The sequence below is a fragment of the Tenrec ecaudatus genome, chromosome 9 (genome assembly GCF_050624435.1).
Source record: "Tenrec ecaudatus isolate mTenEca1 chromosome 9, mTenEca1.hap1, whole genome shotgun sequence".
Classification (NCBI taxonomy): Eukaryota; Metazoa; Chordata; class Mammalia; order Afrosoricida; family Tenrecidae; genus Tenrec; species Tenrec ecaudatus.
In genome coordinates this window covers 125415877-125487965 of record NC_134538.1, presented here as the reverse complement: position 1 = coordinate 125487965, position 72089 = coordinate 125415877, and the positions used below count along the sequence as shown (strand labels likewise).

General features: G+C 43.6%; 1 protein-coding gene and 1 pseudogene across 1 annotated transcript; one reads left to right on the top strand and one right to left on the bottom strand.

The window, feature by feature from the left end:
* The first annotated feature begins 38041 nt into the window (after positions 1-38041).
* SYPL1 (synaptophysin like 1) lies at positions 38042-71158 on the top strand. The gene is made up of 5 exons (XM_075558534.1): positions 38042-38199; positions 59680-59801; positions 61625-61832; positions 66949-67143; positions 69765-71158. Exons 1-5 carry the CDS (start codon positions 38131-38133, stop codon positions 69897-69899), a joined length of 729 nt encoding a protein of 242 aa, XP_075414649.1. The 5' UTR covers positions 38042-38130; the 3' UTR covers positions 69900-71158.
* On the bottom strand, positions 42799-43161 carry LOC142456520 (methionine-R-sulfoxide reductase B1 pseudogene; annotated as a pseudogene).
* Positions 71159-72089: the final 931 nt, after the last annotated feature.

Sequence of the window (72089 nt, the reverse complement as noted above, 5' to 3'; positions counted from 1 at the left end):
TTTCCGTGTTCTGTTTCATTTTTCTCTGTATATCTTTTTTCTTTTCACACTGATAGGAGACAGCAATCATGCCCACACATACCAAACATACCTGTACCTCCTTTAGTTCGCCGACGGGCCAGGCTCACTACCTGCTCCCATACCACCTGCTTACTGGTAGACAGTAGCCCACACCAGCTGGAGCTGTCTTTCTTGTAACTGAACTGCACAAGCAGTGAGCAGTGCACAAGCAGTGAGCAGAGCACTCTGCACACACTCAACAAGTGATCAGTGCCTAAGAACACACCAAGATAAATCATCAATTAAATGCAAACATAGCACCATAAAATGATCCGAGGAAGTAGATCATTGCAGTTCACACAAAGAAAGAAGGCAGACTGGCTCAAACATGTGACCCAATGCAGAGTCAGAAGACGTTTCTGAAGAAGAAATCGCATTGGAGCTGCCTGATGCAGAATTCAGGGGTAGTTATGTAGATTTGAATAATTATTATAAGACTAAGCCTTTATTTCTCAGCAGAAATTGCGAGCAAGAAGGCAATGAGATGACATTTCTGAAACTCTGGAAAAAGAAAAACATGCCAAATCAAGAATCATGTCTCCAGCAAAATTGTCCCTCAAGTGGAATGGTGAAATAAGGGCATTTCCAGATGAACAGAAATGGAAGGAATTTGTAAAACCAGACTAACCTTACAAGAATTATGAGGGAGAATTTTTCAAACAGAAAACCAGCAGCCTCAGACAACAACCTGAGATTAACAAGACAATAACACCTGGAAGTCAGCCTAGATATAGAAGTATTCTAAGTAAAACAAACCTACAAGATTGAAAATAAGGAAGCAGAGATAGTAATTTGTAAATAGGACGATTACAAAGTAAAAATGAAGGTAGGGTATAGTTCCAGAACTTTCTAATGTAAAGGAAGTCATGTAGATTTCACTCGGGTGAAAGAGACGGCAGAATGACAACAACAACAATAATAATGAAGCAGGAGGGAACACTGGGAGGCGTGCCGGAGCAAAGGCAAGAAGCGAATATGATCACACAATCCTGTGATGCTAGTGATCGATGAGCAGCTACATAGACAGACAGCCCAAGGACACGCTTTGAGAAGGTGAGTGAGTCTGTACCCAGGCTGGTTTAGTCTGACAGGGGATGTTCATGGGTATTAACCTGTGCTGCTGCAAGTATATCCATGAATGTGGCAGAACACACAAGGGCAAAGTGATGAAAAATTCTTAGCTATAACCAAAAAGTTTGAGGGACTGAATTACTAGGCCCAGGGGCTCAGGATGATAGGCTTGGTGGGCACCAAGGTCAGTTTGCATAATATAGCCCACAAAGACAAATATTCCACTTGCTTCTTTGGTAAGTAGTGGCTGGGCTTTAAAAGCTAATCTAAGGTGCAGCTATGAAGACTCATGGCACCTTACACTAATAAACCTTATGCACCCGGTCTCCATGACCCTAGGATCAGAACTAAACCGGGCCCAGCTTCCATTTCTGGCTACTCTGAATAGGGTCACATTAGAAGAGCCTGGATAGAGTGGAAGGAAAATGTCCAACAAAACTCAAAAAAAAATTTTTTTTAAACCAGGCTTATTCAGCAGATAGTGACTGATGGCACTCCCGAGACTATGGCCCTTGGTCCCCCTGCAGGTTGGAAACGGAACCTACTCTCATGGCTCCATCTTCAGCCACAAGACCGCACAGATCCATAAGGGAAACAGTAACACACCAGAGAAGTACACACGCTGAGGTTTAAAAGGATAAAATGCAGACTGTTAGGAAAGCAAAAGGAATGTGCACAGGAAACACAGGAAGGACGTGGGTTAGGAGCTGTTCCATTGAGGGGATTGCACTAAGCGAGATGAACCATATGTATATGAGTGTTGGAGGTAGAACTGGTGACCAGTTTGGTAAGCCTTCAGGATAAAAAGTTTTGTTTTTTTTTTAAAAAAAAGGTTACCTGTGTCCAGTAACACAGGACAAGAGAGCTCAAACAAATGACCAAACTCCAGGGCCAAAAACAGCTTTCTGAAGAAGACGTGGTATTGGAACTACCTCGTAAGGAATTCAAAAGAATTATACTTACCGCAGGTGCCTTCAAAAGACTGAGAAGGTACATAGAGTCACGATGCATGGGAACAATTCAATGGCACCTAATGACACCAACAACAGTATATGAACAGACACACAGAAGACAAGCACAGTCACCAATCAAAGCAGAGTTTTGTTGGGGAGTGATGTGAGCACCATAGCCTTTCATTGGCCAGAAGTGGCCTGCAGGAGACCTGTAAGCCAGGCAGAACTCTTACTGCCCTGTATTTAATGGCTCTTTAAAAATGTGTTCTGCCTAGGTATCAAATGTTTGCATTCTGAGATTCTTCTCAGTGAATTTAGCATGCCTCTGTCCACATGCCAACACTCCACACTCAGGATGTCACTGCCAAAAGTGACAGTGACTAGAATTAGACCAGCAAGAGTGCAATTACTTTGACATGCTATTCAACACCCACACTGTGAACATGGAAGGAAAAATTGGGGGAAAAATGAAAAGTTAAAATAAGACAAGTTTAGCTCAATTAAAGGCAAACAATAACACAAAATTACTACTCAAAATTTTATTTTGTTTGGAATGCTGATTAAATAAATTAAAATCATACATATGCACAAATGATATGGAAATTTTACAATTGCTTGCCTAATTTTAGCAGACAGACAAGTGACCATGTATTTCTGGCTGATAAGCTATTGTTGTTGTGTGTTGTTGAGTCTGACTCGCAGTGACCTTTAGGACAGGGTAGAAATGCGCCATAGGGTTCCTTGTGCCCTGGAGGTCCCGCCCCCTCCTAAACTAAATGCTGATTAGGGTAACTAAATGCTCGCTCAGAGTAGATGATGTCACTTGTCTAGCAGATATCCAACCAAGAGAGAAAAAACAGGTGAGCTTTTTGTACAGATAAAAAATGCACACTTTTTGTGTTTAATGGCTAAAATGAACACCTTTAGAGAAAATGTTCAGTAATTTTCTTTTTAACATTTTCACAATTGTGTCCCCACCTTCCTTTAAATAAAAGGTTCTCAGATATGAACATGCTTCGGAACCACCCAGAAACCAGCTCCCCTTGAATCACTTCCAGCTCCAGACAGCCTCAGGTGGGTCAGCACAAACTGCTCCAGAGGGCTCGCATTGACTGGGTTTCCAGAGTCGATTCCCAGGTTTTCTTCCACGGTGCTTCTGGGTAAGCGCCAACGTGCAATCTTTTGGTTAGCGTTTGAGTGTGGTAACTTTATGCAACACCTAGGACCTCCCCATGCACCAAAAGATAGATGAAAACTCAGTGAAAATGCTGACTTTCTCCAGGAAATGAGCAACTGTGGGGAGGTCACATGCCCTCAGGGCCTATGAGACCCTGACCTAGGAGGGACAAAGGAAGCAACAGAGGTCCCCTATTAGCACAGGTCCTAGGAGGTTGCAGAGCCTCCAGGCCCAGGGCTAGTGAAGCCCTCCAGGGTCAGTAGATGCCTGTGAATCACAACTGGAGCCAATCTTTCAATCAAAGACCAAACCCACTGCCATCGAGTTAATTTTGACTTGTAGCCACTGCCCCACTTCCCAAGGCTGTAAAACTTGATGGAAGCTGAGGACCACGTCTTTCTATGGTGGAGCGACTGCTGGGTTCAAACTATCAACCTTTTGGATAGCAGTCAAGCTCTTGGACTGCTGCACCACCATGGTTCCTTGGCTATACCCAGAGGCATTTACATAGAGTAGTGCTTGAGATATTTCTGTTGGGTCTGGGAGTTGAGGCACAGGGAAGTCCCATTTGTGGGGCTTGGCTAGGACTGGCCAACTTCTACCTGGACCTTGCTCTGACATGGCTTATTTTTTTTTTGACATGGCTTATTTGTGAATGTATTTTCAGGCTCCTAGATGCTCTCCTCTGTGAGATGATGAGCTCCTATGAGCAGTGTGGGAACAGAAAGGTTATTCCCCAGGTTGTCCCCCCAGAATATATGCCAAACCTAAAGTGCTGTGATCCACTTGGAGGTCAACTGCTTCAAGGTTATCTCCCTTTATCAGCCATCTAGAGCAATCAGACCGTATAGTCTATCCCACCCTACCCGCTTTTGATAATGATAATGGATTGTTCCCCTGATGGAGAACCCAAAGACTAAGCCAACTCAGAGAACCCACCCATTCATTATATTTGTGCCTTCTTGTCACATGTACGCCCCCATCCCTCCCTTCCCTATGCGTGTACATCCCTAACTCATGCCTATTGTACAACCCCTTCCTGTTGTGATGTAATGGAGCGGGGGGTGGGGGGGCTTGCACGCCCCTAAGTGTATATAAGCCTTGGTTGCAAATAGATTCTCTCTCTCTGCACGGACCTGACTGCTGAGCTCATGGCCCTCCGGGAGGGGAGCATTACATGCTTTATCTTCTCTGATGTCTCTTTAATGTTACCCCTCAATTACACAACGTCCCCTTGAACCCATTCGATTGTGGGGGCTGGTCCCCTACAGACCAGCAACTTTGTCCTCCAGCTCTAAATCTGTGTGAAAACAGACTTTGTTTCCGCCCTATTTAGGATGATAGTTGAAATCTGAGATAGCATGTTCCAAAGGTGGTTGTTAGAAGTGAATGAAAATGCTAATGGCACAAATGCTTAGAGGGAAGCATGCCCAGAGCTAGTCTTGAAGACACCCAAAATAGAAACCTTAGCCAAGGCACTCTAGCGAGAGAGTTCCAAAAGTGAAGTGCTTCACTGGTATCCGAATGGCCATCAGAATGATGGGACCAGGGCTCAGCTCGGGCTCAGGCCTTTGGCTTATTACCTGTGCCGTTACTGCTCGGGGCCATGCAGGTAGTCCCAACTCATCTCGACCCTCTGTGCAGCAGAACAAAGCGCTGCCCTGCCCTGCACCACCCTCACCACTTTGTTAGACCAGCGCCCATTGTAGCAGCCACGGTGCCAACCCATCTCATTCAGCTTCTTCCTTCTCACTGACCCTCTACGTGACAGGACCAAGCCTGATGGCCTTGTCCAGGGGCTGGTGATTCCAGTAGCAATAGGATTGCCCAGGGTGCACAGGTTCAACAGAGCTTCCAGATTAAGAACGGGCGAGCAAGAATGGATCGGCCGTCGGCCTCTGTGGGATTAGCCACTGAACACCTTATGAGCAGTGGCGGAACACTGCCAGAGACGGTATCAGAAGAGGAGGCCCTCGACACCCGACTGAGGAAGAGCTGCCTCCCCAAAACAGGGTTGACCCAAACGACGCTGATGGAGCACAGTTTTCGGGACTTTCATTTGCTGATGGAGCTTGACTCAAAGTGATAAGAAACCACGACAGAGATCTATTAATAATCAGAACACTGAGCGTACCAAGCATGAATCCAGGGGAGTTGGGACTCGAGACGAATGGGCGGGAACACCTAAAGATGGATGTCCTGGGCCTTGGTGAGTTGGAAAGGAGTTCACTGAGGTGAGAACAAGGGATCCAAGAAGAATGGCCTCACACTGAGCACCAAGAAGAACATTTCAAGATCGACCTTGACCTACAACATGCCCTGTCTGTGAAAGGACATATCCATATAGCTAATACATCTATGACTTGAAACTATTGGCAAGGTCAGGGGGAAGCGAAAGAAAATTAACGTAAGTTCCTAAGAACCAAAACACAACCTTGAGTCTATCCCACCTGGATTTAGAGAACATCTGTGCCCAACCACTAACCCTCACTCACTGCCCTAGAGTTGATTCCAATTCACAGTGACCCCCTGTGGGTTTCCAAGACTGTAACTCTTTGTGGGGTAGAAAGCTTCCTCTTTCTCCCACGGAGTGGCTGGTGGCTAGTGATATAGAAGCTGATGAGTTCTACCAATGTCTTCAGTCTGAAATTGATCATATACACAATCAAGATGCCTTGGTAATTATTAGTAGTAATTGAAATATGAAAGTTGGAAACAACGAGGAAGTAACAATAATCGGAAACCATGGCCTTGGTGATCGAAATGAAGCCTGAGACCCCATGACAGCATTTTGCGAGACCAATGACCTCTCTGCAAATACCTGTTTTCAATAACCCACACAGCACAGACATGTGGACTTCACCAGATGGAATACACAGGAATCAAATTCCCGGGGACATGCCCCATGGGAAGAGATGATGAAGCTCCGTGTCATAAGCCAAAACAACTCCAGAGGGCACCTGTTGAAGAGACCATATGCAAGTTCCAGTCGGAGCTGAAGAAAAAATTAAAATAAGTCCACGAGAGCCAACATATAATCGAGTCCATCCCACCACATGTAGCAAGCATCTCAGAGACAGACCTGACACACCGAACGCCGTGACAGAGACCTGCCCAGCCGCGGGAGGGCGTCATGGGCATCACACATACAGAAAGCAAAGGCCATTGACAAGACGGGAAATAAGGACAAGATTAAAGTGACGTCAATAGAGACTCTGGAATGTGCCCTTCATCCGAGAGCAGCGAAGGCAAATGGAAGAAACGAGCTGAACAGATAATCCCAAAGAGGAGCTACAGACGACATAGTAGAACATTATTAATTTTATGCTGACATAAGTACTATATTTTTTAAAATAATATGCCCACTCAAATAATAGCACACATGCATATAATATGCATAAGACATAGCAAACTGATGCACAAAGGGATGGCGTAGTTCATTAAAAACAAAAGTAAAATGTGCGCATTGACTATTTTAAAATACCTTGTAAAAGTCAAACCCTCAGAAAGGCTTAAGTATGTAGCATTTATCTCTGTGGTTAAACTGAAGATAGGGAAGAATGTTCTAAATGGAAAGGCCTCCACACAAAACCAAGATCAGAAATCCCCCAGCTGTCCTCCAGAAACGTGTTCAAAGAACTAACTTGGCACCACACTGTGAAGCTCCCCATAGACCCACATTTAGACTAACAGATCCAAATCGTCCACATTCGCGTTTCCAACCACTGGTTGTGGAGTCGCGGCTGGGGAGTGTCCTGACCCAGCTTCCCAGGCCTTTCCAGCTCCCATCGGCATGGCATGGTCTGCCTTTCATTCTTTGCACACCGTACATATGCCTGTGCCCCCACCATTTTGTAGTGTTTGATTTCGCTTTGTGAGATTAGATGCGTCCCTGGTTTGAACGGTTTCGAACCTTCAATAAATCTTCTCATTTGACTCCAGTGCATGTTCTCGTTGGTTGACAAACCTTCCAAGCGAGACCAGAACAATGAAAGCCTTGCAGAAAGCTCGTTGGCGGCATTCGGCTGCGGCTGCAACGATTCACTGTGTCGGAGCCCTCAACCTCGAGATGGCGCAGCTGTCTTGCTGTTCATTGTGGATTTGTTTGTTGTACATTTGTTCTGCAAAGTCTGGTTTACTACGAATCTTATGTTAGCCAACACACGTCCAGCCACTTCACAAATCTTGTGAGAAGTTGTGTAGACGCATTTCCTTGAGGCTGGAAAAGACGACATGAAGTTTTCGTCTCCACTTGCTGTAAGTCGTTGCTGTTTGCTCGTGGGCCTGGTAGGAAGGGCAGTGGTCGGTGCCATGGGGTCAGCGACCCTGTGCACCGCAGACCAAACCCTGCCCGGTCCTGCGCCGTCGATCCCGCTCCCCGAGGGCCCGCCGCGTTTAACACCTCGGTTTTTGCAATATTACCCAGGAACTTGAGCTGTCATGAGAACAGCCTGGGCAAATGTGCACCTGAAACGAGAGTTAGCTGCTGCACCCCTGCGAACAGTGTGAAGAAAGCTCTCTAAGAAGACGCCTCAACTGGAAGTCAACACGTTAGGGGGATACTCTGCCTCGTGTTCTGAAAATTTGCTGCAAAGCTTCAATATAAATGTCTGAGATTCTCTGAATGCCGGGTGCGGTATTATAAAGAAGGTTGAATCCAGTCGGGGGGAATTCAGTCTGGAATCACATTCTTTAAAACCGTTCACAGGTTGTCGAAGAGATGCGGCAATAAATCAAACGGCCACTAGAGGGCAATGAAGGGCCAATAATTTATTTCATTTTCATGTTTGGAAATTCCTGGGTCCACTCATATTTTCAATCGTCTTTTATGTATTTAAACATGTTAAATATGACTTTTATGGTCTGAATCTTATGGTTACAGTCTTTTTAAAACTGTTTCATTGGCCCTTCATCCACATATCAATCATATCAAGTTCAATATATCAATAGTTTAATCATATCAAGAAGAGTTGTACAGTCATGACCACAATCAACTTTAGAACATCTCCTCCTTCCTTGTCCTCATGGAGAGTCATGTAGTTTTCTCAATGGTGGCAAAAGTAGACACAACACACTGTTTTCCCATTTAACAACTTCCATGTGTGTGACTCAGTGCCATTGATTCGACCCTCTGTGTTCCACGGGCAATATTGGCCTTGATTAAAGCCCTGACGGTCGATTCAGCTGCCTGTGGTCTCAGCCAGCCCGCATGCATGTGCTGCCTTTTCCTTTGCCTTTTCCTTTTGACCCTGTGTTGCTCACGTTCTTTTTCTTTAAATCATTTTGTAGGGGCTCTTAAAGCTCTTCTCACCATCCAGACATCCACTGTGTCAAGCACATTTGTACATAGGTTGCCATCATCCTTTTCAAAACATGTTCTTTTGACTTGAGCCCTTAGTATCAGCTCATTTTCCCTCCCCCCTTCCTACCTCCCTCACGAATCCTTGAGAATTCAAACATTATTTTCATATCTTACTGCTGGTTTCCTTCACCCACGTTTCTGTTGTTTGTCCCCCTGGAGGGGGGACAGTTATATGTCGATAATTGTGATCGGTTTCCCCTTTCTCCATCCACCTCCCCCTACTCTCATCCCATTGTTATTCCTGGGGAGTTTCCCCGTCCTGAATTCCCTGTGTTGAGAGCTCTTATCTGTACCAGTGTACATGGTCTGGTAGCCAGATTTGTAAGACAGAACTGGGGTCATGACAGGGGGCGAGAACTAGAGGAATGTTGTATGTTTTATGGGTGCTATGCTGCACCCTGGCTGCCTCATCCCGTCCCTTCCTTGTGACCTTCTGTGAGGGGCTGTCCAATTGTCTACAGGTGGGCTCTGGGTCTCCACTCTGCCCTCTCCCCATCTTTTGCATTGATATGATTGTTTGTTTGGGTCTTCTGATGCCTGATACCTAATCCCATCACCACCTCATGATCGCACAGGTTGGTGTGCTTCTTCCATGTGGGCTTTGTGGAGTCGCTGCTGGATGGCCGCTTGTTTACCTTTAAGCCTGTAGGACCCCAGATGAACTGCTCTCTTTCTTAGAAGTGAAGATATTCTCTGCAGTTGGAAATGTATTTCTCCACGTCTGTGTTTGCTTCGGCCATTTCCCAGTGGGACCTGTCAACCCAAGACCATTTTAGATTAAATGATCTCCTAAGGTTTGTAGCCCCATAGATGGCATACTTTTGGACCACAACTCGAGGACCAGCTTGTCACTACAGATTCTCAAGGGAGGTTTTTTTTATTCCTTTCCATCTGGCGTGAAGTTTGAAGCTGGAAATTATCCTTGCTGGCCCTTTTGTACAGCAGGTTTATTTCTTGCAGATTCTTCTCTTTGGTGCATCACCCTGTGGGTTTCTATTCTGACTCACCTTTGGAAAGACCCCAGTCTGGAGCATACTCCCCCTGCGCCCCGCCAGTCTCTGCAACTAGCCAAGGGGAAGCTCCCAGTCTCCATCCTCGAGTAGGAGCTGGCTGTGCAGAAGCCAGCTTTGGCCTCAAGTCCCTCTCCAGTTTCTCACTCTCTCTTTTTTAACCTCAGCAGATTCCTTGCAACATATTTTAAAAGGCTACTTGTGTTTCCTTCCCTGACATTTTCGTTTTCTTCAACTAGGACAGGGTATCTAAACAGCATTTCAGAGTATCAAATCCTCCAGAGTCCAGGAACAGCTCACCTGCCCCGGAGGAGGGCGTTTGAAACCTCCCGCTGCTCCTCAGGAGAGAGGCCTCACAAACCCACACGGCCTTCCTGCCTTTCTACCCTCCTCTGTAGGCTGGCTGTGAGTCAGAAGGGACTGGAGGACAGTGAGTTGGAGTTTAATTTTGCGTGCGCGCGCACACACACACACACACACACCAGTGGTCATACATTAAAGAACACCTCACCATCTTGGGTTTTCCCAAAGGGTTCAAACGTGCGTGCACCCCAGCCTCCGGGTTCGCCTGTCAATATCTGACCTCCACCCCATCTGGCCCTTGCTCATGGAATTCACCTTGAATGGCCTCATTTTACAGTTCCCGCCTTCCTGATGGATTAGACAAAGATAAACTCATGGTGAGCAGTAACCTTCCAAATCATTTTACGTCTGCTTCGGTGTGAGCTCAATAGACTCCCCCACCGTCATCCAGTGGACCTAACTCATGGTGACCTTCTAGGACAGGGGAGAACTGCCGCTTTGAGTTTCCGAGATTGTATGTCTTCCCGAGAGTAGAAAGCCTTCTTATCCCCACCAGGATCAAGAGGTGGGGTTGAGCCAGAGACCTTGAGGTTAAGAACTACGCCACCAGGCCTCCTCTTAAGGCAAATATTAAGGAGAAGCTGACTCCTCTCCGCTCCCTTTGGCTGGTGACTACATTGTTAACGAGCGGCTGTCTTTGTCCGTGACTCATGTGGCTCGTTCCATATTATTAGACCATTCGTTTCCCTTACTATTTAGTCATAAGTCACAAACGTCTGTAACTCGCCATCAGCTTCTCTCTGTTACCCATCAAAAAGAAGTGCCAAGCGTCTGCCGAGAGCCCCCAGGATAGAGGATAAAATCTGGTTGCACTGGCAGCAGAGAGCAGCAGAGGGTGGAGGGGAGGGCACCGCGGGCCTGCAGGTAGGCAGGAAGTCTGGACTGTGAGCGGCTTAGGGCAAGGGCTCGGCATACCTCCTCGTCTAAGGCAGTTTGAGAATCCAAAGCCCAGAGGCTCCAGAGAGCCTCTAGAACAGTGGTTCTCAACCTTGCTAATGCCACAACCCTTTCACACCGTTCCTCACGTTGTGGTGACACCCCCGCCCCCAACCATAACATTTTCGTTGCTACTTCATCACTGTCATTTTGCTCCTGTTATGACTCGGGCGACCCCTGTGAAAGGGTCGTGTGACCCCCCAAGGGGACCCCCAGGTTGAGAACCGCTGCTCGAGGCTCTGTAGATGATCACTACCTACTGTGCTGCCCGGAGGGGTGGGCGGGGGTCCTGTTGTCTGAGGAATGTCCCTGGAAGATTCCATCCATGCAGCAGCCCCAAACATTTCTCTTAGAAGAAGTCCATCTCCGATCATTGAGGGTCTCTCTGCTCCCAGGAAAGCCCTCCCGCCGACACACACACCCCGGCGACCTATGGAGGAAGGGGGCACTGGTTCCTCCCTAAAGACTGCACAGCAAGGCTGGGACTTCCTTAGATCCCATCAGAAGAACTCTGGGGGCAAGGTGACAAGCACGCCCCTCACCCCCTTTCCTTAGTTCACTAAGTGTAGTGGGGTGCCAGTTATGTGTGTGCAGACAACTGTAGCCCCAGGGGCAACAGGGAGCAAGACCCTGGGGATAACCTTAGAGAATTGGTCTTGTTGGGGAGACCCCCACCCCCCGTGATACCTTTGATTCCTCTGAAAAATCCACCTGGACCTTGTAGTCTCTGGAACGCTTACAAATCACGGGCTTTTCTGTACCAAGCTGGGCTTTCACCGTGTGTCAGACTGCTTGTGGCCTGCCCAGACTCTGGGCAGTACGCCAGCACCCAACAAAACAAACAAACCAGACCCCAACACAGAAGCCCAGCCTCTGGTGCAGGTCAGGCGCTGCTGGGTGTGAGGGCAGAGGCCTCTTGGACGGCTCGCCTGCCCCCCTCCTACCCCCTCCTCCCTCCGCACACTCCAGCTCAAACAAGACACAGGACAAGGATGCCTCTCCTTTCCCCAGCCCAGATCAGCCTCTTCTAGTTTGACTTGTCTTGGGGGCTCGAGACTGTTTACATCTGGTGAAATCACAGCTTCACAAACAACTGATCCAATTTTGCATCTCGTTACTGTGACATCATAGAAAGCTTGGCTTAGCAAAAATCATGGATGTGGGAAGCAATTGTTCCCCCCTCCATCCAGATCTATACACTTGGTTTAAAAAGTAACATTTCAGAAGGGTGGTGGGGAGGAGATGAGCCAGTCAGGGTGCAGTGTAGCAATGATGAAACATACAACTTTCCTCTAGTTCCGAAATGCTTCCTCCTCTCCTCCCCCACTATCATGATCCCAATTCTACCTTACAAATCCGGCTAGACCAGAGGACATACACTGGTACAGATAAGAACTAGAAACACAGGGAATCCAGGACAGATGATGCCTTCAGGATCAGTGCTGAGAGTGGCAGTAACAGGAGGGTGGAGGGAGGGTGGAGGGAGGGTGGGGTAGAAAGGGGGAACCTATTACAAGGATCTACATATAACCTCCTCCCTGGGGGATGGACAACAGAAAAGTGGGTGAAGGGAGATGTCAGACAGTGTACGATATGATAAAATAATAATTTATAAATTATCAAAGGTTCATGAGGGATGAGGAAAAATAAGGAACCGATACCAAGGGCTCAAGTAGAAAGCAAATGTTTTGAGAATGATGATGGCAACAAATGTACAAATGTGCTTGATGCAATGGATGGATGGATGGATTGTGATAAGAGCTATACGAGCCCCCAATAAAATGATTAAAAAATAATGTCAAATAAAGCAAAACCTCAAACATAAAAAAAACCCACAAAAAATATTTCATTGTATTTTCAGTGATAGCTTATATACCAGTTTAGGTCCCTATTCAACAATTCCTGTACAGATTATTTGGTGACATTGGCTACGCTCTTTGCCATGTGTGACCATCTCCTTATTTCCCTTCTGGTTGCTCCATTCCATTAAACTAGTTTCCCTTCCCGTTTACGTCCTCATCTTTGCTCTAAAGTACTTGTTGACCATTTGGTCTCAGACCCCAACTTATAAAAGGTGGATGAAGCAGAGCGCTCCCCAGACAGGACAAATGTGGGCTCGGCACCCTGGAATGAGAGAGTCTGCAGAGGTGTAGCAAGCCCTTTCCAGAGCCTGATGCAGCATATGGCACAGTTGCCGGAGCTGGGGAGAGCCCGCTTTAGTCAGTCGCAGGGTTGGCTGCCACTGTAAATGGGGTGCTGCTGCTTCCAAATCCACGGGTCAGAGTTTTAGTTACTATGTAACGTGCACACACCATCTGGGGGTCCCCACACTTTCTGGAGTCAGAGAGGCTAGAGGAACCCCTGCACCTGTGGCCCTGATAGGAAGCTTGGTGGGCAGGGAGCTGAGGTTACAGCATGAGGAAGGAGTCAGAAAAAACTCTGTCCCCACCCTGAGCGTCCTCCTTCTCACACAGGGGAGGCGGAAGAAGGCCAGCAAAGCAGGCAGCTTGTTTGGGTGTGAGACCGACCCTCTGTGGAGACAAATCAGCTGTTTTGTGGCTTTACGGCATCCATTCCCCTTTTCCCCAGTAGCTTCTCCTTGCTTTCCCTTTGGGAATCAGTCCTGCCGTATCGGGCAGTGTCTGCAATTGCCCAACGAACTACACCTGCCTTCTACCCTACTGGCTAAGCCCGTTGCCTTCTCTCTCTCTGGATTCTGAAGCGTGAGTGTGCACACCCAAGGACTGAGAAACTGGTTGGAGAGCATTGATCCCAGCTGTGTGCCCAGATGGGACTGGTGGGGGCGGACGTCGTTCCTGCTACTGAGACCTTTCCAGGGATGTTCTCATCCTCCTTTCTTGGAACTGGTCCTCAGAGACCCCAGAAGTCCTTTGATCCAGCCTATGTCTGGTTTCAGTGGACACTTACTTTGTGCTTACTGCAGGCAAGGCACTACTGCACCCGGACAGCAGAGAGAACAAGCCAGCCCTTCCTCGGGTGGCACTGATTTTCGAAAGGAAATCTTCTCTGCTGTGGCAGTTACACAATCTCCTGTCAACTTGAGCTAAGGGGTGGAGTCTAACCTGTCAATCAGGTCCTAGTCAAGGAGGCCTCTGTGTGGGCATGGCCTTCTCCTGGGAATTCTGGAAACTCCTGTCTTCTTCTCAGGAGGCAGGACACACACATTCTCTGGAAGACATTCCTGTTGACAAGCCACATGGAGCTACTGATGGAGAGAACCCTGGAGTTGGAGGAGCTACATGGAGACCCATACTAGCACTGAGATGCTTCCACCACCACTGGATCCACAAGACTTTCCACGCACTGGCCTGTGATCTTCCTGTATTCTCTGTCATTGCATGTGTTGCATGAGTCTGAATAAGAATTTATAGACTGGTTTTGGACATATGGATTAATATTGAACTTATGGACTTGATCTGGACTAAGCTGGGATGTTTCCTTAATATGCAATTACCATATATACTTGAGTATAAACTGACCCAAATAGCAGTCAAGGAACCTAATTTTACCACCAAAACTGTATTAAAAATGTGCTGAGAAACTCGGCTTATACATGAGTATATACGGTACTCTTTATATAAAACTCTTTCTTATACACATATGACTGTCTATGAAATTGTTTCTCTCGTCCACCCGGACTAACACATCTGCCTGAGTAAGCTAGTTTTTGTTAAGAGTTAACTTCTTTTAATAGCAGGCACCATCAGTTTTCGTCACCACATTTGCTTAGGCACCCATTTTGTCTTTAGCAGTCTTGTCAGAAAGGTATTATACAATACCACATTATTAGAACAAACTGCTTTTGTTCTGAGGTAAGATTTAAGTAGAACCCCAAAGTCCATCTGCTTCCTTGTTGTATTTACATATATATATATGTATATATACATAGATAAATACACTTACCTTTATAAATGTATATATTTACATATAAACATATCTATACTTATACATATAGATCGATTCTTTTACTTTCTTGTTCTTCCCTCTTTTTCTGTTTTCTTTCCTCCTGCCACGCTGTCATGTTTACCCATCATTCACCTCAGTAATTACTCTTAGATACATTTCAATTGATCAAACATGACCAGGAATGCTGCACCTTCCTCACCATCAATTTGAGATCCCTTGTCCCCCTGTCCCTGTCATTACTGGCTCACCACTCCCCTCCCCCTGCCTCTCCTCTCCCATACACTCTCTCCCCATCCCCAACCATTGGTACCATTCCTGTCTCCTTGGGATTCTTATCCTGCCTAACAACAACAAAAAGGAATTTGAAAATAATACAGAGAGATAGACCATACCAAAATTCCAGGTCTAACTGTTGTCCTGACCCAGAGTAAATGAGAATCTCTGTTGAAGTTAAACAAATGGCCATCTAGCAGGGAAGCAACAAAGTCCACATGGAATAAGCACCCCAGCCTGTGTAATCATGAGGTGTCAACAGGTATAGGTATCAGAAATTCAAAAGAAGCAATCAAATTGACATGAAAGAGCGCAAAGTGGAGACGCAAAACCCACCTGTAAGATACCATATATACTCGAGTATAAGCCAACCTGAATATCAGCCAAAGCACCGAATTTTATCACAAAAACTGCATTAAAAATGTGCTGAAAAATTGGCTTATCCATGAGTATATATGGTAATTGACAGTCCGTCACAGAAGGGCCACATGGAAGGGATGATATATCCAGGGTTCAGTATAGCACTGATGAACAACATAACTGTCCTCTAGTTCAGAGGTTCTCAACCTTCCTAATCCCACAACCCTTTCGTACAGTTCCTCATGTTGTGGTGACTGGAATTAAAAATAAAAAATTATTTTTTTCATAAAATTATTTTTGTTGCTACTTCATAACTGTAATTTTGCTACTGTTATGAATCATCATGTGAATATCTGATATGCAGGATATATTTTCTTTCTTTCTTTTTGCAGGATGTATTTTCATTGCTACAAATTTCATTGTTACAAATTGAACATAACCAAAGCATAGTAATTAATCACAAAAACAATATGTAATTCTATATTGTGGAAATATTTATTTCTAATTACAAATAAATGAAATTTTGTCTTGAAGCCTGGTGTAGCATGGGTAACAGTCTTCACGCTGGGTACTCGTATGTGGGCATATCTGCATGTGGGCAGACCTGCCTGGAGATGGATAAAGGAGCGGTGTCTCGGTTCCTAAGACCATCAGAAATACGTGTTTTCCTATGGTCTTAGGCGACCCACAGGTTCAGAACCACTGCTCTAATTCTTTAATATTTCCTCCCCTTCCTATTATTGTTTTAGTTTTACCTCATTAAGCTTTTTAGACCTACATAGGTTCATTTGCATAATTAAGATCCTTTGATACATGAAATCCAAGATGGATAAACCCTTCAGAAACAGTAACATGAGTAATGATTCCCTGAGGGTATGGGAAGAGGGGTGGGGTGGGGACAGGGAACTGATAGCAATGATGACCCCACTGGAGGGGAGCAAACAGCAGAAGTAAGGGAGGGGATAAAGGAGAGCTGAAATCAAAAGAGTTCAATAAGAATATTTTGAAACTGATGGTGGTAGCAATTGTACAATTATGCTTGATCTAATTGAATGATGGATTGATATAATATCTGTAAGAGCTTCCAATAAAATGATTCTTAAGTACATAAATAAAACAGTTGAGTTCTTTTTTTTTTTTAAGAGTTGAGTTCTGTTGCTTGCTACCAAAAAGAGTCCTGACTGATATACAAGTTCCCACCGCAGAGACTTCTTGCCCTGACCCTTTGCAGAGTCATCTTTAACAAGCTAGATGTCACTCATCCAGAAGTCAAAGGGAGAGATTCCTGACTCCAGGTAATTCTTGAGAGCCACTTGGCTGCCCACCCCTCCAACACTGAACTTGCCTAAGGCAGTCACTTCAGCACAGTGACTGGTTCAGCAGGGACAATCACATCAGATTGGTTCCTCAACTGAGCCACCTTTCTCTTTTCTCCAGCCTAGGTCCTGGGAGAATATAGGACAATGTGCATTATATTGCTTGTGCCCTGTGATGCCCCGTTGTTCAAGTTCAGTCTTCTTCACCAGAAGTCTTTTTAATGCCCCTCTCCAAGCCCCAACGGATATGTTCTAGGATTGGACAGCAAGATAAGGCAAGAAGCCCACTGAAGCTGCCAGACAAGGCTTTCTCAAGAGGTTACTTAACACAACTGAAAATCTATCTTGCAGCGAGTAAGCATGTTGCTTGCTTCACCATGGGGCTTAAATGACTATGGCTGGGAATTGTCACCGTTTCCTTTAGCGCTCCTGGCACACTTCGGAGCCAGCTTGCAGAATGCTGTGTCTAAAGAACATGATTCTGGCTGAACAGGGCATGTTGGCCGGCAAAAATAGAATTCTGTCACATAACTCATATAGAAACCACGAGGCGGGGAGGAATGAAGTGGAATAATGGCACGGGGGAGGGGTTCCTGAACACCTGCCCCAGTCACTCCATGGGTGAGCTCCCTGGGAAATGGGGCGGACTGAAGCCTGCCCCGCCCTGAAATCAACTGGCAAAAATAGACAGCCGAACTGGGCCAGTTAAATCCGGAAACATGATTGCCCCTTGAAGTAGGCCCCAACTCAGTTGCCTTTCTAACCAGGCCTCCTTGGGGATGAAGCTCCGTGTTCCTATTGTAGCCCCTGGTGGGTGTGGGGAGGCGGGCAGCCCTGCTGGACTGATGGCTGATCAATAGCTGAGACCCAGTCAGGGCTGACTGCCAGTCTCCCTAATGGACAGAATGCACAGGATCCTAGCCCATTCTAAATGGATGCGGGGTGGCTTGGGCTGGGCCATGTAATGAGTTCAAGATTGGGAAAGAATTGGTTTTTCCATTCCAAAAGAACATTTGACATTCAGTAAGTAGAATTGACCTGAGAAAGTTGTAAGAACCTCATGCCTGGGTGCTCTTTAGCAACAAACTGATATCTGCTGCTTGTCATCAGAGACCCCTGCCTGGCGCAAACACCCACCCATCACAACAATGAAGACTGCACTGTGCTCCCAGACAAAAAGGAGTGGGGAAGGATGTCAAAGAGAAAACACTATAGTATAGACATGGTCTGATCACCCTTCTATCAAGTGGCCACAGAAACAAATGAGTTAGAGACCAGAGTTTAGGTGTGGTTAGCAGGGGCAGGAAGCGGGGGTGGGAGGGGTGCTGTTTGGGGGGCAGTGGGTTTCAGTTTATGGTGAGGGAAACTTGGCATTGATTCAGAGTAATAGCTGCACAACATGCTCATGAAGTTGATAGCCCTGAAGTGAAAAGTGCTGAATTGGCCAATGTGTTATATGAGGAGGTACCCCCAAATCTGTATTTCCCCCCCAAAGCTATGTGTTTAAATATTTTTACAAAACAACCTATCTAGTATTCTCCATTACACTGAATGCATTTGTCAGATCTGCGATTCCGTTCTTGGAAACATTTGCCAGACTCATCTGTTTAGATGGCTGACAGCACCTCCCTCGTTTTTATCTTCACTTCCTCCACATCTTCAAATTGCTGTCCTGTCATGGCCCTCTGCATTCAGTGAAACACAAAGAAGGCTCACAGAGTGAGGCCAGGTGAGTAAGGTGCATGGGCAAGAGAGGCACGTTGTTTTTGCCAAAAACTGGAGCACTGAGATGGCTGCATGAGCAGGTGCATAGTTATGGTGACAAAACTAGTCCTCAGCGGCCACAATCAGGCCTTTTGTGTTGCACACTGTCACACAAGCTTTTCGGAACCTCTAAATAGAAAGTTTGACGAACAGTCTGACCTGGTGGAAGGAACTCCCAATGCACTATAGGGTTAACATTTTCATCCATTCGGGACGTTGACGGAATATCCAGAAAGAGGTTTGTCATCAGTCAACATTTCACCTTTTCCTTAATAAGAACACCACTGGTACACTTGAGTTTTTCCCATAGTGCTGTCCTTGTAAATTGTGTTCAACATCACAACAATTTCTGCAGCACTTTTCCAGAGTAGGAGACAAAATTTCACAGCCACACACTGTTCCCTTAACTACGCCATCACAAAAACAAAACAACAACAAAACAAGGTTTGAGCAAAACTGCTTTTGCGAAAAAATTCACCATGACCAGAAAGAACCATCCCAGACGATGATGCACTGATTCAGAGCAAGTTGCTGGATGCTCACCTAGCAGGGAAAATGTGTATTACAAAAGCTCTGCTCTCCCCGTGCAATTCGGGTTTTCGGGGTGCACCCCCTCATATGTTTTACAACAACTAAACAACAGAGAAAACAGCGTCTTGACATCTGGCATGAATGAAGGCTAATAGTTATCCAACATGATTCATGTAATGGAGATTGCCAAACATTTTCTTAATGTTGAATTGGTAAGTGTTGCTTTGTGTCTGTTATAGATATAAATTTTGCAATATATTACAACAATTAAAAACATCAACAAAAATAAAACAGGAAGTTCCGTGATGCCGAGGCCAGCCTCCCGCCCCAACCCCCATGCTCACTAGCCATCTAACTGTGCCAATTGCCCATCTGTGTGTCTCCTTTCCCCTCCTCTGCAATTGGTCTGCGGTGTCTGTTTCCTTCCAGAGGCACCGAACCGCGGGGAGTTTAATCGGCCCCTGGGCCAGTAATTTGCTTTCGCTTCTAAAGCTTTTCCACGCCAATCCTCAGTGCCCTTCACAGTCACCCGTGGTTAAGGGCGGCGGAGTCGGTTCCAGTTCCCAGAGACCCGCAAACAGCAGAATGAAGCCCCGCCCTGTCCCGTGCCATCCTCACCATGGGTGTATTGTGAGCCCATGGTTGAAGCCACCATGTCCATCAGTCTCGTGGAGGACCTTCCTCTTCTGCACAGCCCCTCGACTTGGCCAAGCATGATGTCCTTCTCCAGGGACTGGCCTCTCCTGACAACACGTCCAAAGTCCATGAGACAAAGTCTCACCATCCTTGCCTCCAAGGAGCATTCGGGCTGTACTTCTTCCAAGACACACAATCCCTGGGAGCTTTTAAAAAGTGCAGTCCCTGGTGACCCCACAGAGATGGCGAGCGGAATGGTGGGCTGTGGGTGCCAGGCGTGGGTCCACTGCAAATGCTTCCCCGGTGACCCTAACAGGATGCAGAGGGAATGGAGACAGGCAGGGCAGGGGAACAATCTCTTCACTGCTTCCCCCAAGGACAAGAATTCTCCCACTGTCTCCAATTCGATGAGGGGGTTCCTTTCTTTGGGGGGGGGGCGACACAAAGGTCTCCTCCCCAGGCCTGCGGCCGCTAACTACCTCTTCTCCTTCCACCAGCAATGGACCACGCTAAGCAGCCTTTCAGGTGGCTGGGGATTGTTTGTCGCACTTCTTTGAAGCAAAATCCTAGGCAACACTTATTTGGACATTGGAATCTGCCAGAGCCAGGACTCAACAGATTTCTACATGCTTTCAAGGAGCCCTGTTGGCATTGTGGTAATGCATCGGGCTGCTGCGGTCTGCAGGTCAGCAGTTCGAAACCACCAGGCACGCCTCCGTCTCAGGAACTCACAGGGGCAGTTCTCCCCGGTCCTCTGGGGTCTCTATGAGACCCTGTCAGTTTGGTTTCGCTTTGCAGGTTTTCTGTCTTTGTCTCTGTCTCTAAGTGGAATCAATTGAATTTTCATTCGCGGACAGGTCTCCGCCTTACATGGTTTCTGACTTTCACTTCAGAGAATTCTATCTTTTAGGGTGTGTTTGGTATTGGAGCACTTGTAGGGAGCCCTGGTGGCACGGTGAGTTATCTGTTGGCCTGCCAACCTCAAGGTCAGAAGTGTGAAACCACCCAGTGCTCTGCAGCAGGAAGATGGGACTTCCTACGCCTGCAAAGAGTTAGGCTCAGAAACCCACAGAAACTGTCTGTCTGTCCCATAGGGTCGCTATGAATCGGACTCCGTTCATCGATGGTGATGAATTGTTGCTGTTTGGAGCATTTGTCACAGTCTGGGCTGCCCTGCTCAGAAAATCCCTCCGTTTGCCTGTTTCCAGGAGCCCCCTGGGTCCCTCCGGCGACACTGAGCTCCTGCTGTGCCTGAGGTCTCTGGTAGTAAGGCAGGGCTCTTGGGAAATGTGGATGCTGCAGGGTGGATGATCATATGAAGCCCCTGAGGCACCGATGGCAATGGCATTCTGCCATCTCATTTCTCTCTCGGGCAGCCCCCACCCACCTCCCCACTCTTCTGAAGCACCCTTTCCTGTTCCGGTCATCTGCACGTCATTGTGTCCTCCAGGATTATCTGTCCCTCAGGACTCTTTACTCAGCCTCTGCATCCTCCCTGCGGCCTGGGGCTCAGCACCAAGCCCTTCAGGCATCTCCTACTCGAACTGGACATTTCTGAGGAGCCGGAGAGCTTGGGAGGGAAAGCTGAGGACGCGGCAAGATGGTCGAGATGAGTGGTTAATGAGCATGGGACTCACACAGACCTGGCTTGGATTCTCATCTCCACCATTTACTAGCTGTGTGCCCTCTCTGAGACCAAGCGGCCTTCTCCGAGCCCGTGTTTTCTCAACTGTAAAATACAGCTAGCGGTAAGGCCTAGACCATAGGCTGGATGTGAGGAGTAAACAGGGTGGCATTATAGGAATATACACAGTTGCTGGTTATTATTACCATTGTTATGATAAATAAGATACGAGAGCGAGGGACCAGCGTGGACAAATGGCATCATCTCTGAATAAATAGAGATTTTAAAAAACCCTGATTTTAGAACCAGCGTGCCTGTCTCTCTGACTCTGTCTCTTCTGTCTTTGGCTCTGTCTCTTTCTTTCTCTGTGTGTGTGTGTGTGCATGCTCACACGCGTGTGTGTAAGCTTAGGCAAGTCCCATCACCTCTTTTAAGCTTCAGTCTTCACAGTCGTAAAATTGCTACAATAATCATAATAATACCAACTTCCCAGGGTTGCTGAGAAGATGAAATGCAATCATGCATGTAAAAGTGCTTTGAAAACTACAAAGAAGCATATCATTTAGTAAGCATTCCATGCATCCAATTCCAAATTGAGAAAAGGACTAAATGGATCCAATAAGATTATAAATGGGAAAAAAAATTGAAGTTCGACTCTCAGGCCTTCAAGTGGCATCTCAATAGAGTTCAAGTCAGAGGCTGGGCCACACAAGTTGGGGGGGGCAATCTGGTTAAAAGGGAGCCCTGTCATTCCAAGACGCTCACCTCCCCGACACGATTGCTGAAGACAAATGGGCGCATAAGAAAATATGGTGAAGAAATCTGATGGTGCCCAGCTATCAAAAGATATAGCTTCTGGGTCTTAAAGGCTTGAAGGTAAACAAGTAGCCATCTAGCTAAGATGCAACAAAGCCCACATGGAAGAAGCACACCAGCCTGTGTGATCATGAGATGTCGAAGGGATCAGTTATCAGGTATCAATGAACAAAAAAAAAATCAAATCATTGTGAAAGAGGGGGAGTGCAGCGTGGGGACCCAAGACCCATCTGTAGGCAACTGGACATTGCCCTTACAGAGGGGTCATGGGGAGGAGAAGAACCAGTCAGGGTACAGGGTAGCAATGATAAAACATACAGCTTTCCTCTAGTTCCTAAATGCTTCCTCCACCTCCCCCTCCCATCATGATCCCAGTTCTACCTTACAAATCTGGCTAGACCAGAGGATGTACAGTGGTGCAGATAGGAACTGGAAACACAGGGAATCCAGGACAGATGATCCTTCAGGATCAGTGCTGAGAGTGGCAGTAACAGGAGGGTGGAGGGAAGGTAGGGTGGTAAGGGGGAACCAAGTACTAGGATCTACATATAACCTCCTCCCTGGGGGATGGACAACAAAAAAGTGGGTGAAGGGAGACATAAGATATGACAAAATAATAATAATTTATAAATTATCAAGGGTTAATGAGGGAGGGGAAAAATGAGGAGCTGATACCAAGGGCTCAAGCAGAAAGCAAATGTCTTGAGAATGATGATGGCAACAAATGTACAAATGTGCTTGACACAATGGATCTATGTATGGATTGTGATAAGAGTTGTACAAGCCCCCAATAAAATGATTAAAAAATAAATACAAACATAAAATAAGAGGGAGCCCTGTGTGCTGGGCTAATTGTGTTCCCAACTCAGGCTAATTGTGTTCCTTTAACTCAGCACTGCCCTCTGTTTACTCACCATACAATCTCATGCCGCCTCAGGAGACATTGCAAGACGAGTGAAAGCTATTGACCTTCATAGGAGATGCCCTTGGTAAAAGATGGCTCGAGAGAATGGGACAGAACAGCGAGCTAAGAAAACATCACAGCTTAGGCTTCTTTTCTGGAGGCCTCTTTCTTTTCTTGGCTCTTAAGATTTTGTTTGTAATTTTTTTAAATGTTGTGTTTTGGGTGATGTGCTGCTGGTACTGTACTTCTTGTGGTTTTTCAACATCCACTGCCAACTTCTCTACCTTACATTCTATTTCTTCACTACCACCATACATTTAAGAAGCCATTGCGTGGCTCGAAAGGGTAAAGTGCTCAACTCTGAGCCAGGAGGTTGGCAATTCCAAGCTGTGCAGAGGAAGGTGGGCTTGGCAATGGGCTGGCAGAGGCCATAACCTTGAAAAGCCTGTGGAGGCAGCTCGAGACAGACATATTGGGGGTTGCCTTGAGTTAAGATCCAAACAGATGGCAATGCATGACAGCACATCATAAAGAACATTTGAAAATGGAAACCCAGCAGTTCCTGGTCAAAATGCTGCCTTCCACCAGCTAGCAGGGCCAGGTTGGCTGCAGAGCTGAAGTTCTCTGTAAGTCCAGGTCTCTATCTCATTACACACTCACCCACCTCCCCCTTCTGTGTCCTCACTCCCGACACAGCCTGCTGCTTCCACTCAAGCTGACTTATGACAGCTTGGAATGCTGCTCCTCTCTAGTCGTTATCCTTCAGGAACAATCAAAATATTTAGGGAAGAAGTCTTGAGAAACAAGTAGGGCTTCAAACTGTTTCAAACCCATTCAGTCATGGTCAAGGAAGGGAAACGAGGACAGAGCGGGATTTTGAAGTATGGATGCCTGGAATGATAACCAGGATGGGAAGGAGGACAGGAGATAGGAGACTCAGAAGAAGCATAATGAGTCCTTTCAGGAGGCTGATGCGGGAGGCTGGATTATTGCCAGGCCTGTAGAGAGCGACACACATTCAGAGAAGCAAAGCCGGCTGGCATCTTTGAGCAGGCACCTCTACCTGGCAAGAGATTTGGTTGCTATATAACATGCACTCAGCCCTGATTTTCTAAGAGGGACTCATTACTTTCCTCGTTTCAGATATCGTTCCAGACACATACATTTTGCAAATTGTAGTCCATCATAATTTCATTTTGGTGGTGGTGACTGAACCAAGAAGGACCAGTTGAAATCCTAGAAACAAGTTCAATCCAGCAGTTCTCAACCTGTAGGTCGTGACCCCTTTGGGTCTCCCGATTCCTAACAGTAACAAAATAACAGTTATGAAGTAGCAACAAAATAATTTTATGGTTGGTGGGGGGGGGGTGTCACCACACCATGAGGAATTGTATTAAAGAGTCGCGGCATGCGGAAGGTTGAGAACCACTGTTCTAATGGTAGACTTCTGGGTGTTGCCCTTGGAGACCCATGTGGTAGAGGGATGGGCAGCAGATATTTCCCACAGTAGTACTTTGAGTCAGTGGTTTAAAATCTTTGCCCCTTGACCACTGCCCTCTAAAAACCGGGGCCAATGTGCTCTGTGGACATAGTAAGCAAGCCAGGAAGCTTGTGAAGTGTGTGGCGCGCCCCTCCTCCAGAATATTTTACATGTTTGTGGAGGCCTGGAGATTAACTCAAAGGCCAAGAGGAGCAATCTAATGATTTGGAATGTTTTCTGTCCTCAAAATGACTCTAGGGAGGAGAAATGCCCTGGAGCTTGGAACAGTTGAAAATATGCATCAATGATAAGGAGAATCCCCTTTGAGAGCTTTCGCTCCTACCCCCAGGTACCTACTATTTGAATGTTTTATATGAGAAAAATTAAGACAGTTATCTAAGCAACCACATTACTTTTCTTTGATGAGCCATAACTACATTTTCCCCAATGGAAGACACAATAAAAACAAGAAAGGAAATTTTAAAGTCATTCACCTAAACCTTCAAAGTAAAAAAAAACACGAATAATAATACATTTATGTGATCCGATAACAAGAGAGTTTCAAAAAGTTTTGCTTGTGAAGCCCCTCAGATTTCACAGCCAAATAGCGTGTGAACATAGTGTCTGTCACCGCTGGTAAGTAGATAAGAACCGGTGGCAGGGTGGTGAAAGGCACAGATTTGTCCATGTTAAAGACAGGAAAATCCGGAAAGGGACATTCTTCACGACCATGAAGGAGGAGGAGTCTTGGGGTAAAGTGAAGTCTACCCGCTACCAAGACACAAGGACTGCATTTCCTTAGCGTGTTTCCCTGTGTGGGGAAGGAGACCACCTGTCTAGGTGAGCAGCCACGTGCTTGTTCATGACAGCAGCAGCCCTCAGGCCTCGCTAGCTGTCATCTAAAGGGCCAGACACAGCAACCCCAGCGTGACACCAGGGAGAGTTATCCACCTGCTGGAGTCAGGCTGACAGATTTCCTCTCCTCCTCCCGCACAAGGATTGCTCCAACGCAGCTTCTGTGAAGATCACACGTGAAGACACCCCAGGAGGAGGAATGGCTACCAGCTCCATCTCTTCGGGGCTCTTGGTGAAGCAAGGCGAAGGGGTCCCCTGGCCCTGATCTCCAGTCTTCTCAATGCTCATTGCCCTGGGATGACCCTGTCCAAAGAAACCATCAGCACTTCCTCCATGGCTCAGACCATTTTCCCAAGGAACCTAGGTATTCTGGCTTTGCTTTTACTTACCTGTTTATTTTCAATCATGTTAAACGTATCCGCAGCCCTACCATCCAAACATCTTGAAGCAACCTATATCTGCCCATCTAACTCTTGGTTCCATTCCCTACCTCCTCCAGCATAACCATCCTCCATCATCCTTCTACTTTCTTTCTTTTTAATGTGTCTTATTGAACCTCTATGTATCTATAAGGAACCCCTGGTGGCATGGTGGTTGAGCATTGGGCTGCTGTGAGGCCATCAGTTCAAAACCAGCAGCCACTCCTTGAGAGTTACAGTCTCAGAAGCTCACGGGGGCAGTTCTGCCCTGTCTCATACATCACTATGAGTTGGAATAGACTAAATGGCTGTGAGTTTGGTTTTATTTTACATGTATTTATATAAATCATATTTTAATCTATAAAAAAGAACACATTGTAGATATTTGGGAGGTTTACTTTCTTCATTTAATGTTATATAACTAAGATTTATCCGTAGTATTGTGAGCTGGTGTAGTTCATTTGCTGTTGTTTTTTTTTGTTTTTTTGCCATTTATCAGTTGTGTGACTATATTATGATTCACACACACACACCACTCCCACATCCAAGTTAATGGGTAGTTGGGTTGTTTGCAGATGTTTGCTGTGTGAACAGTGCAGCTGGGAACGTTTCTGTACATGTCTCTTGTTAGCACATCTGCCAGAGATGCCCCTGAGTCACCTGGCACTGGGATTGTTGGAGGTAATGCCAGATCCTAGGAGAGCATGCCAACATGTTTTTGCAAACAGATTCCAAACATTCGTGCCCCCACTTCCATTACACCAAGTGTGTTCTCTAAAATTCAATTTTTATAATTCTCATATGTTCTGGTAGCTGTTAAAAAGAATTGTTGGTTGACAGCAAAATATGTGATGTCTCCTCTGGGTGCTTATACTTTTAAAGAAAATGTTTAGAGTGTCAATAATTTAATCCAAAGTGATACATTTCCCATGTTGAGCATTTCAGAGCTTCACTCTCATTTCCCTTCATCACATTTGCTCACTGAGTGCTTCACTGACATGCTTTCTGGGCTGCCCTGTGCCGGAAAATCCCGCAGCAGGATCTTCACATGTCTCAAAGTCTGTTGGCGGTGAAAGACAAGGAAAGTAATTCTGCCGGGCTTGGGCACTGTCTCCATTCTCCTTCTCTCCTTCCCTCGGTGTCTCAGGTGACTTGGGGAACTCGGGTCGTCCATGGCTACCCGGGGCATGGGGAGCATGAACGGCTCCAAACAAAGCAAAGCAAAGCAAAGCAGTTGCTGCTGAGTTGCTTACAACTTACGGTGACCCCGGGTGTTGGCGAGAACTTCTCCATAGGGTTTTGGAAGATAGAACCTTCTGGGAACAAATTGTGAAGCTCTTTTTTATCTGGGGCACCTCTGTGCGGGCTCAAATCACCAATCTGTTGACTAGTTGCCACGCATTTACCGGTGTGCACGACACATGGCCCCTTTCATGGTGATAAAACATTCTCGTTGTGTGGGCCCAAGTCACAAGCCCACCGAGCCACATAATCAGGAATACTGTGGGGTGGAAGGGACTGGGTGGGGTTCTCCAAAGGGATGCTGGCAGTTGCAAAAATGTGTGCCCACTCAGCGGCCCATCGAGAGGGTCGTTTACTTGATTGCTCCGGTTCATTTTCCTCTTATTGCCTCTTTCACAAGTAGGAGCATGAGAACAAGATGGAAATGTATTGTACACCATCCCTCAGTAGTCTATTAGCTATAGTACAATTATCTGTGCAATATGAAAATGACATAAGGACTGAATTTTCCACTATTGTCAATCATGTCTTGTTCGCCGCTTTGCTACGTGCTGGGCATGCACGTCTTTCTCATCCTCAAAGAGCTTACCTTCTAAATGGAAATGCAGAGCAGACAACCTTGTTAATTAATGAAAATATATTTTGCATCTGTGACAGGAGGGAGAAGAGGAGACTGAGAAGTATGCTCAAAATCTAAATCAAACCCCACTGCTGTTGAATTTCTTCCAACCCACAGTGACCCAATGTAGGGTTTCTGGGGCTGTCAACCTTCCTGGAAGCAGCCATCCTTATCTTTGTCCTGAGGAGCAGCGGAACCACCAAACTTGCAGGTAACAGTTCAGTGTGTACCCAAAATTGTCACCAGGCCATCAGGAGGGAAGCTCCACTTTTCTCAACTCTCTGCCATCGAGCCGACCCTAACTCCCAGGGACCAAATAGGACAGGGTAGCACTGTCGCTGCGGGTTCCCGAGACTGCACATGACTTGAAAGACTCATCTTTCTCCTGAACAACAGCTGGTGGTTTTGAACTGCTGACCTTGAGGTTAGCAATCCAACATGTCACCACGACACCACCAGTCCTTAGACAAATTCTCAACCTAGGGCTTCAGAAAGGTAGCAGAGCATGGGCATTGTGTTGAGGGTACAGGTAACAAATATGGGGGGGGGGACGACTTCAAAAGTTTGTGGAAAAAATGGAATTCAAAGAGAGTGAGATTTTTCATTAAACTTTTTGTAGCTTCCTCTCAGAAGGTGGATCTTACGAACGTTGGCCATCACCTAGCTTATAAGAGTTGGCAGCGTGAGTCCCTGGGTGTCATACAGTTCTCTCCAACACTCGCTCACATAGGACGGCAACCAATGGCAGTCGCTGTGAAGACTGTGAAGATGACAGGCACTGCCAAAAGATGTTTACCACAGGAACCTGGGTGGTGTAGTGGTGGCGTGTTGGGCCACAGTTCACATGGTTGGTAGTTCAGAACTACCAGCCTCTCTGAGGGAGCAAGGTGGGGCTTTCTACTCCTGTGAACAGTTACAGCCTCTGATTAAGCATTGACTAGATGGCAGCAAGTTTGGAGCTTTTGAGTTTTTGCAAGGTAGTCAAATTATAGAAGAGAAAACAAAAATATAAATAAAGGAAGTGTTCTCTGTTGAAAGTATCACACGTTGAAAATATGGTTTCGTAGATTTAAATATTATCATATGTCCACTTAGAAGGTAAGCTCTTTGAGGGCAAGAAGGACTGCATGTCCAGCACGTAGCGAAGCAGCGAACAATAAATCCTGAAAGGGCTGCGGAAATTGCTCAGTTCTCTCTGCTGCATGATTGGCAGTAGTTGGAATTAAATGTGCGAAGAAAACTCTGTCTTCCTGCCTTTAGTACTGCTTCCCAATCCTGTTCCTGGGCACCTGGCAGCCGTTCCCAGCCACTCACACCCATTTGCAGCCTCTTGGCAGCCCAGAATTTTTCCCTTCTGGGATGGTGCCCCAGATTCCAAGATTACTTCTTCCTTCCTACACTCCATGGAAGCTCTCCTTTTGCTGACTGCCAGGAGAAAAATAACGGCACACTTTCACAGGAAAGTGTTGCTCTATAATAGACAGTTCATGCAAGCATCCTCCAGGGTGTTTCTATTTGAAAACAAGGCGCTGTGAACCCAAGATAGAGAAGGGGAGGTGATGGCATTTCAGGATCGTGTAACAGTGCAGGGGGACTGCATTGCCACGGCAGGGGATGGGCAGTCGGGGCTTTCCCAAACCATCCCTGCAGGTGTTTTCATGAAGGTGGTCACTTGCCCGATAGCAGAGTCAAAGTCAAAGTCGACAAATGCTTAGGCTTCTCATTGTTGGCTCCTACGGTTGCTGCTAGTGGCCTTCAAGTTGGCTCTGGTCTCACTCACAAGCTAATCTGACTGCTGAGGTCCTCAGAGCTTTCCTGGGTTCATTTCTGGAACAGATTGCCAGGGTTTCTTTCCGCTATCCCCTGAAATCCTGCTCACAAATCCTCCCTGACAACAGGGAGAGCGGCGAGGCTTGCGGGCACTGCCATAGCTGACCCTGGGCCCTCCCACATGGAAGCCAAGAATTCTACCACTGAGCCACTGCTGACCTCTTGGTCATCCCAGAACAGCAATCATATAATGAAGAGAAATAAAATAGCAGATGGGCTTCAATATAAACATATGTCTTGGCTTCTGCAAAATTGAAAATCGTAAGAGTAGCTAAAGAAATTGTCTCAGAAAGCAAAGGCCAAATAATTGATGCTGCTTATAAGACAATTAGAAATTAGTGCTCCTTTAAAATTTGGGGGATGGGTGGAGAGCAGTCAAATTATAAACCTGTGGGACATGTTTCACATGAAAAAGGGTCTCAAGTAATTTCTCCAAAAGATTCCTTCAAACAGCCAGCCCTTCCTGGACACTTCACGTTACATTTGTAGTTGGCTTTCCAGAAACTCAGCATTTTCTTCTGCTTCTTGGAGAAAAGATACACTCCCTTTGCTCACATTTCACCAGCATCTGAATTTTCCTGGCCAGCTTCCACTCCAACGTTTCTTTATTACCCAGCTTTGTATCAAGTCAGAAGACGAAGTCTTTGTTAGTGATAAGATGACAGGCTTCCTGGCATGTGACTGGCGCACTCAGAACACGGTCCTCTTTGATGATCTGCTTTTTCTCGGTTCGTGCTCCATCAGAAGACTGGGGTGGGTCTGTCACATGTTCTTTGGGTCCCGGATGAGGTGGGGAGGGTGCCGTGGGTTTCCCCTAGATTCCCATCTTAGCCACAGGAAGTTCAGATTCCGGAGGATTCTGTCCAGCATGCTAAAAACAAAGCAATGCATCCGCTCAGTTGACTGTCCCAAAATATCCCTCAACCTGGACCTCTCCTCGGCAGGAAGTCACTTCTCTGTGGTGCTTGGAAATAGAATAAACAAAACTTCCGTACCAAAGTCACGGGCATTTTGTTTTGCCTCCCCTCTGATTTCTACGGAGAGCCCTGGGCGTAATACAATATTACACTCGAAAGCTTTATATAAATCTTGGGAGGCCCTCTGCTTTCCAGGGAGACAATAAAACATGGAAACCCTTTGAATAATTCATTTTAATAGAGCTGCTCAAAATTGGATCCTGAAAGCTCTGTATAAATCCTGCTACCTAGTTTAGGCAGTCCGTGGAACCCGCCACCTTAAATATGATTCTTTTTTCCTTTAGCCATATTGATGCATTTATAAAAACCTTTAGTGTTAATCAGGTGGGAGTTTACAGATCACATCATCATTTTTGCAATCAGTAATTTATCAAATCCCCCAAAGGCTACCCGTTTTCCTCTCCACCCCACCCTCTCCCTCTTGTTGAATATAATCTTCCCCTTCACTCAAGGTAGAAGCCCCTGTGGCATAGTGAGGTCTGCATTGGGGTGCTAACTGCAAGGTCAGCAGTTCAAAATCACCAACTGCCCCACGAGAAAAATGAGGATCTCTACTCCAACGAAGATCAACAGCCTAGGAAACCCACAGGGGCAGTTCTACTCTGGACGATAAGGTCACTAAGAGTCAGAGTCGACTTCAAGGTGTGTGTTTGGTTTTGAATTTCACCCAAGTTAATCCCTGTCTACTCTTCTAGTCTATTACTGCCACTTCTTCCCTCCTGTGCCCTCCCACCCCTAAGAAAGCCTTTCTTTGCTTTGCTTTATAATAATAGTCTCATTAAATATCTGTCCTTTCGTGAGGAGCTAATCTGGATAGGATTCTTGGATCAGCTTTTGACATCGTCACATTTGTCTTTATTGCAAGTCCTGATTTGTTTTTTATTTTTTAAATCATTTTATTGGGAGCACGTGCAATGCTTTGTTTTTTAAAAATAATTTTATTAGGGTTCATACAACTCTTATAACAATCCATACATTCATCAATTGTGTAAAGCACATTTGGACATTCATTGCCCTCATCATTCTCAAAACATTTGCTCTCCACCTAAACCCCTGGCATCAGCTCCTCATTTTTCCCCTCCCGCCCCACTCCCTCTTCCCTCATGAACCCTTGATAATTTATAAATTATTATGTTGTCATATCTTGCACTGTCCGACGTCTCCCTTCACCCATTTCTCTGCTGTCCGTCCCCCAGGGAGGAGGTCACATGTAGATCCTTTTAATCGGTTCCCTCTTTCCAACCCACCCTCCCTCCACCCTCCCAGTATCGCCACTCACACCACTTTGGGTCCTGAAGGGATCATTCGCCCTGGATTCCCTGCATTTCCAGTTCCTATCTGTACCAGTGTCTAACCATATTTGTAAGGTAGAATTCAGATCATGATAGTGGGGTAGGAGGAAGCATTTAAGAACTAGAGAAAAGTTGTATGTTTCATCGTTGCTACATTGCACCCTGACTGGATCCTCTCCTCCCCGAGACCCTTCTGTAAGGGGATGTCCAGTGGCCTACAAATGGGCTTTGGGTCTCCACCTCACACTCCCCGTCTTTCACTATGATAACAATTTTTTGTTCTGATGATGCCTGATACCTGATCCCTTTGACACCTCGTGATCGCACCGGTTGGTGTGCTTCTTCCATGTGGGCTTTGGTACTACTCAGCTAGATGTCCGCTTGTTTACCTTCAATCCTTTAAGACCCCAGAAGCTGTATCTTTTGATAGTTGAGTACCATCAGCTTTCTTCACCACATTTGCTTATGCACCCATTTGTCTTTGGTGATCTTATCAGGAAGGTGAGCACACAATGATATGAACTTTTGCTCTTTGATGCCTGATAACTGATCTCTTTAGCACCTCATGATCACACAGGCTGTTTGCTTCTTTCATGTGGGCTTTGTTGCTTCTGAGCTAGATGGCTGCTTGTTTACCTTCAAGTCTTTAAGACCTCAGATGCTATATCTTTTGATGGCCGGGCACCATCAGCTTTCTTCACTACATTTGCTTATGCACCCACTTTGTCTTCAGTGGTTGTGTTGGGAAGGTGAGCATCATAGAATGCCAATTTAGTAGAAGAAAGTATTCTTGCATTGAGGGAGTACTTGAGTGGAGGCCCAATGTCCTTCTGCTACCTTAATACTAAACCTATAAATATGTGCACATAGATCTATTTCCTCATCCTCATATATAAATATATTTGCATATGAACATGCCTTTATTTAGACTTCTATAAATGCCCTTTGCCTTCTAGCTCTTTCTTCTATTTCCTTTGACTTTCCTCTTGTCCCACTATCATGCTCAGTCTTCATTTGGGTTTCAGTAATTCCTCTTGGATACATTACCCTTGATCATGCCCTACCAGACCTCCTACACCCTCCTCACCACCAATATAGATTACTTATTGTTCCCTTGTCCCTGGGTTTGTTAACACCACTTCCTTTCCTCCAACCTTCCCCTCTCCCATGTCCCCCGGAACTGTTGATTCTGTTGTTTTCTCCTCCAGATTGTTCATTCAGCCTATCTTATTTAGACAGACCTGCGGAGATAATAACATGCACAAAAACAAGACAGAGCAAAACCAAGCAACAATATACAACAAAAACAAACCAATGACAATAAAACAAAACACAACCAGAAAGAAAAGCTTGTAGTTAGTTCAAAGATTGTTTGTTGGCTTTTAGGAGTGTTTTCCAGTCCAGTCTGTGGGGCACCATGCTCTGGCCTCAAAGTCCACCTTCAGCATTCCTTGGGGACATCACTGCTCCATGACCTTGCTGTTCTGTTGCACCCCCTTAGTGTTTTGCCTCAGTGTGGCGGGATCAGATTGGGTGCAATTCCCACACTGTGTCTCCGGTTTTGTTCCCTGTAGGGCTATGGGTCAGTGAGGAAGTCATGTCTCATATTGGGTCAGCCATGTGGGCCTTTCTGTGGACAGCCTGCTCTAATCCGGAACATTGTCCTCAAGGCCTGGTGGGCCATGATGTGCTCTACTCTCTCCTCCTCCCCCTTCATCTGCTCCCACATGCTCCAATCAAATATGTCCCTCTCCCGGAGCTACAGAGTCAGTGCTATCCTTTGAAATAAATTCTTCTGGGTGGGCGGGGCAGGTGTCCATGTAGTAGTTTGGATTTGGGGATGGCCTCCCCAGATCTCTCCACTGGTTCCCTACTCCATGCCGGCATGTTGCATTCACATCTTGGAGCACTGCGGTGAAGTCTGGTCCCTCTCTCCCTGTGGAGATATAAACAATACCTTCCCCTTGGGTGGGTTAGCGCCCTGTGCCCCCGCTACCCATTTCTTTATTATTTTTTTTCCTTTCCCTATCCCCTTTTTAGTTGGCTACCAAGTGCTGATTTGTTGTTGGAAGTTCTCCTCAATGCTAATTGCCATATGCAGCCCGGTGTCAGATCATTCCTCGTATTAAACAGAAGAGGTAATTGCATGCTTCAGCAAAGTGTGTAGATCTGGCAAAGCCAGGCCGGGAGCCAGTGGTTTCTGCATCTAAACCTTTAGCTTTTGTTGCAGAAAGGAGCCTTGGTGGCACAGTGCACTCATTAAGCTGCTAATCACAAGGTCAGCTGTTTGATCCCAGTCACTGCTCTGGGAGAGAAGGGCGAGGCTGTCTGCTTCTGTGGAGATTTTGTCTCAGAAGCTCAAAGAGCCAGTTCTATTTGTACGTTGTACCCTTTTCTATAAAGCTAACATTATTCAAAAATAAAAGGTACATCTTAAAAGGAGGTCCAATGAGTTACGTTGAGATTGATGTATTAGACCTGTTGAGTCAAACGGTTGGATATTTTACATAAATCTAGAGGGATGCGTACTATTTTCTGAACTCATTGCAGACTTCATCAGTGAGTACAGAGGACCTGGAGAGCAAGCAGCGGGTGGTTTCACACTGCTGACCTTTGCAGTAAACAGCCCAGCGTGTAACCACGATATCACCAGGGCTCCTTAGCTGATGAAAGGATTTATCAAAAAAAAAACAATCAACTTCCTTTCTGAGTTTTGTAAATTCATAAATTCCATGAGTCACAACCTGGCACATGCTGTATAAACAGAAAGTGAAACTATTTAAGAAAACGATTCAAGTCCAACCTGCCGATGTTGAGTTGATGCCTAGGATTTCTGAGGTTGCACATCTGTCTGGCAGCAGAAACCCTCAGCTGTCTCTAGTGGAGCAGCTGGTAGATTTGAACCATTAACCTTGCAGTTAGCAGCCCAACATTTACTCAACAGTGCTACCAAGGTTCCTTACTACGTTTCATATATGGGCCAATTTTGTGTTTGGAGTATTATTTTTAACAAGGACCCTGGGAGAGCAGACACCCAGAACCTTACCTGCGCTCATCCTCTGGCTCTTTGCTTAGATTTGAGGAGCAAATCAGATGATCAGTATTGTAGCCAATGTGGTACAGGCATCTGAACAATCGTCCTCTATTTTTAACAATTACACCTTCAGTGAGATGCTACTGTTTCAAAACACTTGTTTACATCCTTGTAAAAATTCACCAGTCTCCTGCTGCCTGAGAACAAGCCCCTGCCAGCCAATTTCTTCTCAGGAAGATAGGCTGTCAGAGGAGTGCGGGGTGGTCCCAGTAGGTGATGCGTGACAGCAGCAGGCTATCTTGTTTGTTCTGTTCAGTCACCTCTGCGAATCCATTCTGACAAGTGAGTGGATGCTGGCCAACTCATCCTAACTGGTCTCTATCTTCAAAATGCTAGTGGACATTGGTCAAGGGACAGACCTCCTAAAGTTTAAGGTGCTCGCTCTGGCTCAGCAGAAGCAGTAGCCATCACTTCCAGCTGGGGTTAAAGCAGCAGTGGAGAACTAGCAACAGGAGGCAAACGCTGGCAACAGATAACTAAGGGGCCCAGAAGTTGAGAAAGGGCCCAGCCGTTCCTGTTCCTGAGATCCTCAATAAATTTAAAGAAGATGAAACTTGAAACCTGGGTTACTAAAGTATAGTACTTTTTTCCCCTCAGTTAATAATAAAATTGGTAAGTTCACAATCTTCTTTCTAGTCTGTCAACATATATCTCTTTCTGAAATAACAGAAAGACTATGAATCCCAAGCCAAATAACCCTACTATCCATGTGTTAGTCTGGGTAGACTGGAGAAACAAATTCATGGACATGCATTTGTGTATAGAAAGAGCTTTATATGCAAAAGCAACTGTACATTAAGAAAACATCCCAACCCAGTCCAGGTCATGTCCATCACTCCAAGATTAGCCCATATGTCAAATACCAAGCTATAAATCCCTCTTCAGACTCAGTGAGGCCAAATGCAGGAAGCTCACAGGCCAGTGGTGGAAAGTCTTATAGATCCAGTGGCATTGTAAACATCTCAGCGCTGGCAGGGGTCTCCACGTGGCTTCTCCAGGTCCAGGATTCTGGCTGCACCTGGGTTGGCCCATGTGGTTGCTCTTCAGGGATGTCTCACAGGGCGTGAGCAGAGAGAGTCTCCAAGGGAGTGAGTTGTGAGAGAGAAGGGTGTCCTGCCTCCAAGGAGGAAACAGGAGTTTCCAGAATTCTCAGCAGGCCATGCCCAGAGTCCTCACTGGTTATATCTTGACAGGCCAGACTCCACCCCTTCACTCGTAATCCCTTCAAGTCCCAAATTGACATAGATTGTTTAACTACCACAATCCACTACCTCCTGACTAGGTGTTCACCCAAAAGGCCTTAAGAGATCTGAATAAAACTTTAGAAAGAGGGATTCCAAAATAACCTCACTGCTATCAAGTCCATTCCAACGCACAGTGACCCTATAGGACAAAGTAGAACTGCCATTTTGGATTCTCGAGACTAAATCTTTCCAGTAGACAGCCACATCGTTTGCCCATGGAGTTAGGACTGCTGACCAGGTGGTTAAGTGGATCACGTGTAACCCACTGCTTCACCAGGACCCTTGGAAAGATTGGTTAGAGACTGAGAAGCAAAGGTCTCTGAGAGAAAGAAACAAAATATTAAAATAAAAACAAAAGGAAACCCGCTTGGAGCCTTCTCCTAATCCTCTCAGGCAGTGGGTCCCAGTGTGTGGTCGCCCTCAGGCTGCTTCAGCAGTGAGCCACATCTAAGATGCCGGGTTAGTTAGTAAGACCACCAGGACCCTTATTCACGTGGTTAGAGACTCGGTTAGTATTCGACAAGTACTTGGAAGGCAGTAGGTGATCTTACTGTGCTACAACTTTTTCTTCTTTTTGTTTACTAAGGGGAAGCCAGGTGGGATAGTTTATGCATTGGTTAACACTCAGAAATCACCAGCTGCTCGTGGAAGAAAGATGAAGCCTTTTACTCCCATAAGGGCAACTCACAGGAGCAGTTCTACCCTGCCCAGAGGGCCACTATGAGCTGGAATTGAGAGCTGAAAGCTCAGTCCTGGTGGTTTCGAACTGTTGACCTTGAGGTTCGCAGCCAGTGAAAGCCTTACATGGGATTGCCATGATTTGGAACCATCTTGGCAGTGGGTTTAGCACGATGTCACCTGTTATAGATATTAAGATACCATCTTAAATGTGAAGGCTAATAGATGAAAATGGAACGTTTTGACTGCAGGGAAGTCGTCCACATGGATATGAGAACATTGTAGTCCCAGAGACCCCAGCAGGATTAGGTGGATGGCGCAGGGTTCACGCCGCGCAACCACTGCGCAGGCGCACTCGGACGGCGACCCCGCGACCCCGGGCCCCCACGCGCGGCCGCCACACGCGGTCGGAAGCGTGTCGCGCGAGGTGTCGGCCCGCAGAGCGCGCGCAAGAGGAGACGGAGCTGCGAGGCTGACCCTCGGGGAAGGGGCCGCGGCGTACTCAGCATGGCGTCCAACATCTACTTGGTCCGCCAGCGGGTCAGCCGGCTCGGGCAGGTGCGGCCCGGGGAGGAGCCGCCCCGCCCCAGGCGCTGCCCGCCCCGTCTCCGCCCCCCCTCCTCGGCCGAACGGCCCAACCGCCGCCGCCCTGGGCCCGCCCCCTCGGCCCGCCCCGTCTCGACCTCCCGCCCCCTGGGCCCGCCCCGCCTCGACCTCCCGCCCCTCGGCCCGCCCCCTCGGCCCGCCTCGACCTCCCGCCCCCTGGGCCCGCCCCGCCTCGCCCTCCCGCCCCTTGGCCCGCCCCCTCGGCCCGCCCCCTCGGCCTCCCGCCCCCTGGGCCCGCCCCGCCTCGCCCTCCCGCCCCTCGGCCCGCCTCGACCTCCCGCCCCTCGGCCCGCCCCTCGGCCCGCCCCGCCTCGCCCTCCCGCCCCTCGGCCCGCCTCGACCTCCCGCCCCTCGGCCCGCCCCCTCGGCCCGCCCCGCCTCGACCTTCCGCCCCTCGGCTCGCCCCGCCCTCCCGCCCCTCGGCCCGCCTCGACCTCCTGCCCCTAGGCCCGCCCCGCCTCGCCCTCCCGCCCCTCGGCCCGCCCCGCCTCGACCTTCCGCCCCTCGGCCCGCCCCGCCCCTCGGATCGCCCCGCCCTCCCGCCCCTCGGCCCTCCCCTCGGCCCTCCCCTCGGCCCGCCCCTCGGCCCGCCCCTCGGCCCGCCCGCCCCGCCCCGCCCCGCCGCGCCGCGCCGCGGGGTTGCTCGGGTGTCGGCGCGTCCCCTCCTCCTCAGCCAGCCGCCTGACTGACCCTCTCTCCTGTCCTCAGAGGATGTCCGCCTTCCAGCTCAACCTCAGCCCGCTCAAGGAGCCGCTCGGCTTCATCAAGGTCCTCGAGTGGGTGAGTGCCGCGCCCGCGCTCGCGGCGCCCTCGGCCGGGGGCGCGGGGTTGCAGGCGGCGGGGCGGCAGCCGCGCGGGACGAGGACGCGGGCAGGCCCCGGCTGGCGCCGCGCGAGGTGGAGGCGCGGCGTCGGCGTCGAATCACGAGTCCCAGCGGGCCGCCCCCGTCCTCGGGGTGTCCGGGGGAACCGCGGGCGCGCCCCGTTTTCGAGCTCGGCTGCCGCCCCCGAGGGAAAAGCGGCTTCCTGTGGCGGTCTAACCGAAACCCCGGGGCGCGCGGGGCGGAAAGGGCGGCCGGCTGGCTGCACGCCGCCCCGAAACGCGGCCGAAGTAACTTGAGGAGCGTTCGGCCGGGGATTTGCCTTCAAGATTAGCTCCAAATGAAGTGTTAAAAATAAACTGTGGGTTACGGGAGCGGGGGTGGGGTGGGAGGAGGGCCCTTGAAGAAACGCGTGGGGTCCGTTCCTTTCACTTACGAAAGGACTCCCGGAGATGACCTCCTGGCGCTTTGGTGTTTCCGCGCGACGCTCTGCGGTCAGCTTCTAGTCCTTTCTTGGGAACACTCGATCGGGAACTTCAAAGACGCCTTCTTCACGCAGCCCTGGCCGGAGCGCTCGCTTCGAGGACTTAGTGCGCTGCCTCAGACAGCGCGGGACAGTAGTCCCCACCCAGGCGTGACTTGGGGGCTCGCTATTAATTGCCATGTCGAGCCGGCAGCATTTGCATTCTAGTTCTTTAACTTTCTGTTTTAGTGATAAAGGGCGAAGCATGCAAACTCCTGAGTTCCTGTTTTAAAGAACCCACGGAGGATGTGTTTTTTTTTAAATGGCACCAACTGAAATCCTCCTTGGGTGCTTGATGCAACCCTCTCTCTCCCTGAAGCTTCGGAGTTTGCTGAAAGCCGACCTAAGGCTCCTGGGGCACACAGATGTCCCGGTTGGAGACACCTCGAGGTGCGCACGTAGCACTTGTAGCACCTGGATCGAGAATTCAGTCTAACGAATGATCGTTAAAGCATAGAGAGGAAATTGCTGATTGGAAATCACATTTAAGAGGCTAATCAGATATGAAAGCTAAGACAGATCGTATACCAAAGTAGATTTAGTATGGCTAAGATTGTAATTGAATTTGTAGTTAATAATTTAAACCTTTCACTTAAATGAGCAAGGCATTTGCTTTTATTTGTCCTTGTGTTATTTGTCACTGCTTTTCTTGGGAAAAAACCTACACTTGTTTTCTGTAAATATTTTAAACCATGTTCATTACTGAGTTGTCGGTGTGATATAGTTTGGAAAATATCTTTTAATATTCCTAAGGAAATGCTATTTCCGTTTTCAACAACTTGTAGGAAACACTTTTTGGGTATTTTTAAAAATTGCTATCAAGTCAATTCTGACTCATGTTTATTATACAAATATTTGAGTACTATGTCAGACACTAAGAGATATATATCGATGAGGCTTGGCCTTTTTCCTCATGATCTGTTAGGAAGAAGTATTAAGAAAGCAGATCAGAATGCCATATGAAAACGTAGTTGTTAACTTAGGGAGTGGGCTCCCAGGCAAGATCTTATGTCTAGTCATGTGAAAAGTTGAGACATCAAACACTTTGAACTTGAAGTAGTAATTGGCTTGGCTGGGAGAGAGAGAGGAAGTGAGTGGAGATGGTTCGATTCTGAAAGACTTCAAGGGGCTTTCAGAACACTTTGGCATTTATTCTTTGGTCAGTGGTGCTTACCTTCCTTGAGTTGATATATACCTTTGCAAATCTAGGTCCTTTCTTTAAGAAAATGCATAAATGTATAGATTATTACTTGCCATTTTAGGGCATTTATTGGATTGCCTCAACATAAGCATTTTGTGCATACCAGGGTTCTATACACATGAAGAATTTAGAGCTTGTTGGTAGATTATTTACTCACCGAATCAAAACTGACCTGGTGGTTTGGCTTAGTATTGTATGCCTTGGGAATCCTCTCAGTATTCACCATGACCACCTTCAAGGGGCAGAGATTAGATGTCATTTTCATGTACAAGATACATGCTGTTTATGCTTTCAGAACACATCTCCCCTCCCCTTGTGGTCTCCCCACCATAAATATAAGGAGAAATTTAACATACTAGAATTCTAATAGAAGGACTCCCAAATATTTTGGACTCAGAACCACTTTATGTTCTTAGAAATTGGGTCCTTTTGTTTACAGGGTAACATGGTTGTGCCCATTTGAGTCGTTGCCAACTCATAGGTATCTTACAAGGCCAGAACAGAACTGCCCCATAGGGTTTCCTAAGCAGAAACCTTTGCTGGAGCAAACTGCCAGGTCTCCTGCCCTGTGGAGTGACTGGTGGATTTAAACTGCTGACTGTTGGGTTAGCAGCTTAGCCTAACCAAGTGCATAATCACCAGGGTTACATAACGGAGTTATTTCTATCGATATTTGTCATATTAGAAATGAAAACAAATATTTTAAAATACTTGTTTATTTAAATATAACAGTAAGCCATATGAAAGTTTAAATCATACAAAATGGCAATGAATGTCATCAGCTTTCCTTGAAATAACTAATTTCAGTAGTTTTGGGGAAAATATCTGCTAAGTATGAAGCACTGTAGTTTATTATTCTAGTAGTTTATGGTGTTCTCTGAGGGGAAAAATGACTACTTCAGCTAGTAACTCAAAGTCTTACATACTTTCCTGGAGACAGGCTAGAGGTTTGGGATGGGGCAACAGTGCTTTATGTGTCCTTTGCAATTTCCTCATCGTTGTTGGTTGCCATGGAATCTGCTTCAACTCCTGACAACTTTGTTTGTAACAGAACTAGATGTTGCCTGGTCCTGTGCTGCCATCACAACTGTTGATATGTTTGAGTCTGTTGTTTTGGCTCTTGTATCATCCATGTCATTGTGAAGTTTGTTTACTTTCACTGAGGCTGTACCAAACAATGCCTTCAAAATAAACGAGCCAAAGAATGTTGACCGTACTATGGGAATTACCAAAGGAACAAACAAACCCATTTTAGAAAAAAATCAACCAAAATTCTCCTTAGAAGTAAAGATGACAAGATTTTGACTTGCTTAAACTGTCAGAAAATAACTTGTTAACGGCATCCACGTGTGGTATTTCTGTTAAAGCAGTACGAGGTCACTACGACAGTTGGCCAGGTAGCTGTCTTCCAAATTTCTGTACCTAAACAAGTAAGTGCTGCTATCATTGCATTGTTGGTTGACGTATCTCAATTGGCTTTCTATTAATTCCAAGAGTCTGGTTTTGGGCCAGTGCTTTTAGTGCAGATTTAACAACATCTTTCAGTACCATTGGTTCTTGATTAAATGTTGTCTCCTGAAATGGTTTGAATATTGACTGGTTCTTATTGGCACAGTGACTGTTCTATTGTAAGATGTGCTTTAATTAGTCCAGTGGTCTGATGGACCACAGGAACATCAGAAGAGACCAGAGGAACTAGATAGTACCTGCCTACCACTACCAACTGCTCGGAAAGGGATCACATTAGAACATCTGGATGAAGTGGAAGCAAAATAGGAACAAAACTCAAAATGATTTTTTTTAAAGGCCAAGCTTATTGGTTGGGTAGAGGCTGGCAAAACCCACAAGACTTTTTCTAAGTCATCTTTGAAATATGGACATGAACCTCCCCATGGCTAAATTTTCAGCCAAACAAGAAGTTTGTGAAAGAAAATTACCCGTGGGAGGTGTACACTCCTTAAACCAGAGATCCTCAAACTTTTAAACAGGGGGCCAGTTCACTGTACCTCAGACCATTGAAGTGCCGGACTATAGTTTTGTTTTCTTTTAAAAAAAACTATGAACAAATTCCTATGTACACTACACTTTTTTTTTTAAGGATGGAGACAGACCCAGTCATGGACACAGCAGCCTGCTGGGTCTCCTTGCTTTATTAGTTTCCAGCTGATCGGTTCAGAAAGTTGGAGAGGGTGAGGCTGTCACCAGGAGCTCTGGAGCACTCTCCTGGGGCAGGTTTGGCAGGTACAGACTGCGGGACAAGACCTCCCAGGCCCCAACGGGGACTGGTAGGAAGACTGTGGATCAGTGGCTACTCTCCCACACAGATGGAGACCTGGGACTCGGGATGTGCCATGAGCCTGCATGCCCCAGCAGGTCAAAGACCCCCAGTGCCCTAGTGAGCCTAGAAGGATTTGACTGGAGTGATTCATGCAGTGACTGGGCTGGAGCCGCCGACTGGGACATGGCCTTGTAGTGGTTGCATCTGCTCACACAACTTAGGGGGTCAGCACAGGCCCTGGTGAGGGCTGGAGCCCCTTTGGGAATTGGGGCTCATAGGGTGAGACCAGAAAGCCAGGGAGGGGCCACCAGGCTGAGGAGAGAAGCCAAGGGTGTTGTTATGTCTTTCAAGACACAGACACCCTAAGACCAGAGTCCCAGCCTCGAGCCTTGGAGGCCAAGATGAACCAGCCCTCGGCCCCATCCTGGCACAGGGGGGGAGGGTCATCAGGAAACACCACTACCCCCCATCCACCTCTCCCTGCCTGAAGGTCAGTAGGCTGTAGTTCTAAAGGGGGGTGACCAATGCCTGTGGCTGCTTGGGGTTAGGCTGTCCGCTTACTTCCCCTGGGAGGCAGATGTGTTGCCTTTAAAGATGAGCTTCAGGGAGCTGCTGGACATTCAGAAGCGGGACTGCCCCCGCTTGGGGCCATCATTGAGGATCTTGTGGCCAAGCCCGTGGCTGCATTTACCGCAGGACACCTTAAAGGCATCAGGCTGATTGCGCTCGGGCCGCTTGGTCATGCTATCATCGTGGAGGGTCTTCATGAAGACTGGCCATGGCAACGAGTACTCGTACTTGGAGCGGCTGGAGAACAGCTCGTGGCTGGAGAACAACTCGTAGCTGCACTTGGCATACACGTAGACAGCGGGTTCAAAATTCTGGAAAACCTTGCCCCAAGAGAAGCTGCAGAAAGACATAGTGCTACCAGGTTTGCATCCTGCTGTAACACTCCGACAGCTCCGAGTGTACCGACCCCACCTCATATATCTTATTTTGAAGTAAAAAACCAAAACAGGCAAAAACACCCAGCGGGCCAGATAAATGTCCTCGGTGACCACATGTGGCCCATGGGCCATAGGAGACTCCTGCCTTAAACTGATCAAGCAGTTGAAATCAGAAGGACAGCATTTACCCAAAAACAGCATCAGAAGCCTCAGAAAAAACAGAATGGAAATAGGACACAGTGAGGACATGAGACAGTGATGTTGTACATTGTGAGGATTGCAATCACTGACATGAAAGAAAATGTATGGATTGTTGACTAGAAAGCTTATCTCCACAAACCTTTGTACACCTTGAAAAGTGTGTATATATTGTACTTCTAGAATAAGAACTCAGAAGGTCAGGTCAAAATGACAGGCTACTAGACAGGGATAGAAAGGAACAAAAACACCAAATTTTCAAACCAAGCCTGTTTCAAACATTCCAAAACATGAAGTAAAAATTTTTATTTGAAAACTCAGGTTATATCAGTGGCAACAAACAGCATCAGTTTTGCTTCAAGGCTAGCAGCCAATTCTGATATCAGGATATTGATTCATCTCAAAGGAAATGAAAGTAATAGAAAAATCTGAAATGACTAAGTATATTTAGGTTCTAAAGAGATATATAACTATATACTTAGCTTAGTAGTTGTTTAGGAAAAAAGGTGATGGGATGCTTTTGTTAAATAATGGTTAAAAGAAGCAAAAACCATCTTGTCTATTTCAGCATGAACTCTTACATCTCATATGCCGTATTTTGAAGGGTGATTGAACTGTATTGGCAGGCCATTTAGAGTTTCCTATGATTGTGTTTAGAAAGGAAAAGGAGAATGTAGAAAAGTGAAATGGAAGCATTTCTAACAGTGCACAGTGGAAATAAACAAATATTGACAACAACACATTAAAAATTATTTTTTGTAAATGCATTCGATCTTGACACATTAAAAAAAATCAATGCTTTGGCTCCAGGCATCTGTTAAGATTGTAGTAGCAAATATACTGTGATAATTCATTTTAAGTACTGGCTGATCATTTGATATAGTAAAAACAGCCTGTATTTGTTTTGCATATAAATATTCATATGTAATATGCTTTGAGAGATAACTTCTGATTTCATTTATATTATTTTAGAAACTGAATCTTGGAGAGAAAATAACTAAAATAGAAGACAAGATTAATGATGACACCAAATAGAAGTGAGGGTATTAACCACTTCTTGCTTAGTGCCGTCAGTTCTGACTCATAGCAACCCTATGTACAACAACTAGAGATATGTGAAAATGTACATACATACACCACCCTTGAGTCAGTTCTGACTTACAGTGACCCAGTATAGGAGTCTGAGACTAAATTTTTATGGGAGCAAAGAGCCTCATCTTTCTCTCACAGGACAGCTGTTGAGTTTGAGCCCTTGACCTTGCAGTTAGCAGTCCAAAGCTTCCCTCAAAGTGCCACTAGGATGCCTTACTTAAAAGCATGCCAGGAGGCTTTGAAAAGTTCATGAAAAAATTCCATTATTTTAAAATTCCATCTTCCCATGAACTTTTTTCGAAGCCCCTTATACATTTGTGTGCATTATGTATATATGTAATGTAGATTTGTATTTTACTTTTTAATGCCACAGCATATTATACTTGAAAATTTTTGTTCACATTTTAAAATCCATAAACAGCTGATTGCCACACTGCTCATGATTTCTAATAATAGATATTTTTCCAACTTCTTATCTACCAAAAACTTTTTTTGCCTTGGAAATTATTTGGCTGATGAGTATAGCTCAAATAGGGTGTTAATGTTTCCAGTTTATTTTTTAGACATTGAGTGTTTGAGTTAATCTGTTGGTTTTTTTCTCCACTTATAACCATTTGAGTTACTCTGAGTCATTCTTACTACTATTTTTCTGGTTTTGATATTAATGCTGGTTTTGTTGTTATTGTACATCTTATTCATAATATTTTACATACATTGTTACAGTGCACCATTGTTTGGTGTTATTTTCAATTGTTCACTTGCAGATCTTCAATATATAAAGATGCTGATAAAACAAATAACAAGTGAAAATGCAGTATTTAATATGAGAAGGATTATCTGTACTTTAGGAACTGATGAAATTCTACTTTGGAGACTATGCTTTAGCAAACCAGGCTATAATCCTGAAGTGATTGTGTACTGTTGAGTCTATTCTGATTAATATTGACCTTGTAGGACAGAGTAGAACGACTTCTTGTGACTTTCTACACTGTAGTCCTCCTGATGGGAGCTGATTGCCAGTCTTTTTTTTTTCCTCGAGTGGCTGGTGGTTTTGAACTACTGATCTTTTCATTAATAGCCAGCACTTAACCATTAATTCGCCAAGGCTCCTGGACCTTGAAATTGCAGCTTTCTCAATAGTGAGGGACCTGCTGTGATAGCCATCCTTACTAGTTACTCTCCAAGCAGAATTTCATGTCAATTGTTGTTAATTTCAAAGTGGCTAAGAAATATGTTAGCTTTTTTTTTTTTTTCATTTAACATTGCCATTGAGCTGATTTGAACTCCTAGAACAGTAGAATTGCTTGGTAGAGTTTTCAAGGCTGTAATTCTTTATGGAGAGAGACTTCCTCATCTTGTCTTGTGAGCAACAACTGGTGGGTTTTAACCCTTTCTATTAGTTGCCCACTGCTTACCCCACAGCTTCTTTAAATTCGCATACTCACTGCTATGGATTCTATCATTCATAATGATCCTGTGGGACAGGATAGACCCTGCCCCCTGTGAGTTTCCTACACTGTAGTTCTTTGTGGGAGTAGAAAGACCTGTCTTCCATGGAGCGGCTGGTAGTTTCAAACTAGAGACCTTGTACTTAGGCCAATGTGTAACCACTATGCCACCAGGGTTCCCAATTAGCGTACTCTGGTGCTCCTCATTGCAGACTAGATTGCAATCCAAAATGCTTATCGAAATGCTTGTAAAGTAAATGAGTGAAACCAATTGTTAGGAAGAGAAAGAATAACTGAAGGCCATTTATGGCTGAGGGTTGATGAAACAAGAGTAAGAGCAATCTGAAAGAGCGTCTTAAGTGACATCTGCCCTTCACTTTCATGTGATTACTGCCTTCAGAGAATGTGGGTCTGATATTGTCACAGCTTGTACCACCCTTTTCTGTCTGCTTCCTTCAGAAAAGCAGGAAATCCAAATTTTTGTGCACTATTTTATTGGAAAAAATTCAGATCTAAAAAACAAGTACTGGAAAAGACCATAAAGATTTATCTGTGTGAATTAATGGTATGTGACTTCTGGGAGAGGCAAGATGATTGGATAGTTTGCCCTCGGATTGTTTTGTATTTCCTTTAAGCCAGAGTACACTTTGCCTCCACCCTTTTTAAAAATATAAAGACCAGAATCACTAACAAGATAATACTCAGAACAAAAACATCTTTGTTGTGGTGGCTATATAAGATTAGAAATGTGGTTTTATTTGTAGGTTATTAGAAATTTATTTTACTTTAATTATGCAGGTATTTAGTGAGCACTTGCTGTAATAAGGTTTCTGCTAGCTAGGCACTTAAAATTCTAAATAAGACCAGATGTAAAGGCATGTGGCATAGGAGGAGGTAAAGTTACTGTCCTGGAGAGCCACAAGCTGTAGTGCACAGTGCCATTTATTTAATTTTTATATTAATTGAGAGCTAATTGTAATTTTTAAAATCAAGATACATACAAAAGTACCTACATTATGTACCTAGATTTGTAGCAGTTCAGCAGAATTCCTATGAATTCTACATAGGAATTGGGTAGGACTTTGATGAGCTTTTTAGAGAATGAGGGGCATTCTTGACAGAAGAAAATTGTGTGTCTAGGACTTAATACATTATATATTATGGGAACATTAAGTAATGCAATGTGACAGAATCATACAGGATCTAGCAGGAAGTATAGTGCAGATAAACAAAGTAGAAAAATGTTGAGGTTACAGCAGTCATGCATGTTGTGTTAGGCTGGGTTCCTAGGGGAGCAAAACCAGTAAAGCTATATAAATGGTAGGGTAAATCCACAAGTATTGCTACAAAATCATTTATTGTTGTTGGATGCCATCGAGTTGGTTCTAACTCATAGTGACCCTGTGTGTGATAAAATATTGCCTGGTCTTGTACCATCCTTACGTTGTTCTTTATGTTTGAGCTGATCAATGTATCCACTGTATCTGTCCATCTTGTCCAATATCTTCTTCTTTTTGCTGCCCCATTACTTGACCAAGCATGATGTCCTTCTCCAGGGACTGGTCATAAACACCCTTATTAAACAAAAAAATATTTAATACACAAAAAGATACTAAAATGTGAAGCTATTGTTTTTCGATATATCTTCCAACAAGTCTATACATGTATGAAGACAGTGTTCCCATCTAACCATTCCCTGAAGAATTTCTTCAATCTGTATCACATTGAAACATCAGTTTGGCATCCTCAAGGAATTAAATCATGTTCCTTTTTATTTGAGTCTGAGGAACAAAAGAAATGTGAAAGGGTAAAATCAGGGCTGTAAAATGTATGGAATGGGGCTTCCCAACAAAATTCTTGTAAGATAGCTCTTGTTATCTTGGAAGGAAGAGCAAGTATGTTTTGATTTCTGTTTACTCTAAACTTTTTCATAATAAGCCTCTGTGATCATCCTGTGTTCTTTGAGGGAATCTAGCAAGAGTACTCACTTGAAATTCCAGAAGACAGTCATTGTAACCTCCTTTGCAGACTGGTCCAGCAGATCTTCTTGGAATCCACTTTTTGATTGGACCTTTATTGAGAAGCCTCCGTAACAAGACTCCATACCAGGGTATTGATGGAAAAAAAATTGTCTGAAATTCAGCCTTCCATGGAGCACAGAGACAAGATTTAAATATGTTTTGTTTGAAATAAATTTGTGCTTGTATGAACTAGTAGCAACACTCTTTGACATGTGATGTAGGTGTGTGTGTGTGTGTGTGTGTTTCCCCCAAGAACAGTTGTAGAGGCTATTAAGTTCCAAATTAGGAATTCAGGCATTAGGCTGGGGTGGGAGGGTTGAAGTGGGATGTTGGGGAACATCCAGCCCATGGGCTGTATAAGGCCAGCAAAATCACTATCAGCTGTAATGTCTGAATTAGTGTTTTCTGTTTTACTTCTCTAGTTTATGATAACACAGAACTCAAAAATTCATGATTAAAAGGCTTATTAAGAAGCAATGCCAGTGAGAAATGCTTGACAAAATTATGGTAAGTCTGCTGATAAATACTCAAAGGACGTACCACTTTGCCATAAGCTTCAACCTGAATGCATTCAGCTCAAGCCCTGTGGGTAAGCAATCCTGGTCCTTGAATTAAATGCCCAGAAGCACCCTACTCCAGTAAGCCTCTGCTCAAAGACACTCAGCTCTACTTCGATGGGTCAGCAAGTCTGACATTCCCAATTAAGTGCCCAGAGGCGCCCCACTCCATAAGCCCGCCTCCTGCGCAAAAGCACTCAGCTCTACTTTCTTCGAGGGTTAGGAAGTCCACCACTCTGTTCCATGTTCTGGCTGCTGGTTCTGCTCTGATTTTATAGCTGTCATAGGATCCAGGAAGTGAGGTCATGTACAGGTCCAGGGGACATGCTCCACTTCTGACCCTTGACTGATAATGAGATCTCTCTTTCTCAGAGAAAGGGCTCATTTTATACAGGATGCCAATCCAGGGAATCTGGTTCACAATTAGTATCAGGTGAATCCTATCAGTATCTTCTCCAACATTTTTTACCAGACCCATCCATGCAAGGATCGGTCATTTGGTGGGAGTGAGAGACTTTAGCTAGAGGAGCCACATTAAATAATTCACTGTCCCCGCATCAGCTAATATATCACATGACTCATTTAAGAGAAGCCTTTCCAGCCATCACATTAGGGGTGAGTTAATTGAAAATTTGACCAGTAGGGCCCATGAATGATGTTATAAATATCCAAATGGCCCGTGGCAGAAAAAAGGTTCCCTGCCTCTGGACTAGAGGCATCTCCTGGCACCTGTGATTTCAGGGACTGACAAACCCAGTATCAGGAAGCCAAATGTCAAGCTGATGGCCATGTCAAGTACTGAAAGTAAGAGGATGGTGAGTCAGATGCAGAATTGAGAGAGATTTGCCAAAAGATACATATATGTATATGTTTATATACATAATATATATATTATGTGTATATATATATATATATTGCATGCAGACCATACCCCCAGGAAAGGGGTTACCTTTCATCTGGTTGGCTGCTCATATTACATCACAAAATGGAGGATGCTTACATTATCTTACAATGTGGAAGAGTAGTCTCAGTCAGTTCAGTGTCTATATCAACCCACTGAGAATCAGTCTCGCCACGTTGACACATAACAGTAACCATTACTTTGTATCTCTTGTCAACTTGGCCCAGTACCTATCTCCTTAAACCAGGGGTCTTCAAACTTTTTAAACGGGGCCAGTTCACTGTCCCTCAGACCCTTTGGAGGGCCGGACTATAGTTTTAAAAAAAACTGAACAAATTCCTGTGCACACTGCACATACCTTATTTTGAAGTAAAAACAAAACGAGGTAAAAAACACCTGGCAGGCCTGATAAATGTCCTCGGTGGGCCACAGTTTGAGGACACCTGCCTTAAACCATGTGTAATTTATAAATACGATTATAAAGTCATACTTAACAGGATAAAGCTAACATGGGTACAACCAGAAACATGCTAGTTCTATTTATACTTATAAATAATGGCATAAAGGAAAGAAGAATATATTTGAGTGTAAATCAAAAAGTAATGCTATAAATCATTGAAACTTTACTAAACAAAAAATATTAAAATGTCAAACTTTGCGATTCCCAAGGGGTAATTTTATATATACATAAACATGTATAGTAAAATAAGAAAGGAGGACAACATTTAGAGTACTTGATTTTGCTACTGTCATGTGGTTGTAAGTGGTATCCAGAAGTACTTTCTTCCACACCTTTTCTGTTACTCCCTTTACTCTCAGTGAGCACCTCAGCTGGTTGTAATTCCTTGCCTATGGGGCCAGCTCAAACCTTCATTCCTGAAGGGGGGTCTCAAGCCATTAGTAGTTATATTGAAATTGAGTTGCTGTAGTTTTCTTTTGACTTTTATCATAGGGTATGGTAGTACTCAGAGATACCTTAAGAGATTTCTTGTATTCCAGACATCTCTACCTCCATTATGTAATACTCTTGATTTCTCCTAGGCCATCAGGTTCAGTCACACTAGCTAATATTTTAACTTCTTTTGCTTTGCATGTCAATCCCAATGCATAAGTCCAAAGTAGCCAGGTGACGATCTTAACTTCCAGTTCATTAGAATCTTGGTTGTATATCCAGGTTGAGGCATTCTTCCCTTTAGAATCTAAGACTTTAGATGCAAAAGTCATTGGGACAAGAAGCAAAATTTTTCAGGTTGGTCACTATGGTTAATAGGTTAATGGATGATGTCACTCCCACTCCCACCCCCTTAATTCCTGGCCCATGAATCCTTAGTATGGGAGAAATAACACCATGTATTGAGTGCTGGTTTAGAACATATACAACCTCATGGAGAGCGTTGTCCCAGATCTGCAAGGTATTGCCATCTAATTGGTGCTATGATTATGTCTTTAGAAGGCCATTCCATCAAGATAGCTGCTTTGGGTTGATGGGGAATTTGATAAGATCAGTGAATTCCATGCACACGAACTATTGGTATAGTTCATTTGCTATGAAATGAGTTCCTTGACACAAGGCTATGTTGTGTCAGATACCATGACAATGGATAAGCCAGTTTGTAAATCCATAGATGGTCGTTTTGGCAGAAACATTTAATACATAGAGGGAAAATCCATATCCAAATACAGAGTAAAATGTCTAACCCAGTAAGAATAAAACACTGCCCTTTATATGATGGAAGTGGTCCAATGAAATCATCCTGCTGGCTGATCTCCCTGAAGAATGACCCCATCGCCATATCATAGGCTGTATTGGTCTCTGCTGCTTGAGGAGTGACTGTAACCAAGTCAGCCTTGATTAGTAGCAATTTGTGTTGCTGAGTCCTTGCATAACCTCCAACCCTGCCACCATGGCTAATTTTTCATGAGCCCACCAGACCGTGACAGGAGTGGGTGGGGAAAGAGGGCTGGTGTCTACAGAATATATATACTTGATGGATGAAATCTTCCTCTACTGAGATAACACTTTGGTGAGAGAGCATTTGTATGAGACGTAAACATCTTAACCTTTTTTGTACATTCATATCTATATACCTCTGCCCTACACCACCTTGTCACCAATTTTCTAATTGTGTTCCTAAATCCCTAGCCATCTAGTCAAACCATTGGCCCCAGCACATAAATCAGTATACAATCACAAATCTGGCCATTTCTTCTAAGCAAAAAGAACTGCCCAGTGTATTGCTCTAAACTCTACATCTGGGAAGACTTCCTGCCACCACTGTTTTGGGGAAGGTCCCAGAAAGGGACTGTCGTGTTGCTGTCATCCACTTTTGAGTGGCACTTGCTTTTCGTGCAGAAACATTTGTAAACTAGACTGGAGTGTTCGCATTCATTTGACGGTGAGGATTCTGTGTGAGGCCCTAGGTGCGTATTGAGAGAAGGAAAGTGATGTGACAGGAGTGGGGCTGTGAGCATTCAAGCCACGCTTCCTGTAACTTACTTGTGCCTTCATGTTCTGTTTGATCCACATGTTGTATATACCTCTTCCATTTAATAATGGAGTACTGCTTCCTGTGTCTAACTTTATGACTGCATCAGAGAACACCTAGTTTATGTTGAGCAGATCAGGTCACCTGGTCACTTGGTGGCCCATGGCTACTAATTCAGTCTTTTAAAAGACTCAGCAACAAGCTAAAAGTTGTTTCTCAAAAGGAGAGTAGTTATCTACAAAAGATGGCAGGGCTTGGATCCAAAATCCTAAATCTTTGAGATGTAGTTAACCAACAGGGGCCTGCCAGAGACTCCAGACAGCATCTCACTTAGCCATTGAAGCACATTTGAATCAGTTGGATCATCTGACCCAAATGGCAGAGGTTTTATGTTGTCTCCCAAATCCAAAGAACCTCACCGGGGTCATCCCTCCTTGTTAGTTGTAGGAGGTGCCAGTGTAGCAACTTATCTTTTACTTTAGAAGGAATATCTTAACATGGCCCACACCATTGGACCCCTAGAAATTTCACTGAAGTTCGGGGGGGGGGGGTGTTTCTAAAGTTGATATGGTAATTATTATACAATTCTGCTTGATATGATTGAACTATTGAATTGTACAATATATAAATTATGTGTCAAAACTTATTTTTAAAAATGTTTTTCACTGAAGTAGAAAGCATCTGAATTTTGGAGGGTTAATTTTCCATCCTGTAGCACACAAATAACTTTCCAAATGGTTATTGATATTTGTTCCTTACTCGGCCCAGTCACCATGTCATCAGTGTCATGGATCATTGTGACATCTAATGTAAGAGAAAGATGACCACAGTCCCTGGGGACTGATTTAGGGCAATAAAGCTGTACTGCTGGCTTTGCCTATTGAAGGCAAACTACTTCTGGTATTCCTTTGAAACCAGAATTGAGAAAACAGCAATTGGCCAACTTAGCATATCGGGTACCAGGGGATACATAAATTTTCCTTAATGAAATCACATCTGGAACAGCAGGTGTAGTTGGAGTCACCAGTTGGTTAAATTCAAAGTAATCCACTGTCATTCTCCAAGAGCCATTTGGATTTTTTGTACAAGCCAAATAAGTTTAATGAAAATGTATGTGGGGGAAAACACCTCCCCTGCATCCTTCAAGCTCTTGATGGTGGCATTAATCTCGGCCATCCCTCCGGGAGTGTGATACTTACTTTTGGTCTCCTATTTTCACAGGTAAGGGGCAGTTCTAAAGCCTTCCATTTGGCTTTTCTACCATAATAGCCCTTTATGCCGCATTTCAGGAATCCATTGTTGGGCTTTTGCCAGTTGCTGAGTATGTCTGCTCTTAGTTTTGCATTCTGAAACGAGATCACTACAGGATGGGCTTGGGAACCTGTTGTAAGAGTTATGAGCTGAGACGTTATTAATAATTTGACTACCACATCCCTTCTCTGGTGGGTCATGGTGATATTTTGGGTCTCCTAGAATTAGTATCAGTTCAGATTCAGTGGTAACCCGGAAAAGTCTGATAATTTCCTTTTCCCTTGTGATTAAAACCAAAGGACCAAACTCACTGCCACCAAATCTGTTCCAGATCATAGAGACCCATAGGACAGGGTAGGACTGACTGCCTGGGGGGTGGGGGGGGTTTGAAAATGTAACGGGAGTAGAAAGCCTTGTTCCCATGGGTTTTAAGTTTTGTTGCACATTTTTCTACCATTCTACGTAAGACTCTAATGTGATCGCTCACAGAGCAGATGCTGATGGTAGCTGGCCACAATCTAATTATTGAGATTCTTCCTTTTTTTTCACTGAAGCTCTGCGTCACCAAGCATGATTTCTTTCCCTCCTGATAACATGTTCGAAATACATGAAGAGCTTCATCATCCAGGCTTCTAAGAAACATTTTAGCTGTACTTGGGTATATTCAGAATTCCTTACTAACTCCATAATTCAAATGAATCAATTCTTTATTGTCCAGTTGTCGCATGTGTATGAAGCAACTGAGAATACCGAGGCTTGGGTCAGACACACCTTAGACCTCAATGTGACATCTTTGCTCTGTAACAATTTAGTCTTTTGCAGCAGATTTCCCAATGTGATACTTTGATTTCTTGACTGCTGCTTCCATGAGTGTTGATTATGCATCCAAGTAAAATAAAATCCTTGGCAAGTCCAATCATTTCTGTTTGTCGTAATGTTGCCCATTGGTCCAGTAATGAAGGTTTTTGTTTTATGTTGAGGTGTACTCCTACTGAAGGCTATAGTCTTTCATCTGCATCACTAAGTGCCTCAAGTCCTCTTTGCTTTAAGCAGTCAAGGTTGTGTTACTTGCATATCACAGGTGAGTGAATCTTTCTCCAATCCTGCAAGGTTCTTTTTGTAGGCTGGCAAGTCCCAATTCATGTGTCAGGCTGTTGATTTCTGGATCATATGGTTTATTGCAGGGGCTGACAAACTCAAATTAGACAGGTCCGATGGCAGGCTGCTAGCTCACATCCCAAGAACTAGAGGTCAGAGGATGATAAGTCAGGTGGAGGATAAAGAGGATATGAATTTTGCCAGAGCATCCCTGTACACTGGACACAGACCATACCTCTATGGAAACTGATTGACTACTCACACAATATCACAAAATGGATGATTATATTATATTACAATATAGAAGTTTAGTTCATCCGATGTCAGCTAAGCCATTGAGGATTCTAGCCAAGTAACACTAATCATTAACTTTTTATGTCCAGCTAATTTTCTTTCATTTTTGGTCTTTTTTTAAAAAAGTCATTTATTGCGGGCTCATACAACTCTTACCACAATCCATACATACATCAGTTGTGTAAAGCACATCTATATATTCGTGACCCACATCATTCCCAAAATATTTGCTCTCCACCCAAGCCCCTGGCATCAGCTCATTTTCCCCCTCCATCCCCACTACCCCCCCATGAATCCTTGATAATTTATAAATAATTATTTTGTCATATCTTACACTGTCCGATATCTCCCTTCACTCACTTCTGTTGTCCATCCACCAGCGAGGAGGTTATATGTCCATCCTTGTAATTGGTTCCCCCTTTTTACCCTGCCCTCTCTCCACCCTCCTGGTATTGCCGTCCTAGTATTGCCACTCTGACCACTGGTCCTAAAGGGAATCATCTGTCCTGGATTCCCTGTGTTTTTCCTATTCCTATCTGTACCAGTGTACATCCTCTAGTCTAGCCAGATTTGTATGGTAGAACTGGGATCATGATAGTGGGTGGGTGGGGGGGGGAGGAAGCATTTAGGAACTAGAGGAAAGTTGTATGCTTCATCATTGCTACACTGCACCCTGACTGGCTCGTCTCCTCCCCGCGACCCTTCTGTAAGGGGATGTCCAATTGCCTACAGATGGGCTTTGGGTCCCCAGTCCGCACTCCCCCTCATTCACAGTGATTTGATTTTTTGTTCTTTGATGTCTGATAACTGATCCCTTAGGCACCTCATGATCACACAGGCTGGTGTGCTTCTTCCATGTGGGTTTAGTTGCTTTTGAGCTAGATGGCTGCTTGTTTACCTTCAAGTCTTTAAGATCCTAGACGCTATATCTTTTGATGGCCAGGCTCCATTAGCTTTCTTCACCACATTTGCTTATGCACCCATTTGTCTTCAGCGGTTGTGTCTGGAAGATGAGCATCATAGAATGTGAGTTTAATAGAACAAAGTATTCTTGCATTGAGGGAGTACTTAAGTGGAGGCCCAATGTCCTTCAGGTGGGATATGCTTATTTTGGCTCTTGTTAAACTTGTCTGTTTGGCAGTTGGCCCCTGGCCATGGTCTGGTTGATGATACTGAGCTTCTTCATTCGCTCCTTACTACATACATATTTACTTCGTTTCCTCTGTATTTCATATGGCAAGGTCCATGTGTATAGTTGCCATTCTGTTGTTGGAAATAAAAAGATATTTATACTGTATAAGTTGTTGGTCTTTCAAAATTCTGTGATGTGAGGTGGTATTAATCCTACAATAAGGGCATATTTTCCAACTACAGATACTTCCTTGTAATCAACTCTTAAATTCTACTCAGTAATTATCAGTGCATCTTGATTGCATGTTTGATCAATTTCAGACAGAAAAATTTGGTAGAATTTATCCGTTTCTTCATCACTGGCTTTAGTTGCTGGTGTGTCAATTTGAGTAATAATTATAGTATCTGATTTTCCATGTAGGTGTATGGATATTGTCATTGGTTGTGTACTTCAAGAGAGATCTTGTTCTTTTAAACAATAAATGTGATGGTGTTCTGCTTCAATTAGTTATTTCCACCATAGATTGATTCACTCACTGATGCCTCGGATATTGATCTTTATATGTTCCATTTCATTTTTGACAACTTTCGATTTTCCTGGATTCATACTTCTTGTATTCCATATTCTGCTTACTATTGGATATTTACACCTTTTCTTCTTATTTTCATTTCCTTATCAACAATCAGCAAATGAAGGTCCCAATATCTTTGTTCTCTCCATACATTACAGTTGACTCTACTTTGTGTGGGCAGTTCTTTCTCAGTCATATTTTGACTGTCTTCAAACCTGAGAGGCTCATCTTCTAGCTTTATAGCAGACAGTGTTCTGATGCTATTCCAGATTTTCATGGGCCAAGTTTTTCAGAAATAGGTTGTCAGGCTTTTCTTTCTAGTCTGAGTGACATTACTGATATGCGTATTTGAGATTCTGGTGGGACAGCGTTCAACATTACAGCAAGCCACTACTGTAGGGCAAACTGGCAGGCAGGTGGTAGCTGTTCAGACTAGACACCTTTAATGTGCTCAGTAGCCACATGTGGCTTGTGACTGGATGGTGCCATTCTAGATCCTGCACTATAGGATGTGAATGGTGATTATAATGAGATTAGAAATGAGAGGAAGGGTCTGTGTGGTTCTTTAGTACCAGTGAAAAGTCATGAGGGCTTGAACAAAAATAGTAGCAGGCATGATAATCAAGTAAGATGTATGTTTCCAAAAAGTGTCCTCATACTTGAGGCAGTTTTACTAATTGTATTTTTTTACTCAACATTAGTTTATTTGATTCCTTCGTGTTTATCTATGACTGTTATTTATATATTATTACTGCTATGTAAGTTCCAGTATAAGATTGTGCCCAGTGTATTTTATCAATTTTCTTGTTGCTTAGCACTCTTTCCTTAGTTTTTGATATTACAATAATGGTATGGACACTAATCCTTTGTGTTTATGGCATTGTATTGAAAGTATTTTTAGCTGTTGTTGTAGTTGTTCAGTTAAGTCATCTCAAAGCTCCACTAGGGGAGGACCTCCCTCCTCGCACATTCGTGTGGTTATGAGCAGCCCTTGATGTCTTACCAAATGAATGTCTCTGTAGGCTAGCTGACTATCTGCAGTGTCCCAAAGTGGCAGGTGTCTCAGAGCAGGTAATTCAACTGAGTAAGAGGAGACGACTAAAGTTTCAGGGTTTTTAATTAATCTAAGAAATGACACCCCCATTGATTTTACCAAATTAATTTAGCTAGAAGTAAATTACTACCCTATCATTAATCCATTCCATCCACACTTCAGGGGAAGGAAATTGCATTCCACCTCTTGAGGGAAGGAGGGTCAAATTTGGACATCACTTTAAAACTACCCTTCTTTCGTCAGGAATTACAATGACCAGTTCTGCTAGAGAAAATAAATTTTCTGCATCTATTGTTTATTTCTGGTCTCTTTATTCTGTTGCATTGTTTCAATTTGTATATCCCCTTTCCTTTTCCTAACTCTACATGTATGTCTTGAGTATATGCCCAAGACTTGTTTCCTGACCAGGTTTCCCTTAGTATATGCTTGCATGTCTATTCTATGTGTGAGTATCTGTCTGTTTTCACACTTTTTGGTTACACACAGACACACACACAATTGTTGTTAGGTGCCATTAAATGAGTTTCAGCTCAGAAATAGACCCTGTAAACTGTCACACGGCCCAGTCCTGCACTATTCTCCCCATTATTGCTATGCCTGAGCCCAGAGTTGGCAACTGTTGTGACAATCAATGAAGGGGAACCCCAAAAAAACTCAAAAAAATTTCCCAGTGCTATGTATTTAATTTTTTTCACAAAACAACCTTATCACCTTAAAAGTACTCTCCATTACACTTATTATATTTGTCAAATCTGCAGTTCCATTCTTGGAAACCTTTTGCAAATTCATCTGGTTGGATGGCAGACACCACCTCCCTCATTTTTTTTCTTCACCTCTTCTGTGTCTTCAAAGAGCTGTCCTGCCATGTTTCTCTTCATTGATGGAAACAAAAAAGTCCCATGGATCAAGATCAAGTTAGTAAAGGTGCATAAGGCAAGAGAGACATGCTGGTTTTTGCCAAAAATTGGTGCACTGAGATGGCTGCATGAGCAGGTACATTATTATGGTAGTAAAACCTGGCCCGTCTGCCACAAATAAGGACTTTTTGGTCATACACTATTATGCAATCTTTTCAGAACCTCTAAATAGAAAGCCTGATTAACAGTCTGACCTGGTGGAATGAACTCCAAATGCACTATCCCCCTCACATAAAAAAAATAAATAAAACTGAGCATCATCTTGATCTTTGATTTTACTTGACGAGCTTTTTTTGGGTAAGGTGATGATGGCATCTCCCCCTGGGCTTGATTGATGTTTGCTTTTGGCATCATCAGAATAGCATCATGTCTCATCACCAGTAATGACATTGGGGAAAAAATAGTCTGGGTTGCTTTCAGGTTGTTTTTTCAAAGCAGGCCATGCTTCTTGTCAACGTTCTTTTTGCTGGTCAGTCAGAACCTGAGGCACAAATTTCGCAGCAACCCTTCTCATTCCCAAATCTTCCCTTACAATTCACTGAACCAAGCTCCCAAGTAGTCCAGATAACTTCCCCATCTCTTCATGGTTCACTGTCAGTCTTCGAGCACAAGTGCACAAAGTTTGTCGACATTTTTGTCTGTTCAGGAAGTTGATGGACATCCAGAATGAAGTTTGTCTTCAATCAACATTTCACCTTTTTTGAAACAAGAAAAATCATTTGTAAATTTGAGTTTTTTCCCATAGTGCTATCCTTTATAAGCTGTGTTCAACATCACAACAGTTTCTGCAGCATTTTTCTAGAGCAGGAAACAAAATTTCACAGCCACAAACTGTTCTCTTAAATGAGCCATCACAAAAAACAAGGTTTGAATGAAACTGCTTTTATGGAAAAAAAATTCATTGTGACCACGGAGACCTTCCTGGGCGATACTAGGTGCACTGACTCAAAGCGAGTTGCTTGACGCTGCCTAATTGGAAAAATGCATATTATGAAAGTTGCCCCTAGTGGAGCCTTCTCTACCCCTCTCCCAGCACCTCCACTGAGGGTCTTCCCTTTCATCGATCTTCTACCAAGTATGATATCCTTTCCTGGGAACTGGTCCTTCTTAATAACATGAATATCCTTTGATGAAATGCCTATTTTTAAATGCCTGTTTTTTGTTTGGGTTGTTTGTCTTTTTGTTGTCCTCTAAATTTCAAACGAATATTTAGTGAGTGCACTAGAGCATGGACAAGTGAAATATTCAAAGGCCTGGCTTATTCATCTCGGATACACTAAGGGAAAGTAAAGTCACAATTATTTAGAGTTGTATATGCATTTGAAATGTTTTACCCCATCTAGATTTCATTGCTGATGACATTGTAGAACCTTTGGCGAACCAGTTTGAAGTAGTAAACCTGTTTAGAGTTTTAATGAGCCATACTATGACTGCAGTAATGCTTTCTGTGTTCTTGTCTCTCTTTGTATAGATTGCCTCCATCTTTGCTTTTGCCACCTGTGGAGGGTTTAAGGGCAAAACAGAAATTCTGGTGCAGTGTCATAAAGCTACTGAAAATAAAACGGTTACAGCTGCTTTTGCATACCCATTCAGGTAAGTTATTTTTCTGGATTAGAAACTCTTGTTTACTTTTATGCTGACTCATTAAGAATTCGAGTAACCTATTGACCGTGGAACATAACAGGTATTAGATTGAATGTTCATTTGTCGAGGAGCTATGGTGGCGCAGTAGTTGAGTGTCATTATCGAAAGGTCAGCAGTTTGAACCCGTCTTTCTGTGTGGAGAAAGGTGTAGCCATCTGTTTTTATCTCCCCTATGGGGAGGTTCTACTCTGCCCTATAGAGTTCTCGTATCAATGATCAGTGCCACTTAAACTATGGCACACAGACCCATGATGGAAGTACTGGGAGAGAGAGCAAGCTTTTAGAAGGCTTTAGAGCAATTTGACATTGGCTTGACATTTTTATTGTGACAGGCCACACTGGATTAGAAATTAATAAAATATAGGTGATCATATATGCTCATGTATAAGCAGAATTCTTTGGCACATTTTTAATGCAGTTTTTGTGGTAAACTTAGGTGCATCGGTTGATACTCAGGTTGGCTTATACTCGAGTATATACGGTACTCTTTTTTTTCTCTGTCCTATGATACTCTCTCAACTTAGTATGAGAAGCCCCAATGTGGAAGTGAGTACAGCTTGTAAAAATCCAGGTTCCTCATGTCTTTATGTATGGTCGATTGATAATATCTTTTAATACATAGTTTTAAGACATATAAGGAGCTCTGGAAGCATTGTGGGTTAGGTGTGGGGCTGCTGCTCACCTCATGATCAGTGGTTCAAACCCACCAGTTGTTCCTAAGGAGAACAATGAGGCTGGCCCTCCTGTACAGATTTGCACTCACAAAAATGCAGTTACTGTGAATCAGACTAGGCTAGATGTTAGTGAGTTTATTATTTTTATTTTCTTTAAGACCTATACTTGCAGAAACTGAAGGTTTCTTATCTTTCTTATATTAACATAAACCTTACTTTCTTACTCTCAAAATAAAATGATTATTTTGTGTGTAAAATCTTTCTTCTGCTTGACTTCAGGAATCATTTTGAAAATTTATTGAATATGTCCTGTGTTCTAGCAACAGTATGAATCTTCTACTTAACTACTTACTTGAGCTGTCTAAAAGTCTCATGTTTTCTTGTAAATTAGAAATAATACCTTTTAAGGTTATTCTGATGATTAAATAAAATATGAAAAATAGATTCTGATAGGAAACACTTGGTCCTTAGTGCTTCTTCATCTTCCACCTTTTCTCCCTATTTTACCAGCATCTTTAGTGAATAGTCCATTACATTAATGGATGGAGAGCATTAAAGACAGGGTAAAGGGCTAAGTATGAAATGTTATCATTGACTCTCCAGGAAGGACAGCTTTCTACTCCTGTAAAGTTAGGGGCTTAGAACGTCACAGAGGCAGTTCTACCCTGCCCTATAGCATTGCTGCGAGTTGTCATTGACTCGTTGGCAGTGAGTTTGGGGCTCTCACAGACTGTCTCCTCAAGTCGATCACTGTGTCTCAAATTTTAAACTGTTTGGTTCCAGGTTTCTGAATCTGCTAAGGTATTAGTGTAAGAAGACGTTATCTAAGTAAGAAAATCCTTTAGTCTACACTCAAATCTATCATAAACCAAATGGTCAAGTATCACTTATGTATATTTATGATTAAAATTGCAGTGTATTTAAATATTTGAATTTTTCCTTTGTCCCCCCAAAGAAAATGTTTTGAATATATTGGGAATATTTTAAAATAGCATTTCAATATTTGTTAAATACTTAAAATATAAATATTTTGGACTTGCTCATCTGTTGGGAGAGTCTAGTAATTCTTTAATTTATTTGAGCTTTTTTTTTAAATAGGTTGAATCATGCATCATTTCAGGTGCCTCCCAAAGTAAATGTGTGTGATATCAAATGGAACGATTATGTCCTGATAGGAGACTACTCTTCCTCTGCACAATTCTATGTCACATTTGCAGTCTTCGTCTTCCTGTATTGCATTGCTGCTCTTCTGCTCTATGTTGGTTATACAAACCTATATCGAGATAGCCGAAAACTCCCCGTGATTGTAAGTAAAGCACCCTGTTGTTACACAAAAATAATTTCAGTATATTTGAGTTTAAATATAATGTTTTACTCTAGAAATAACATTTTGGGGCAGAGTTCAGTTTGTCATACTTGACTTACATTTGCCATAAAGTTCATCACTCCTATGAACCTTATTTTTGTACTTTCTGTACTCAAGCAAGGATTTACTTCTTATCATTATTTCAACTAGAAAAAAGATCAAATATGTGATGAAGCACAGGTTAGATTGGAAATAACAACGAAGTTGGATAGATTTTATGTAATCTGACTAACACCTTTGACTAAAGAATTGTTAACCATACCAGTACAGTAATACCTTAACTGTGCTCCGTATTGAACCTCTTGGTCTCTATCAGCAATTAGCAAGCTATGATGGCCGCGCCAAATCTGGACCACTGTCTGCTTTTTAAAATAAATTGTTTTGGGAATACAGCCAGACCCAGTCACTGCAAATACGACCTCCAGCTGCTCTCACGCTGCTGGAAAAGTTAAGTAGTTGTGACAAATACACAATGTTTGGCCTTTCTTGACCCTCTGTAGAAAAAGTTTGCTGACTCCTGATCTATGTCCTAAGACACCTTAAGTTGAAATCTGTCCCAGATAATTCTTATAATCAGAGTAGTCGTATTCGTAATCTAATCTTTATAGTATCAACAGAGAATTTGGATTTGGCTTCCAGTCTATTGAGCTAGAAATTTGAAAAATCCTCTAGAGATTTAGGTGGTAGAATTTGCTCCCCACTGTTGGTGACAAATCCTGAGATAAGGCATACTTTTAAACTGAACTTTTACTACGAAAGAATAACTACAGACTCCATTTTGGTGCTATTTGTATGAGTGGAGAACAGAAGTATTTTTGTGATACTGGCCATGAACCTTTATGAGAAAACAACTTGTGGCTGCTAAATATTTGCAGCTCCTTTTAAGGCTCGGTAGGTGTAAAGGAATTGCAAAATAAGATAACACACTATATTTATTTATTTTTTATTTTTGCTGCCTGGATCATAAGCATGCAAATGGTAAGTGTAAAATACAGCAGTCTTCTCTCATTCAGATATGTTCAGTTACTTATGTCTCAAAAGAAATTCTTAAACCAAATGTTGTCAGGCAGTATTTGTTGGTACTAGATGGCCTTCAAAAAAGTAGACATCAATTATTTTTACTTAGCAGTGCTTATTATTTGACAAGAGTTATATATTAGCAATCTGTAACTTTTGCATTCTTCTCAAGAAAAACCTTAAAGGGCAACTGGGATAATTATGTAAATATTTACGCCTTGCTAAAATTTGTGTAATGTATGTTCTAAATGAACATATTTCTTGTCATGATGTCCTTATTCCAACAAAGAAATTTATATTGAATCTAGCAGTGAGCTTGTTTCTTATATTTTATCCAGTAAGCTTTTGAAATGCTATGCTTCTTAAAGTAGCATTTAGGTCTATTTGTGTTGAGGATTTTTATGTCTAATAAAACTGATTTAATTGCATGATTTAGTAATTAGAAAGTCATTTTTTCACCTCAACATCAATTTAGTGGTCATTATAGGGAGATAATTTGGAATTAATTTTTTGAGTGACTTGTTGAAATATAACAATTATATCTTTATCTGTAAGAAATGCATCTAAATTTTAAATTCTACTTAACTATATAAATAAATTATATTTAAAAGGGGTGGGGCTAAGAATTTTTTTCCATCCTCCAAATTTTAAATATAATCAATTTTAGCATTGACTACTAAGAAAAGCATGTTGTTGTTTTTGAAATATTTGCAATTATGGAGTGAGGTTTTTTTAGGACGATTTCAGTTGTATAGTTTTTAATCTACTTAAATTATCTTTTCAAGTACTATATAGCATACTTCCTATGTTTAGTACCAATATCTTATTGTAGGTAATGTGCAGAGCCAGGAATATCATAAAATGAAGCCCGACAGAGTTGAGAACACATTCATTGCTAATTGATTTTGACTCATAGTGAAACTGTGAACAGAGTAGAATCACTCCCGTGGGCTTCCTTAGGACTAGAAATCTTGATGGGAGCAGAGAGGAGCAGCTGTTGGCTTTGAACTGCTGACCTGAGGTTAGCAGCACAGCTCATAACCTACTTTGCCACCAGGGCTTTTTCAAAGGTTCAGAACTAGAACATAAATCATAGCCCTGAATGTACTCATAGTCTCAGAATATCAAAAGGTTCAGAATGTTCATTATCCCCAGCTTAGTCATTAATTTGAAGAAAAGTCAGAGGACCTTTATATAAATGCGTATTTACAGAAATATGTAAACTTCTGTTGCGGTTTGATATTTTCCCCATGAGTGTATATTGGATAAAACTAAAAACACCAAATTCACTGCCCTTGAGCCATGTCTGACTCATAGTAACCCCGTGGGATAGAGTAGAACTTCCCGTGTGAGTTTCTAAGACTGTAAATCATAGCAGGAGTAGAAAACCTCTCTTTGTCCAGAGGAGCAGCTAGTGAAATCAAGCTGTCACACATTAAGGCAACTCAGCGTTAGTGTCTTCCTCCTAAATCTCTTGCTATGTGTTTAATTTCTAAGAAGAGGACTGAAGGATTTAATATTTTTAATAGCTTCTTACTGAAATAAGCTGGGATTGGCGGGGGGAGGGCAGGGAGACGCGGGGTTTACTGTCCCTTACCCAATATATTTATCAGTAAGAAGCTATTCAAAAATTTAACATACCTGTGCTATTCTTAGATATTAAATACTTAGCAGGAGATTTAGTAGGAAGTCACATGCTGAGGTGCCTTAACGGATAATACTGCTTTGAATTTTTAATGAAAAGTACATTTAAAGTATATTTCTTTGTCTTTTTCGTAATATAAAAAGCATTGTTGCAGTTTATTGTCATGAATTTAAAAAGAGACAAGTCAGTGGATTGTGTGCTTTTTTTTCCATTTTAAGTCTTCCATTGAGGAAGATTTAACTAAGGTTAGTTTTTCCAGGACATGTGAGAAGCAGCAGGACAGGGAATTGAGAGTGATTTTAATGGAGCCTCTAATTGAGATATAAACAGGTTTGGAGGGGGAAGAAGAGGACACACATACGCTGAGGGACAGTGAAGTGGCAGTAGGATCAGATTGTGGTCAGAAGCTATGTAAGTTTGGGTGGGGTAAAGGAATGTAGACAGAGGTGGTAATTGAAGAGTGGGAGGATTAGATTATGGATGGTCGTTGCTGGTAGTGACAGTGTCTAAGTATGATCATAGGAGTAAGTGGCTGAGGTCAGATTATGATTCAAACAGGAAGACATCCTTGGCAGCTTCAGTCTTTCTCCATTTATCCTATTAGTCATTGGTCCAGTTATGGGGGTCTGGTTTCCTTATGTGGTCCATATTGAAGGCTGCAGTGCTTGATCTTCATCAGCAAATGGCTTCAAATTCTTTTGCTTTCCCCAAACAAGATTACTTCATCTGCACATTGCAGATGGTAAATAAACTTTCCTCCCATCCTGATGCTGAGTTCTTCATATAATCAAATTTCTTTCATTATTTTCTCAGCATACTGATTGAATAAATATGATAAAAAGATCCAACTTTGGTACATACCTTTCCAGATTCTTCCTTGTTCCGTTCTAAGTACAATTTTGCTATGAGCTACATAGTCGAAAGCCTTTGCATTCAACAGTAAAAACACAAGCAAACACCTTTTTGATGTCCTCTACTTTGAGGCAAATTCATCTGGCATCAGCAGTGATGTGTCCCTCATTTCATGCTTTTTTGAACGTGTCTTGAATTTCTGGTAGCACCCTGTTAATGTATTGTTGGAACCACTGTTGACTGATGCTCAACAAAAACTTTATATTAATGATATTGTTTGATTACTTCTGTTTAGTCACCTTTCTTTGAAATGGGTACAAATATGAACTTGGCCAGGTAACTGTCTTCCAGAGTTCTTCACATAGGGAGTGAGTTCTTCCAGTGCTTCCGCTTGGTGAAACATTTCAATGGATGTTCTGTCAATTCCTGAAGCCTTTTTTCCCCTGCTAATTTCTACAGTGCAGCTTGGATTTCTCCCTTCAGTGCCATGGGTTCTTCATCATTTGCTACTTCTCAAAATAGGCCTTGTTTTTTTCAACAACTCCTTTTTCATCCAAATTTCACGTTCCAATTGCCTTATCAATGCATCTTGATTGCATAGGTGATTTCAGACTGAAGAAAATGATAGGAGTATTCCATTTGTCGTGACTGTCTAGTCGTCGGTGCATAAGTTTGAGTAATAGTTGTATTAACAGAATTTCCTGGTATTTGGCCACAGATGAGCCTATCACCGACAGCATTGTACATAAGACAGATCTTGAAATGTTCTTTTTGATTATTAATGTAGCACTTATTCTTTTTGAATGTGTTATTCCCGGCATAATAAACCACGTGATTGTCCATTTCAAATCACGTAGGATCTCAGTCTTTGGGCATTTCCTTTTTGACAGCTGCCAAGTTTCCTGGAGTCATGCTTTGTACATTCTGATTATTAATAGATGTTTGTAGCTGTTACTTCTTATTTTGAGTTTTGGTCCATCGGTAAATGAAGATCTGAAGGCTTACATCCACATCATTATGGTTGACTACTTTGAAGAGGCATCTCTTCCTCAAGCATGTGTTGAGTGCCTTCTGACCTGAGGGCCTCGTCTTCCAGTACTATGTTTGACAATGCTCCCTGGCGATTCATAGCACTTTCCGTGGCTCAGAAGTAGACATAGTCATCGTAGTCTGATCCTTTCTGGAAGCTCTGCTGAAACCTTCTCCTTGACCCTGCTGGTATTTGAAATCCCAGTGAAATAGCTTCCAGCATCACAGCAACACACAAGCCACTACGGTATGGCAAGCTGGCAGACAGACTGGTGGTGTGTTGAACATGGGTGTGCATACCTCTCCTTGTGCTGTGCTCCATACTTTTTTAGAAGTATGTACCAACTGGTGGGACTGTTAGGTATGACTTTGTCTTATTGAGTATATCATGAAAGCCATTTTCTGGTCTGAACCATAAAGTTAAACAAAATTTCAATTCCTTCATCATGAATGTGAAATTTACTATTTTTAAGTTACATGTTCATTATTAACTCATGACTATTTTTATTTTAGGACTTTGTCATTACTCTTGTTGTCACATTTTTATGGTTGGTGAGCACGTCTGCCTGGGCTAAAGCTCTTACAGATATTAAAGTAGCTACCGGTCACAACATTATTCAGGAGCTTGAGCCTTGTGAGAAACAGCATTCAGGAGTGACTTGTTATTTCGACTCTGTGACCAGTATGGGATCCCTAAATGTATCTGTGGTATGTATGTACGATTTCTGAATTTCTTTTGTTTCACTTAGAAAATCCTTACCAGTGATTTAAGAAAAATAATAAGCTTTTTGTTTTTGCTTTTAAAATAAATATTTGGACAAATTATATTGATTTTTATTCTTACTAAGTTATCAGAATTCTTAACTATATAGTGTTTACATTTATAATATTTATGGAAGCAGCAGTCAAGAAATCAAACAATGTGTATTACCCTAGCAAATCTAAAAGACTGCTTTCAGCCAGGACCCAGTATAGCACCTATGATACACAATATTCCTCTGGTTTCTTGAGGCGTCCCCAGTCCTGCCTTTCACTGCAGGCTAGACTGGAGAATGTGCACAGGTACAGGTAAGAGAAGGAGCTCACGACACATGATATCCAAGAACTGGAATGGGAATAATGATACCACAAAGGTCGGGAAAAGGTGGGGAGAGTAGGGGAGGAAGGGGGAACGATCATAATGACCGACACATAACCACCCCCTGCACTCTCCAGGGAATGAACAACAGAGACCACGGGGGAAGAAAGTCGGCGGTTGTGTAAGATACGGAAATATAATTTATCAAGGGATCATGGGGGGCGGGGGAGCTGATAGCAAGAGCGCAATAGAAAGTAAATGTTTAGAAAATAATGATGGCAACATATGTACAAATGTCCTTGATACAATTGATGTATGGGTTGTTCTAAGAGCTGTAAGAGCCTCCAGTCAAATGCTCTTTTAATAACAAATAAATAACTCCTTTAAAATGTTAAAGTGCAAAGATCGCACTTTGAAGACTAACAAAGTCAGGAAATCAAACGAGTTTGATCTGAGCCTGACCCACGCCTAGTATTTTAATTTGCCTCATACACATACAAACTATTCAAGACTGAAGAAAAATTATAGTGATAGTGACCAATGTGGACTATCCTGTGAACTGCTGAAATAAAGGCCCATTCTATCTTGGAAGAACAGCTGGAATGTTCCTTAAACGAGAAGATGGCGAGACTTCATCTGGCGCACTTTGGACATGTTCTCAGGAGATTCTGAATCCCTGAGAGGACATCGGGCTTGGTAAAGGAAGGGCAGGGAAGAAGAGGACGCTTCAGGACATGGATTGACAGGAGCTTCCGCAGTGGGCGTAGGGACAGTCATGAGGACAGCGGAGGACGGGGCAGTGTTTGTTCTTTTATATACATGATCACTATGAGTAGGAACAAACTTGACAGTACCTAACAATGATACTAACACTTCAATAACTTTGGTTGATTCACTCAAGGTGACACAACTAACAAGTTGCAAGCCAAGGTTTGAACTTAGAACTGACTTCTAGAGCCACCTCTGTGCATATAAAAGTATGGTTTGTTGTGTAATGTGTAAAATTTAATGAATGTTTATAAAATGTTAAGTATTGTTTACTTGAGAGTTTACCAAAGTAGTACCAAGATAAATAAATGTGCTACTAAAAATGTACTTATAGAATATCACATCATTAGCATGAGCGTTTTTATGTGTAGAGGGATTTGCTGCCTTCAGGAAAATATTTTCAGTGTATGAAGTCAGCACTGCTTCCTAAAGCAATTCGCCCTATTTTTTAAAGAGTTTGTAATTTAAAAGTCATTGATTTTAGTTATATTGACAATGGCGTGCATTGGCGGTAATATGAGAACAACAGTTTCAGAAATAAGTTTTTGGCATAACAAGTGTACCAAAAGCTAAAAAGTATTTAGCCTTCAGTAGTAAGGTAGTTAAGTACTCTCACAAACTTCTAAACCCACTCTTACCCAGCCACCCAGTTTTAGTCTTACATTTATCAAGGACTCTATTAAGGTAGGTTACTTCTAGTTTCATCATTCCCGAGACTCACTTCATATTGCCCGATTTATATCTGGGAAGATGAAGATGACTTCTCAGTTGTCTCTCACAGGTGAGAACGAAAGTTTTTCTGTGACTCCTCTTTGACTGCCACTGTGAATGTAGGGGAGCAGATAGTAAGGGGAGAGAGGAAGGAGAGAAGAAAAGGCAATAAACAGGGCAGTTTGTCACCATTCCAAATGGGAGGAAAGGGCAAGTCCTCAGAAGGAGGACTATTGTTCCCCCACCCTGTGAAGCCTGGGTCTAAGGGCAAATGTTAAAAGGAGCATTTCCTGGATTATGATGCTTCAGCATGACCTGCAAAAATAGTTTCTACGGAATTTGAGCTTTTGCTTTAATTCTGAAATTGTTGTCAGAGCAGGAGTTGGAAAATTTTCATTGGGAGTCACTTTAAGTCCAAATTTGGTACCTTAAAATATAAAGTTGTCTTTTTTACTCCACTTTGTATCTAGTATTGAACTGTAGTGGTATAAAAAACAATCTACTTCCATTGAGTTAATTCTGACTTATGTGGAACCTATAAGATATCTTGAGACTGTAAAATTTATGGAACCAGACTGCTGTTTCTTTCTCCCACAGAGGAAGTGGCTGGTGGGCGGGATCGCTGAGGTGTTAGTTAGCGGCTGAGCACTTCAACCACGGCACTGTCTGACTCCTTCAATAATGGGAAGCGCCAAGTATTTAAGGAAAACTGGGATAGCAATTAATTTTTAGGTACATGTTAGATTTTCATATGTATTTTTCCCTTCCATAGATCTTTGGATTTCTGAATATGATACTTTGGGGAGGAAACGCATGGTTTGTGTACAAGGAGACCAGCTTGCACAGCCCATCAAATATTGCTGCTGCACATGGCCAAGGGGGCGGTCCGCCTCCTGCCGGAATGTGAGGACAGGAAGGAAATACACTGCATGAAACATGTCTGTATTATGACCTGTTGACAACAGCTTGAGAAGCAATTTTTTGTTTCTGTAATAAAATAAACATATTTTTCAATAAATTGCTGGGTTTTAAATTTTGCTGCCTTTTTACTTAAAGCTTGTGCCTTTCCTAGAAATTTGAGATGTAAATGTATTCTTGTGTAAATTTGCAAGTTCAGGGCCTTATTATGAGTTGTTACACAATTTTAAGTGAATAATACTTTTCTTCACTAAGTTGTTTGCTTTCTGAAGTGTTTACACCTTAAACCTTAATGTTTATCTTTACTCAGAAAACAATTATATTGACATGTAATAGGAAGAGAATCCTTATATGGAATATACTCTACTCTCTTTGTACAGATCATATATCTAAGACCTCTCTTTGTTTAAGGAAGTCTTGATTATATAAATCAGATTTAGAAAATCGCTAAAACTTTGTATCTGACCATTGTTCATGTTAGGGAAATTTTTTAATTGCAAAGACTGGGTGTATGCTTTATTTCTGTTTTTCTGAATGACCTGCCATACTTAATAGGTGATCCAAAAAGAGATTTGGAAATTTCTGATAGAGTTAAGTTCTAGCGATTCTGTTGTGTAAGGTATAAGCTTTCATTATGCTGTTTGCTCAATAGACTCACCATGTGATGAACATGAGTCACCTTGGCATTCTGGCACGTATGGGCATTTTCATAGCGAGATTTGTTGTCCTTTGTTCTGTGCTACTTGAGCACGGATTGAGACCTTGTCTCCTTCCAAGTAGAATGAAATCATACCCTATTTTTGGCAGACCCCATTCAGTGTTCAAAGAAAATTAAGATTACTTTTAGATGCATTTAATGGTTAGTCAATGAAGTTGCTATTTTCAGTTTAACATTGATATTCTGAGAATAAATGAGATTTGGATTTAATATTTCTTCATGTTCATTCTTATTTCACAAATGGATGATTAAGTAATTATGCATTGTAAACAAAGGAACCTGGGTGAGCTGTTTTATGGGTGCAGTTTTTATATGCACATTTGGGTATAGTCTGAGTACAGGGCTTACTCACAATTTGCTTCCTAATCTTTTTGTTGTGCAGGAATCCAGATCTTGCAAAGTGATTGTTTTACATGTGAAGCATATCTTGCTATTGACTTCTTTGTGTTGCTTTTGTTTATGACAATAAGTGTCAATATGAGAATGTGTATCTTTTATGCAACCGTCTTAATAAAAAAAGCTGAATGAAAGAGTGTACTGGTTATCTTACAAAGAAACCTGCCTTTGAAAGGCATGAGTAATGAAAAATGGACTGATTTTCAAAGAAGAGTATCCAATGTCACCCTTGTTTTCATTAATGTTTAACGAGTCAAGCTAAAACTGCTTTGGAGACTTAGATTCATCATTTTTTCTCTAAATGCTTACTTGTAACTAAGGTTTTCCTGATAAATCTTTTTATGATTGTCTGATTAAGTAGCAGAGATGACTCGATACTTCAGAATGCATGTTCTCAAGCCAATCTGCCTGAACTTGACTCTGCACTACTTCTAGCTAGATGTCATTGGTAGCTGCCAATAAGTCGACTTCTGTCTCCAGGTGAAACCTTGCACTGGGGCCAAGCCAGGAAGGTTGTAGAGGGGTCATTATGCTCTGTAGTCTTCATTTTCAGATTTTTCAGTAGCTCTTGGCTTTTCCTCCCAGTGCAAGTCCCATTTTCGTGGAGAAGCTCCATGCGTAGTGACAGTCCATCGGTGTGGTGGCTGCAGCAGGAGTGCATCCTCCTGCAATCACACTTGCATCTCCTGCTGGGAGGTGAGAGTTCTGCCACTGAACCACCACTAACCCCACTAGGTAGGAAACCTTCAGCAAATTGCTTAACTTCTGCGCTTCAGTGTCTCTACCTGAAAGATGGGTATAAGGAGAGTATTGCTCTGAAAGAATGGTTATGAGGATGAAGGGCAAAAAATGTGAAGTTGGTACAGTATTCAGCTGTAGTAGACACTCTACCTGTTAGTTGTCATGGAGAGCATCTAGATCCTCAGTTTGGAGTCCCTGGGGCTTGGGGAAGGGAGGGAAGAAGGAGCCAGACTAGTGTGGGCTAGAAAAAGGTGCACACTTTGGCACTATGTGGATTCCTGATATTCATCAGAGCCCTAGATGTTTAAGTGTGAATTTCTACTG

What these genes read in the sequence shown, in the direction of transcription:
- SYPL1 (XM_075558534.1), top strand. Translation starts at nt 38,131, where the DNA reads ATGTCCGCCTTCCAGCTCAACCTCAGCCCGCTCAAGGAGCCGCTCGGC. An exon ending in GCTTTTGCATACCCATTCAG is followed by an intron (nt 59,802 to 61,624) that starts GTAAGTTATTTT and finishes TTTTTTAAATAG; the next exon opens with GTTGAATCATGCATCATTTC. An exon ending in GATCCCTAAATGTATCTGTG is followed by an intron (nt 67,144 to 69,764) that starts GTATGTATGTAC and finishes TCCCTTCCATAG; the next exon opens with ATCTTTGGATTTCTGAATAT.